General features: G+C 32.0%; 1 protein-coding gene and 3 pseudogenes across 1 annotated transcript; 2 read left to right on the top strand and 2 right to left on the bottom strand.

The window, feature by feature from the left end:
* The first annotated feature begins 4,945 nt into the window (after window positions 1-4,945).
* LOC132950369 (zinc finger protein 271-like) lies at window positions 4,946-6,684 on the top strand (annotated as a pseudogene).
* Window positions 6,685-25,337: 18,653 nt separating this feature from the next.
* On the bottom strand, window positions 25,338-71,197 carry LOC132950360 (zinc finger protein 271-like; annotated as a pseudogene).
* LOC132934744 (uncharacterized) lies at window positions 60,952-63,251 on the top strand (annotated as a pseudogene).
* On the bottom strand, window positions 63,397-65,886 carry LOC132934745 (uncharacterized). Its single transcript, XM_061001088.1, has 4 exons — window positions 65,837-65,886; window positions 63,717-63,834; window positions 63,526-63,651; window positions 63,397-63,429 (listed from the first exon to the last, which is right to left on the bottom strand). The coding sequence occupies exons 1-4, from the start codon at window positions 65,884-65,886 to the stop codon at window positions 63,397-63,399; spliced, it is 327 nt and encodes a 108-aa protein (XP_060857071.1).
* Window positions 71,198-72,089: the final 892 nt, after the last annotated feature.

The raw sequence follows: 72,089 nt of genomic DNA, 5'->3' as shown, positions 1-72,089 counted from the left end.
CCCGGATGACCTGAAATCGTATATAGGGTAGTCAAATCAAATTAAAAATGTTTGAACGTATTTAAGTGTATGACATAATGCGATTTTCCAATTTGTTCCAACTAATTGTGATCGATTACTCTATTTCCGTGCAGTAGCCGAATCCTATTATTTCTGATTACACACAATGTATGTTGTGATTTTCAACAGAGCTAGTATTAGAGATTTAAGAGGAACGATAATATCGAGTTGTGGTCCACACGGAATAATGTCATGTCCGCAGTCCGCCAATTGCTGGGGATCGATAAATTTGTTCGAGTTTGAATATTTTAGTGGAAACATTTATTAAGGGAATGGGTGATCGGTGGTTGCTGTACGACTCATTTTTGAGTGATTGTTGTTGTTTTTTTAATTTTATTTTTAAACAGTGGGTTAGGTTGTAATAAAAGTGATTTCTCTGATATATATTTATATATTATAATATATTATATTGGGTTCTTTGGGTATTCCGAAATGTGTGATTTATTTCATATATTATGTATTTTATAATATAAAAAAAACCACATTGAAACCACGTAAGACAAAAATAAACAATACATACCTTCAACTTTTTAATATAGTTACATAAATTATTCAAATTAAAATTACTCAACTTTTGTTTCAATGCACTGTAGTATGTATCACTGATTCACAAGGATAAAATGTGTTATGTTTTAACACCTGAGAAATCTGTTTTGGACGGTAAACCAAGGGAAAAAAAGCTTTATCTCGTTAAAATTATTAATTTTATCATACATTTTATCATCTTAATAATTTGAGTGTCATAATTAGTAAAATAAAAAAAAATTAATGCAAACCGAGACTATACTGTAGTAATGCTGTAGTATGTCTATATGAAGTACAGAATAGTATTATATTTTCAATTCGACACAGTTATTTTCGTATAGTATTTGTTGAAGTTAAATACGAATCAATTATTTATTATAGGTGGGATAAGTCCAAAAAGTAAAACTTTAGGTATCAGCACTTAGCAGCACTATTCATACATTAACCAAGTACCTATTTGAACTCGGTACTAAATCAACTGTCATACTAACAAAATTTGACTTCTTTCAATAGGATACGATTTGTCACAGCGATAAACAAAACAGTTATTTTCTTAAAAAATTGTTAGGTATTACTATTGATTATAAACACTATATTATAATACTAAAAAAAATACTAGTATTTGTAATCAATGGCATTACCTATCAATTTATATTAATAAATGATTCATAATAGGTCTCGAGGTATTATCATTCTATGAACGTAGTACATTAACTGGAAATCATTGTAAATAATATCGTTTATCATAACGTCATAATGTTGTCATATAATAAATTATGATAATGTCGTAGTCAATTTGAAACGCCAGTAAGGCGTTTTGTATAGGCAGCTTAAACTCAGTTGTTGATGGCGGGTTGTCAGTTGTCACTTGTCGATGGTTCGTGTACGTAATCACCAAATGAGTTAGTGAATTTTGATTTTTTTCTCAAGTCCCATGAAAATTCTAACCTAGCCCTTGCCCGCAGTACGTTTAGGTATTTATAGATTCTATATAAATATATCATTTTTATGTGTTGGTATGAATTTGATATTTTGTTCCTTTACAGTTTACGTCATTCGTTCGCGTTTTAACGTCTTTTTTATGTTCATAAGAGCATTTTATGACAATTTTTAGGGTGTTTTTTTCTTTAAATTTTAGATTTTGTAGATTTTCACGTTTTTATTTTTATCGGCTTTAGTATGCTGGCCATTTATATTATTCGTTTTATTATCTTATATACGCCTTATATTGCAGTATTTCTAGACAATAGCTTTTACATTAACTTGTATAATTCCGGAGTAATAAAAATGTTTTTGGCTAAACGAGATTTTTGTGATCATAAAATTTTTAATTTTTATTACCATGCCCCGAAAATTGAATCAATAAGGTACAGCAAAATAATACGATTTATTTTTAGCCTTTTAGCCTAATACAACCCAACACTGTATTAATCCAAGCTATTGCAGAATGCAATAGCCGGGTGCTGCAACAACGGCTGAACAGAATTTTTCACTAATGGATTATACCTTGTAATATGCCTTATAATACGATTCCTGACGACATTCGTACAATATTATTAAATATTAATGTACCACGACCGATATTATCAATATTGTTGCGCACTAATATTATCAAACAATATACGTGCACTTTCTGCGTACAACGTTTTTGGACGATTTCATAGACATTTCTATACTACTTTATATTATTATTTACAGCATAATAAGGGCTTGATAATCTGAGAAAAAAATATCAATTTTTCAAATTGTATACATCCAATAATTAATATCGTATTATGCTCATATTATTTTATTGGATACTAATAATCAGAATAATTTGTACTCGATAGCCCGGCTCCCCCTTCATCCCCCTTCATCAAAATCGTTTTCTGTCAGTTTAGTTGTAAATCACGTATTCGGTGTAAACTTCATGATTTTGAAGAATCGTTAACTTTAAAATAAAGGAATAACAAAACTTGAATTCAACGAAATCGTGGTCATACAGTTTTAATTCATTTTTTGGTAGTTTTCCCTTACTAAAGGTTGGGCTTCTAAAAATGTCCAAAATGTCTTCAATGATGTTTCAAAAGTACCAATATAAAACAGAATGTTTCTATAGAAGTACCAATAAAATAAAGTATTTTGATTAAAAAAAAAAAAATACTATACAATTAATACAACTAATAAAAAATTAATATTCCACCGAGGGTTATTTAAATTAAATACATATATTTAAGGAAATATATTTATTGTTTAATACAACAAGATAAGATAATGGAATAGTTATATTTTTATCTATAGAATAATATTATTCACATATTTTGTACACAGCTATTGATACCCTGAAAAAAACAAACGTGAATATAATATATATTTTATATATTTTATCGTGTTTAACGTGGTAACATGTCGAATGAGCCCGACTACTGACGTTTGAAATATTTCGTGAATAATGTACAAGCGTTCGCCAAACTATAAATTCCCAATGCAAATCATATACCTATGCGACTTCTGATATAATATAAATATGAGGTGAAGTCGGCGCATATTTATATATAATATATTATTATGTACATACAACAATAAATATAGTACATGCATAGGTATATTATACTGCACACTAATAATTCAAATAACGCCCTCCCCAGAACAATACGCGACTAAATATCCTGGCTCGCGGATACGACGTAATATGTTAATTTTAAATGTTTCGATATAATATATTATTATATTGTATAATGATTTAAAATATTACAATATATTATTATATCATAATACTATTACAAATTACTATTCAGTATATCGGTAGTACGACATCCGTTACGCACAGTCTACTACATTACTCTGCAGTGCCATAGGCAAACTATACATAAATACATCTAAATCTAATCTTACACCATATGTGGAGATCGGGGAGGTGCCTGGGGGGGTCTTAGCCACCCAAAAAAAATAATATTAAAAACACCCCTAAAAACTATTGAACATTGTTCAAAGCCTAGGGGGCTTCAATTTAACCAAATCTCCGCTTATGACATACCTATACAATACACTATGAATTACTATGGATTTTTAATTTTTTTCATCTGCCTTTGAAACAATATACTAGGAGTCTTCTATTAAATTTTCAAGCTTTTTTAACCAACAAATAAAATTTTATTGATATTTATAGAAAAAAAAAACTAAACAAAATAGAAACTGAAAATGTCCGTAAACAGCTCAAAATAAGTCAAAATATTTGGAAATTTTTATGGCGTATAGTAAATGTTAATATAAACATTCTGTCAAAATTGTATGTACCTACATTAATTTGTTTAAAAGTTGCACCAAAAACCAAAATTTATTTTCTCAAAAACAGATTTTGTATAATATTCCCGTTTTTCCTTAATTTTTCTTTTGTTTTTCACGGTGCTTTTGAAAACTACTGGAAACCTTTTAACCCCCCCCCCCCCCTAAAGTACCAACTAGATTCATTTTCTTTTCAGAAAAGATACCGTTGAAGGAAATCTAAGTATTTACTGTAAAAACAATAATAAAAAATAAAAAAAAAACACATCATTGTAAAATCAATACCTACATTCATCGTTTCACTCGAAATCTAAAAAGGTAAGCAATTGAGTCCAGTTTGATGTACTACATAGTTTCAGGGTACACTGATCAAGCAAGAACATGTATAAAGCAAATGTAACTTATAATGTTGATAACTATTAATAGGTACTTAATAACTAATACATAAAAGAATAAAAATATTTTTTGGGGAATAAAATAAAATAACGAAGAAAAAAAATTAACAATTTGATAAATGTTATTTGTATAAAATTAAAAACAATTCAATACATTCGAACAAATGTTTGGATCTATTTAGTTCACATAGAACAGTATTTTGAATATTCAGAGAACTGAATTCTTCCAAATTATTGTATCATAATCTATTAAAAATACTGGCTCTAAAACTTGGCAACAACAATAAATTTTAAATTACCAAAAACAAAATTGTCTAGTAAGTGGTACCCATGTAATTTAAAATAAACATTAATTCGTTTTAGTACTCTAAGTTCTAGACATAAATCAAATATATTAGACCTGATAAATATTTAATCAGTTAAACTCAATGACAGTGACATTTTCGATAAGTAAAAAAGCTAGATGACGACATATGTGCAAGAGAAACCCATGTGATGTGTGTAACAAGTTATTCAACAGTACCGACAAAATTATGGTACACTAACGGACGCACACTGGAGGGAAAACTTACCTGTTCGATGTTTGTGACAAATCATTTAATCAAAGAGGCAATTTGACGAAGCACCAGCGAACAAAATCTGGAGAAAACTCGTACCGGTGTGACTTGTGCAATATGTAATTTACTCAAAATAATTGTCTAACCAAGCACTGGAGGACACATACTGGTGAAAAACCATACCAGTGTGAGTGTGTGACGTATGTGAAATATCCTTTTCAGTGAACAGCAGTCTAACGAAGCACCGGAGGACACATACTGGAAAAAAACCGTACCAGTGTGACGTGTGTGATAAGTCATTCACTCAAAATAACCATTTAACGAAGCACCTCAGGACACATACTGGAGAAAAACCTTACCATTGTGACGTATGCGATATGTCATTTTCAGTTAGTAATAGTCTAACAATGCACCGGAGGATGCATACTGGAGAAAACCCGTATCAGTGTGACGTGTGCGATAAGTCATTTTCAGTTAACAGCAGTCTGACGAAGCACCGGAGGACACATACTGGATAAAAACCGTACCAGTGTAACGTGTGTGATAAGTCATTCACTCAAAATAACCAATTAACGAAGCACTTCATGACACATACTGGAGAAAAACCTTACCATTGTGACGTATGCGATATGTCATTTTCAGTTAGTAATAGTCTAACAATGTACCGGAGGATGCATACTGGAGAGAAACCGTACATGTGTGAAGTATTCGATAAGCCATTTTCAGTTAGCAGTAGTCTAACGAAGCACCGGAGGACACATACTGGAGAGAAACCGTACCCTTGTAACGTGTGTGATATGTCATTTTCAGTTAACAGCAGTCTGACGAAGCACCGGAGGACACATACTGGAGAAAAACCGTACCAGTGTAACGTGTGTGATAAGTCATTCACTCAAAATAACCAATTAACGAAGCACTTTATGACACATACTGGAGAAAAACCTTACCATTGTGACGTATGCGATATGTCATTTTCAGTTAGTAATAGTCTAACAATGTACCGGAGGATGCATACTGGAGAGAAACCGTACATGTGTGAAGTATTCGATAAGCCATTTTCAGTTAGCAGTAGTCTAACGAAGCACCGGAGGACACATACTGGAGAGAAACCGTACCCTTGTAACGTGTGTGATATGTCATTTTCAGTTAACAGCAGTCTGACGAAGCACCGGAGGACACATACTGGAGAAAAACCGTACCAGTGTAACGTGTGTGATAAGTCATTCACTCAAAATAACCAATTAACGAAGCACTTTATGACACATACTGGAGAAAAACCTTACCATTGTGACGTATGCGATATGTCATTTTCAGTTAGTAATAGTCTAACAATGCACCGGAGGATGCATACTGGAGAAAAACCGTATCAGTGTGACGTGTGCGATAAGTCATTTTCAGTTAGCAGCAATCTAACAATGCACCAGAGGCTACATACTGGAGAAAAACCGTATCAATGTGACGTGTGCGATAAGTCATTTTCAGTTAGCAGCAATCTAACAATGCACCGGAGGATACATACTGGAGAAAAACCGTACCAGTGTGACGTGTGCGACATGTCATTTGCAGGTAACAGCAGTCTAACGAGGCACCGGAGTCTACATATTGGAGAAAACCCGTATTATTGTGACGTGTGCTACATGTCATTTTCAATTAGCAGTAGTCTAACAATGCACCGGAGGACACATACTGGAGAAATCCCGTACCATTGTGGCATATGTGATATGTCATCCTCTCAAAATAACCACCTAGCAATGCACCGAAGGACACATACTGGAGAAAAACCGTACCAGTGTGACGTGTGTGATAAGTCGTTTTCAGTTAACAGCAATCTAACGAGTCACCGTAGAACACATCTTGAGACAGTTCGTACCCTGTCACATTAGATAAGTCATATTCGCTCATCATTTCCAACCGATAGACTTTACTGGATAATATAAATGCACGTTTAATGAACAAAAATGGCTGTGATTAGTTGTGACATCTGATGATGGAGCCAATCACCAGGAGTTACTGTTCTTCACAGACATTAATAATACAAGTTGGTTAGGAATTATCTAACGTGTTTTCTGATGGTTGAATATATTATGTTAATTCGGAAGAATAATTTTATTAAATAATTTCTTTTGTTATAATACTAGATTCTGAGCAGACTGATGAATGTTTTGTTTTTTCAATAATATGTGTGTTATAATTTAATAATTGTTTTGTATATGTGAACAAATTGTGGATCTGAGTCACCTAGCAAGGGTGTGCTAGTGTGTGGTGGGTGTGTAGGCGTTTATATGTGTTTGAGTGTAATTTCTTGTACTTCTAACTATGGAAATAAAATAGTAACAAAGCGCTTAGAATGTAATGTATTGGCGTGTAATTCAAATTAAACAAATAATTAAAATATATTATATAACGCAGCTATTTGATCTGTGAACTCGTATAAAAATATTGATACATACAAATAATATGCGGCCCCATTAATTATTTTAATTATAATTTATTGCATAATATTAAAACAATGGATTTATAAAAATTCTACTTTTTACAAAAGATTAGACTAGCCGGCCATTAGAATCTTAAATTATCAATATTTTTGTAACCTAACCTTAAAAAGCACTCTACAATAGTCTTTAACTCTCGTTGATATTGAACTTTCTCTTTTCCCCAAAAAAGACCGCAACCTCTTACGAAGCCAGTTTAGATGTATCCTATCCAGTCTTTTACTGTATAATAAAATTAAAAAAATTAAATTGTAAATTGTAACTAAATGGCAATTGTCACCAATGTTAATTAAGAACAATAAAAAAAAATAAAATAAAATATTGTTTAAATATTGATATTTTTATTATGTCTTATGCAGTCATAGAATTATATGTAATTGTAATTTATAAAAGTAGATATAGTAGGTACCGACATAATATTATACCTATCCATGAATTTTGAGGTATGCCAACTAAAACTTATTCTGGATCAACGGTAGGTATATTACGGTAAGTATATTACGCTGAAATACGCTATCATTTTTATAATACCTAATAATTATTAAATAATAAATATTAAATGGAACTTGCGTCACATAATATAACTTACTATGTACATAGAAAGGCATCATTTAATCGGCGCAATCATGTACCTACAACAATAATTGTAATTTTCGCTTTTTTTCACCTCATAAAAATTGTAAAATATAAAAAAATGTTCGATAATGTAGGTACACCGTACTTGGTGTATAAATGGCAATTTTTTGTAAGAAGGTGTATCATAATATTCATTGTTTAATTGGTTATGTTATTTATGGTTCATTTAATTAATTATTCACGTTTTATGTGCTATAGTTGATATGAGATGGGTAAATTTATTTATTTATATAGATTACCAAAATTTATATTATTTTATATGTAATACAAATTTAATGTTTTTTTTATATATATATTTTGGCGTAAATGCACCTGCAGTTGGTGACGTAAATTATGAGTAAGTACATAATTTGGTATAAAAGACAATCTCTCTTTAGATTTTATGACTCTCTAGTCTCTACCACCCCCAATCAACCGGGCTGAAGAATTTCACCCCGTTCGGGGTTTTTTTGTAAAATAAATAGACATTAAACGAATGCGTGTGGCGTGGATAATATACTATAATAATATTACAGTTTATTATGATAATACAGACAGTCCGTCAAATATATTATTATTATGACGTTCTGAACCCGATGACTGATGGAAAACACGTTCTGCTAGAATTAAATTGTTTACGGTACTCAAACATATGAAGTTCTATGGACTTCGTTTGCCGTGCACTAAACTCCCGTAATATTGTGTCCAAAAGTTATTAATAGTGGACGGATTTATGTGTAAATTTTATTAGATAAACACAGAAAATATTTTTTCAGATACATATTTTGTTATAAGTACAATATTATTCTGACACTTCAGAAAACTTTTATCTTACATTTTAGAAAATGATAACTATTATGATATATTTTCGTGGTGCGTCTAAGAATACAAATTATTTAATTTATTTAATGTTGGGGTGGCAAATTGTATCATATTATTTTAATATTAAATCAAAATAACTCGTGTTAAAATAATTTGATTTTATGTAATGGTTTTTTACATGATCAATTATATTGGTACTTCTATTATATTTTATTATTTTAATAACATAGTACCTACAAATAAATAATATTTTTAATTAATGTCTCAATATACAGTCTATACTGTATACTGTATAGATCTGTATGATATTAAGGTACTGTTTTCACGATAATTTGAAACAGTGATTTTTATCGTAATTTATATTCCATCATAGAGTCATAAGCATAATTGTTTTAATAATAAATGATTTACTACTAACTCAAGTTGTACATGAATAACATATATAAAGGTATAGTTGCAATACAATAATATCTGATCACTCTGCACTGGGATATAATAAAAATACGCCAAAATAGTGTTTGACAAACGGAAAATAAAATTGAATACAAAATGCTTAAAAACAATTAACTCATATTTAAGCTCACACATTTTGACGTCAAGAACGAGAAGATAAAGTTCATTAAAGGGTCGCTTGTTGAAATAGCGCGAGCATCAAAATGGTTTATTAAATCCGACCAGGTAAAGTTCAATTAGTCGTTAAATATTCATGGAAGTTGACAGACAACGGAACATTCATTAGACCGAAGACCCAGTGGGCGAGGAGTGTTGCGGGACAAGATAGGCTGAAGGATGAAGAGTAGGAGGTGGAGAATGAGATAGGATGATAGGGGTAAGGGAGAAATGGGAGAGAGAGAGAGAGAGAGAGAGAGAAAGATAGAGCGATGGAGAGTGCGAGAGAGTGATAGAGTGAGTGAGACAGGGACCGGCTGAGTGAGAGAGACGGGTGACTGACTTGAGAACTTTGGTCCTTTGCCCTACTGTATTTCGTACAAAATTACTCAAGTTATAAACGAGTCCTTATTATCATATCAAAAGGTTTCTGTGTGCGCGTTGTCAATCGACTTGACGCCAATGTCGTCGAACGCGAACGGTTGTTTACATTCGGTCAAAGATTGGTGGATTATCATCCGTTCGTTTACTTTTTTTGTTTTTATTTTTTTTTTTGTCAACGAAATCTTTAATGAAAATGGTTGATTTACATATTGCAGTTGGTACCTATTCATATTCATATAAACACCGTTGTTTCGGATTGTAGGCCTACGCGCGTTTACAACACTGCAAAGAACCAAATCGAATTCGATTTCCAGTAAAAATCAGAGTAATAATAATTAGACGTTGGCCGAAATCAGTCGTGGGGGAACTTGATAGGGTGATAAGATCATATTATAGATTACTAGATCTATTAAGCCAGCCTAAAAAAATAGAAAAATAATTTTGACATTTTTCTTTGAATATTGATAATAGAAAAACTCAGAGAAAGTAATTAAAATATTTTCAAAAGGGTGAAACTTCTGTCGTATCATACAAAAAGTTTATTTCATGATAAAACTGTGACAACCTAGGTAGTGAGCTTTTAATTTTGAAAATGGATTTTGATTAATCAACACGTTTAGGTACTAGGAATGTTTTAATTGGAGTGATGTTTAATTTTTGAAAAAAAGCTGTTTATTTTAATACGAAATTTAAAACATAAAAATAGATACTAAAATACTTAAAGAACAAAAAAATGTTAACGATGTGATGGATATAATACATAATAATAATGTTTAAAATTAAATTCTTAAGTAAGTTACCTAACCCACGTGGATCGAATAAATAAATATTTAAAAAATGCTAATTATATTATATTGCTAATGTATGTACAGTAACCTTTAACTCGTGCATGTTTAAGAATTTTCATTATATAATGATATCTAGCATGAAATATCTCAGACCTGATAACGATAATTGTGGATAAAATACCGAACATTAAAAGACCTAAATTAGACTTAGGTAACCCAAGAATTTATTCCCTATGCACTTAGTTTGTTTTTCAGTTTATTTTACCAGTTTGATACCTAATGGAGAACTGATTGTATAGATACCTTACCGGCAGAACTCTGAGTTCTTTATAATTAGTTGAAGACAAACCACATAGATCCTTTTTATTTAGACTACATGTTCTTATAACATGGTTCTGTTGAGTCACACCTCCTACAAGTGTCTTTATTGTATTGTCAGTACAACCACCCCATAGGTACTAATAGTTCATATTGGAAAATTGACTTGTACAGTGCAATTGTGCATTGTATATAAATATATAATAGGTAGAAGGTACATCAAATTCAGTACATATGTGTTTGTTTGGTTTGTTCAATTTGAATATTATAGATCTTAAACGCATAACCAAATGTTCAATGAGAAATTTTCCATCGAAAATTCCAATCAATAATTAGACTTAGATGTTTAACCCTCGTAACCCTATGTATTTTTAGGCAGTGTTACATAATTTTGTAATATAATATAGTTTATAGTAATAATATTGTACAATAGTATGATAATAAATGTATAGTGTAGGTATAATAATATTATTATTTATTAATATAAAATAATAAATATAAATAAATTGTTTTCTAATATTTTTCTTATATTTGTTCGAAATGCATATTTATTAATTCAAAATATTAACCAATTTTTCCAAAATGTTATCCTATTTTTTTTTTTTTTGGTCAATGTTGAACCCTTTAATAGTTTAATGAAATTAAATAATAATATTATGTTCGAAATTCACTCACTTTTCAGTATTTTTCGTACACAGACCATTAACAAACTCAAATGATAAAATGATTGAGTACAATTATGTTATTGTTAAGCAAAATCTAATTTTCAATATTTTTCATTATAATATCCACTAAACAGTATTATACATGGTATGCGTAATTGTATATTAAATAGTCATAAAATTGCAATCGAAAAGGATACCTAATAAAAATCTCAGATGAACAATTAAATATAATAATATAATAGGTATCTACCTACACTTGATTCAAGATGCTTCAACATTTTTAAATCGTCCATGATTTATTTTTACTATTAAATATCTACCTGTCATTGCGGTAAGCAACTGCAGGTACCACAGGTTTTTGTTTACGATAGAATTAGGGTTTATCGGGATTGCGGGATGCAACTCGTATAAAAATTATCGGACTTTTTGACCTCGGAAGGCAAGTGTAGGTATTTTCCCAAATTAAATTATACGCGACAACCCAGCTGCGGCTGCAGATACGCGATAATATCATTATATTATTATGACTCGACCGGACTACCATATACACGATCATTGATGTTGATGATAATAATATGCCATAACAATAATGTATAATATTATCATAATGTACAGGAAACAATAAAACTCGCCACGGGGGGTCCGCGGCGATGACAATAATAATATATAATATGATATTATCTGTAAGCAGCTCGGGGCGCGAACGGGCTGCACCAGTGCTGCGTTGTTTCCGTTTTTTCTCTTACTTTTATATTATTATCATACATACATATTATGTACCCCCGGATCTCACCGATTTTCGTCCGTCCAATCGCCGAGGGATACGACCGCGCATTTTGTATTTAATTAAATTTAGTGTTTCGATATCGCTTACACGCCGCCACGGCAGAGCACCAGCATAATATATATATATATATATAAACGACCATGAATATGTATTAAACACAGTAGATATATATCTGTGTGTGTGTGTGTGTGTGTGTGTGTGTGTGTGTGTGTATAACGTCAAAATGTTTACTGCAAGCAGTGTGCAGTGGCCTATAGGTCGGAAGTGGCAGCATTGGTGCAGTGGCGGAGGCGCGGGGTATATACGGGCGACGAGATAAATATTGGGGTGAAACGTCGCATCATCATCGTTCAACCGACTAGGGCCGCCGCCGACGGGGTTAATTTGAAACGCGAACCGGATAAATTTCGTTTAGGCTATTATTTGCGGTGGAATAATTTTCGAATTTGTCATCGCACCGCGGAGGAGACGCTCTCGGTCGGCGCGTTTACGTGTATAATGTATAATAATATAATGTATACGACGCGGCTCAAACTCCAACAGTTACGACGACGACGTAGACGCCCAGAAGAGGGTGAGAAAGAGGCAGAGAGGGCGGTATAGAGAAATATATGGATAGATAGAGAGAGAGTGTCGCAGGGACGGAGAAAAAACGGTCCCCGCTCATTAGGTGCCCGAAAATAATTCGCGACATGTTATATATTATTATACACGCACGCAGGTCCCCTACAACAGTAGCCTTGTACGGTGATATCATATTATATCGTACAATATTATTATATATTCATACATAATATTATAAACAGTGCAACGCGCGCGTGCTGGTGCTGCACCGCGGCGGTGTCTCTTGCCCGACTGCTGTACTGTTATTATGCCGACCGATCGGAGGAGGATTCGAATTTTTTCGCGCGTGTGACGGGATTACGGCATTACAATATGATATTGTACGGACGATACGATCGCGACGTATACATAGAACATTTATTATTATATATTATGCGATATTGTAATTCGGCACGCGCTCGCTAAACCGTTTATATTATTATTATTATTATTATCATCCAAGTCGTCGTCGTCGTCGTAGTCATCATTATCGTGTTATTATCGTTACATTATCTGGCGTACGTGTATATTTACATTATAATATTATATTGTAATGTGGCACCACGCGCGCGTAGCGAAATATAATGCGATGTAATGACGGACGACACGCGCACCCATAACAGGCGGCGGCTATTAATTATGTTATTATCTTCTGCAGCGTAGTCGCGTCGTGTGTGCATAATAATTTTGTACGGTGTCGACGGTATTATTATAATATTATAATAGTATATCATATTATAATACTATATATACGCGTATTTTATGATCTCGGCAGTCGTTCGGTTTCCGACCATGGAGGACGACGAGAGCTGATGGTCGCTGCTGCGAGTGCTGACCTTAAGCAGGCTCGCCGAGTGAATGTAATAATATTACCTATGGCCCTTTTTAGGGTTGAAGGGGTTGGGCGAAACGTTTATTAATAATTATGACACTCATATAAGGTATGATGCTAAAATAATGTTAGGTATATGTAGTGTTTGAAAATTTCATGAAATTTAAAAAAAATGAAATATTTCAATTATCATTATTTTTATAGTTTTGTCTTGTAAAATATTAAATAATTAATCTAAATAAATTAAATACCTCATTAGTCATTAACACATATTTTTTTCTTAGTTTTAATGTATAATAATATAATATTATATTTTTTTGCTGTACCTATTATTTGATGTAAAAATGTAAAATAAATAAGGAATAGATAGGTATATTGTATATGTGTCATGTACGTGGTAACTTATATAGTTATATGTTAAAAATCAGATCAGAGTTTTCTTGATCGAGAATCCTTATATATATTTGTATAATTGTACATAAAAAAAACATAATAAAAATAAAAATATAAAAATTGAATATAAATTTAAAAAAAAACGCTTAGGTATAACGTTTATCATATATGTTATGTTATGAAGATCATTATTTCTTCTTAATGTTTACATGTATTATAATTATATAAAACAAAAAACATAATAAATATTAAAAAGAAACAGTAAAAGGAAATCAGTACTTAGGTATATATTATAAAGATCATAGTTTTCTTGCTAACGATTCACATGAAATAATATAAATTATAATTATAATTTATATATAATAAAAATATAAAACAAAATAATTTTTAAAAAATAAAAATGAAATAATTAATAAAAATCCAATATTTCACAAAACATTGAAATATTTCACAACTTGGTGAAATATTTCTCATACTTCAAACACTAGGTATATGTTAATATTTGACACATGACATTTATTTATGGAAGCAGTTTTAGCATGGTTAGAAAAAAAATTGGAGATGATTATGTAAATAATTTTTTGCATAGTAGGTATATCACACTATATAGTTGAAGCGACAACTCAGCTTTTTTATTTTGGTATCGAACAATAGTAAATACTATAATATACCTACTGTACTATACTAGCTAATCCCAAGCGGGGGGGGGGGGGGGGAGGAGAGGCAACTTATTTATTTTTTTTTCTAAACACTTTAAAATCTCGTCGTTTGAAATTAATTTGAAAAAATGAACGTACTTTTTAAAAAAAATTACACTCAATTTTTAAGGTTAGGTACATTATAATTATCTATTCATAAATGACAATGAAATAATTTTTTTATATAACTCTCCGAATGAGTAGTTTAACATTATTTTGGAGTCAAAACAACAACAAAATGAGTTTTTAAAGAATAGATCATGTGTTTTAAGACAACTTTCTCTATTTTGTCAATTCAACTATCAGTATTATATTATATTGAATATCTACAACTTCCTAAATTTACCTAATTTTGGGTGTTATTATGAATAGTGTCCTTGATATAAATTACTATGTAGCTTATTTAACTAATAGAATATATTATTGAACACCGTAGTTTGAAGTTAAATCAACTAATTCATTTGTATATGTGCACCACAAATGCCAGATTGATGTGGCTATCAACATTGGTGTGGCTCCACTCGTGAATCAAAAAAGTTATACAACAAATTTGTGGAAAATATTATAATACACTTTTAATTATATAACAAAACCTACAACCTATATATTTCAATTATAGATAATATCTACGGTCACTCTCCACAAACTCAATACATGTTTGCATCTATAAATACATTTATACAAGATAAAAAAAATTAGCATGTAACAAATTAACATTCTTTAACTTAATATTTATAACCATAACATTTTAATACACAAATATGTATACATTTTTTAATAAAATTCATAATAAAAAGTGCAATAATATTATATTTTTATGTCCAAATATATTATAGCCACGAGTTCATGACACGGCTATAAGGTTAAAATCCGGATGTCTTTATTTACAATGAATTGAAATTGTATTGATTGCCATTCGCCATTAGTAAATATATGCACTAAGAACGTTTGATATTTCATTAAAAAAGTCACGAAATTATTTTATAGCAATAAATATAATATGCTAAGTAAAACCTCGCAAATGCAACAAAGTTTGAGCCCTAATAATACATCGATCGCGTGTATTACGTTCGGCGATGTGGTTTTAAGGGTGGCTGGAGGTGGTCAATAAAATAGTAGTATTGTGCATATTATAGGCAGCTATTCGAGCGTGTTATTTCTAGTCTTGTTTGTGTAATGATATTTCTCGAGCATTATGCTCACAGTAAATTAACGGTGACAAAAATTCTGATAAAATATCGCATACATAATTGGAATGCTTCGATTTTAATTTTGAAAACATAAAAGCCGTAAAAGTTAAAACAGAACCGTATTGATAAGGTTTTCATTTCTAGTTTAGGTTTAAGGTTTATTGATTTTAATTATGGTTTCGGTTCTTAACATTATACAGAAAACAATAAAAAAAAGTAGAAAATCTATGACACCAGAGCACCATATATCGGTACAGATGTTATGTCGGTACCTATCTTGAGAAGATTAAATTAAGATTCCGGTCAGATTATGAAACTGATATTTTTCAGCACAGTTCTCAGTCCTGAATAGAGTGATATAATATGATTCTATAATATTAATTGTTATAACTATAGAATATTAAACATATTATAAATATTATGTTAGGAATTTAATAAAACATTATGAATGGTAAAACGTGGCTTGAGATAGTAGACGACTTAATTAGCTTTTATTATTTATGCGTAAGATTGATACAATACACGGTTTTCTCCTAGTAAAGCTTCTACTATCTATACTATAATAAAGTAATTTTGGTAGTTCTTATATTAATCTTATTTGTTTTTTTTTTTTGCTTATAGTTTTATTTTTACCCTCCCCACACGAATAGATATTTGAAATTACTCCTGTTCCACCAAAATCTGTAGGTGATGCGATTCTATTATAATATATATATAAGTGTATGTAGTATACGTATACCTATAGAGAACTTTATAGTCCTGGAGAATCATAATATATGCATTTTCACGCATATAAGGATAGCACAGATTAAAATATATGAGCGTAACAGAGGGATGGCGAGAAAAGGGAAGGTGTTAGGGGTGTTCGTAATATCGGCATTTCACTTAAAACCGATTTCGTGGGTGAATTGTTGTTTTGCATATTAATCATGTATAATGCATTAATGCGTGTTTGGTGGGTTAAAGCGTTATTGTTCTTTAATGCACATATATAGTATTATGTGCTATGTAGAATTTGTGTTTTTAGTCTATAGACTTGGTATTGGTGTTGGGGTTTTTTTTAGATAAAAAATATGAAATCAAATTATACATTTATCACATTTTTAGAAAAGATTGAAGAAAAATTCAATACCTATATACAATTGATTAGCATAAACGCGTTATTTAGTAATATTACTTTCAGCATTTTTAATTATTACTGTATTGATACCTATTGTACTATGACAGTATACCAAATAAATTACACGACTGTGAGTTAATGTGAATAATTCAAATGTGAACAAAATCAAATCATTCCTAAACACTTACCCGTGGACAATTAATTAATGCCCCTTTCTGTGTTTATATATGTATCACATTATACACGCCTGTACACGGATTTGAAATTAAAAGCTACACTGCACGAAGCCAAATGCTTCTATAAAAGATTTCATAATAATCGTCTATCACCCCCTTCGAATTCTCTAATTCAAAACTTTGTCTTATTTTACAATACTCGGTAGTCCTCCAAAGCGCCTGGGGCGTATAAATGGTGTTGTATACTGTCGTGATCTTCCACAAGACTGAATAAATACTTATGCGCATAATATATAATTAAAATAGAAAGAGTCTTCAATGCATTCAATGGATAGCCATTCTCCCTGTTTTTCAACATTATATTGTGCTTATATTTTATTGTACATGACTTTTATTTACTTGTCACATATTTTGCTTAAGTATAGGTATGTCGTTTAGATTTTAGAGTAGGAAACATTATAAATAATAAATTGTATATAATATCAAGATCTAAAATTAATATATTTTTTTTTTAATATGTAATGCTTTTTTATAGTTTATACTTAATACTTTGTTAGTACCTAAATAAATTAATAAGGTGCCCCATAGATTTAAAAAAAAATTCTGTAGCCAGAGAATTTAAACCTGGTGGGGCCCACTTTGTGGAATTAAACTTTTTAATTACAACACTTTCGTACAGCACAAAAATAGCGGTTTTGATGTTGGGTGAGATCCCCAATGACCATTTTTTTAAAGATATATTTTTTAAATAATTTATAAAAATCTAAAAACTGCAACATTGTAGTTCATAATTTATTCATAAACAAATTGTATTATTATGTTAAATTATATAGTATTTTACATAATATAATTATTATAAAACAGATACCTACATAGCGGTAATATACGAATTTCTTATTGTACAACAATTATAAGTATATTGTATACATTAAATAGTGTGGTATAATCTATATTACACAAGAAATAGACAATGCATTAATTAATTAATTAAAGCTGCCGATTCCACAATCGCTATTACTAAGTCGGGTCCAATATGGTAAAATGCAATAGTTGCAATCGTGACGGGAAAATATTATAATTTCATCACTTCTAAATAAGCGTAATACTGGGCCTTTAAATTTGAGTAGGTATTACCTAAAATTAATACACTAATGAGTAATGACTAATAAGTAATGACCATACGGAGGGGAGGGGAAGGTGAATTACAATTACTTTTAAACGCCTTTTTTTGTTGTAAATGTAGTTTAGTATTTTTCCGCTTATTCACTCCCACCACCATAGAGTCGTTATGTATGCGCCACTTGACATCGTTTCTTGGTATACTATAATAATCATGTTAATAATTAATATACTTATTATAATTCTGGCATTGTAAGTGAGTTATAATATACATCTAACATGCTGTAACATCGGTGGTAGGATGATTTAAGACTTTTTTTTTCAAGAAATCACGCGCACAGAATTGTTTGCCAACATTTTTTTGGACACACACGCAACTTTGACCTAAAATAAACAAAAACTCACGTTTTTACAACCCAAACTTATACACATTATTGTTATCAAGTTATTTTTTTTATCAACATACAGAGATCTTACACATACCTACCTAATATATGATTTATGACATATATGCCTCCCGACGGTGTTCATATAACAATACATACCATACAATATTGTAATTATAATGTATTTATATAATATCGATGTCGACAAAATTTGATTTGATGGTCTTAAAAATAACCCACAAAGCGTAGGTAAGCATATCTACAAAGCATTAATTAAGGTGATAATTTTATCTTTGTCTCTACAATTATTTATGTCTATTAAATGATATAAAATAACCGTGTAAAAAAGAAATGTATTTATTTTTTTTTTTTTATTATTCATTTAAGTAATTTACAATCTATACAACATTATGTACAATGAGCAAATAGGATATTTAATATAGTATAAGTAGCAGAATTTAACATTTTTGGGCAGGCACTCAGCAGCACCACCCGACATGTATTTATTTAAATAAAAACACATACATTACCGAGACATTTGGCTGTTTAATGATTAAAGAATAATCATCATGCAACAGAAATAGCATATCAATAAAAACAGCTGTATAATAATCGTACACAATGGTAGGTACCTATCTATGTATGTAACTTTATTATGCGTACGAGAAAAATAAAAACGATAAGTTCATATCGACCGAAAATATATTTTTCAAAACGTATCATACAATATTCTACACGTATATATTATGATATACATATATTATTAAAGATGTATCGCTCTTGATTATTTCCGTTGCCATATACACCCTGCCAGTATATAACACATATATATTTATTATATTGTTCGTAATTCACACAACGTGCAATAAACATTTCCTAGAGAATTGATAACTACAGAATACAGATTAAACCCTGATTTATATATATATAACATATTATATATGTGTGCGTGATGTGCTCTGTGTGTATATATATATATATTATATAAATATGTGCGTGTGTGTGTGTCCATATATATATATATATATATATAATGTATATTGTATATAGCCTCCGCGTTTTATTCCGGCTCATAAAGGTTCCTGCTTTAGCGTACGTGCCCTCCCTGTCCGCCGGGTTCTATAAAAGCATGACCGTATAACTTTTAATAACCAAGGCACGTTTTTACGGGGGTTAAGGGGGTCGGGGGAGCAGGCCGGGCGGGTGGTAAACGAAGAAAAATACCCGACAAAGCTACGCAGTAATGGCGAAAGGGACCGGACACGGTGGCGGGGGTGGAGGGGAGGGGTAGAAACGGACATAAATTGCTTTTGTTTCAACTCTCCTTTCCTTTTTATACCCAGAAATACATGTGCAGGACCAACCAACGGGTACCCCTCATACCTATATATATATTATATAATATACAGTTCTTTTTCTTCTTCTTCGTCTTCTCTTCCCCTATATATATCTGTTCGCCATATCATTTCTTTTCCTTGACCCAACGCCCACTGTATATATGTATACACCCGCAAACCCACACCCACCCACCAACCCACCTACCAACACACAAGCTATAAGGACGGTTTTCAACCAAATTACTCACGGACGCACACTCACTGCCATATCATATACGTGAATACCATATATATAGCTGCAGTGTTGATATACCTATGCGTTTTCCGTTGTTATAAAATATATTTATTTATCTCCCGTGTACATAGTTCGGATTAATACTACAGAAGCGACCGCATTGTTATTAAAACATACGAGAGCAAAATACAGCTAAGCAAGCCACTGCCCAGCTATCGAGACCCAATCCTGTGAAATTTGAATCGATATACGCAAATATATATTATTGACTATTGTTAATATTATGATGATTGGGGGCAGATTTTATCATGTGCTGATAAAACGTTAAAATATAATCTCTATAAATATTAGGCATTTTATTATAAATCTTTAGGCCCTAAACAATTAATAGTAACCAAATTATAATAAAAATAATGGTATTATTTTTTTTTTTTTGTATTACGACAATAAATTTAACTTGGGAAATGAAAAATATCATGATTTTTTTAGCATAGTCTATAAATAATCAAATGTTTACAATTCTATAATAATATAGAATATATATATATATATATATATTTTTTTTATATGATTTTTATATTCAATAAATCTTCGTCATTTTTTAACCCAATCAGTGCATTCATATGCAGCTCAAGTCAATAAATGATGTAGGTATATTATGTGAGGCTCGCTTTCTAATTATTTCTAAAATTATTTTTGGTAAATTTGTAACTTAGGGTTTTTTATCCGAAATAACATTATAATGTTACCGTCTCGGATCCGAGTAAAGTTAAATTAATGCATAATACATATTATATCCAGAAAGTTTTACATGAAAATATGTATAATCGTAATAATAATTATTTGTTAATATAACGAACACGAGTTGTTTACGTGTATATGATATCATCTGTCAGTCATAGCGTACAACGGAATAGGCGATGATATTATAATATTACAATTTACAATATGCTCATGGTTTATTTTCCAGTCACATTTATCATCCGTTTATTTTTACCGTCTAGGCTTAAATCGTTGGCAATTGATTTGGTTTCCTTGCCCGCCACAGTATTTAAAACACGGCGAAAGTATATAATAATACGCGTCACTGTCTCGCCAGTAAACGAAAGACAATATTATATATAGACATGTCCTATTTTTAAAATATTGAAACGTTTTGTTGAACAATTTTTTTTTTATTTTTATTATTAGTTATGTACTCACTAACAGTTAACTTTTTAGTTTTTGCCTTTTTATAAAATATAATATTGTGAAAATAAATTCATATTTAATATAAAAACTTATAAGTTACGTCTTATATTACAATATTTGGTATAAAAAAGGTCTGCTGGTTAATTTAAGTTAAATTTTCACTATTTCCTATTCATTAAAATATTTTTTATATTTTTGATTTCTAGACAATCCAAAATTAAAATTGTACATAAATGCCAAAATAATGTTTAGTTTAGGTGTGTATCTTACCTTTAGTGCAATATTATACAATTTTAATAAATTGATTTAAATACATTATTGAATAATTTTTCTGTTTATTGCTATGGCTTTGATGGCAAACTAAATATTTCCTAGAAATATCACTTTGGGCATGATCAAAAAATCAAATAGTACGAAGTTACGTAGGTGGTATGTATAGACAGGTGCTATCATAACGAACTATTTCCTAGGTATCATAATATCTTGTCGGACATGTTATATTATTGAATGTTTACACTTGTCCTGTAATTTAAGTATTATATAATAGATATATATATATATATTAAAAATATAACTTCTATTCTGTTACGTGTAATGAATTACAATAACACGTTTTCCAGCTGATATTATTATATAATTTTAAACAACTCTTAAAATGAGGAAAGCTTAAATGGTATGGAAATAGTGAGTTTGGCTTTTGTAAATCAGATGAATTTTATAACAGTTTTGATATTAACACGGGAAATAATATGTTTTTGAACAGAATATTATTTTAATTTATCTATACTTTATCACAGGAAATAGTTTGTTTTGATGTTTTGTATAAATATTACGTTTTGATGAAGAATCGCAAAGGAAATAGAATGTTTTGGAAAAACTGATAATTTTTTAATATTATTTTTGAGTATCCTATTGATGAAAGGCACGTTTTCGAAAAAAAAAACATATATTGATTTTGGTGCCATTTCTATTCACCGATATTTTTTCAAAATAATTTGATCTACTTATTCAAATGAATATTGAACATTTTCGAAATAGCGCATGTTGGATCGTGAGCTCCAATTATTATAAAAAATACTATGGTTATTATGATAATAAATAGCTCGATTTAACGAAAATATCGATTATAAATATAAAGGGATAAGTTATAGGTGTTAATAATACGGACGGGGCTGTAATTTCTAGGTGTTAGCAAGGGGGTCAAAAGGTATATGACCCATCTGCATTCATCGTGTGGGTGTATTACATTTATTAACAATTATTACCCAAGTAGTAACTATATGATGAATAAACTTATAATATTTGGATTACTTGCAGAGCAGATATTGGTTGATGTTTTAATAATAGTACAATGTATTATGCATAATAAATCATATAAATCATACTGCGATTTATTGCTGTGCATGCAACAAACCTATATGTTAGTACCCACTTAAAATTTTTTTTGGCCCATCCCCCAGTCAGATTTTTCATAATACATCTCAAATCTTACAAAATATGTTACTATACCACGATTTTGTACGTATTTGAATTAGATAATTCTCTGTCTCACTGTCATTTATTATTATTATATTTATTATGACAACAATAAAATTGACAAACCAGTATAATATCGTTTACTCGGTATTGTACACGTCACATGCCCTATATCGATTTATAGGTTTGGCGCACGTCGCGGACAGAGAGAAACAAATCAGAGCACAACTCTGTGTGTGTGTGGGTACAATATACAAATACACAAGTGTATATAACGTCCTCTTAATAACAAATTAGCACAATCAAATTATATATTTATGTGTACAGTTGTACCTATTCGATGCTGATATGTCTGATCCGCCGTAATGTTCCTGCGACTTGCGTGCAACGACGAGTTTCCCTGAATTCTTAATTATTTGCATCCCTCATTTCAACCCAAAACGCTAATTTATAATGTTTGAAAATGTTTTCGACGAACGGCAACACCGCAGTGTATGCAGACCGCAGACTTACATAATTAATAAGTTGTTAAATTAAATAAACCTATACACGTAGTTACTGAATTTTAACGATGGAAATGTTCGTGTTCATATCGCAATCTACGATAATATTTTAATATTTTTCCGTGACCCGTAATCGTAGTTTGTTTGTTTATTATTATTTACCTTCTTTGTAATATTGTTTGTAAGTATTTACTATATTTAGTAGGCAATACAATCGTATAACCCCATAACTAATTAAATAAATAGGTTATTTAAATAATATATTTAAGATTATTTTATTTATCGGCTACTAGCTACGGTAATTATATCCAATATTGTCAAGGTAGCATAGCTACCTCTCTCTCTCTAGATACCTACCTAATATTTCACTGATCCACCCCCTGTCCACGTTACAGTTTACTTACGTTGATTTGGTTTGTAATTCACGAAAGATCAAAATGAGTTATCCTAGCTCTTAATTTATGCATTCAAATTCCGAAATTATTCAGTATTATGTTTTATATATTGTAAAATGTTGTTCGACCAAAAAAAAAAAATTTGTATACGCTCAAAAACACGTGCAAACTCGATTTCCCCATGTCCGTAAAGCCATGACGATAAACAAGCACTCCCAAAAACCAAAAGTTTATACATTCAAATCAAAAGTTAAATCCCGTACAGTAAAATAATGGATTTTATTTTGTACAGTATTTTAACAATTCATTTAATAAAGAGAAATTGTTTATTTTCAATATTTTTTAATTGTAGTAAGAACAATTTATATTGTTATCAATGTAATAATAATAATAATTCATAATCAAAACATTAATTAATGTTGGAAAAAAATAATTCAACAAACTGTATTACTATGTTATGATTTAAAATAACAATTAACCTCTATGATTTTAACAACTAATGATAATAAATAAAAAAAGACATAATTCTTACGTATGTATGTACTGAAATAACAGGAAGAACAATTCACACTGGAGGGCCTTTTCCTATAATTCGTTAACAATCGCGCACTCAGCCAGGTCAAGAAAAATGCATCTTGTGTTTTTCTAGCATGCCTATAAGTATTAAGTAGTGCGTCGATTTGACGATTAAGCTGATCTATACGTCTTCATAATGACGACACACTACTTACTTGTACTATTTTTAATGATAGAATTTACGGTTGTTTATTAATTATTATAATATTCTAAAAATGATTGCTACATCGATTTTACAACAATTAATAGAAATTGAAATAGAAATGGAATATACTTCGAAATTTAGTCTTACACATATAGCTGCATCAGAAAAGTTTTTCGTAGGTATTCGATGATTTATCAATGAAATCATCAAATTTCACATATCTATTACAATAAGCTACTCAATGACAAATTACCTTACTCCTACTAACTATACAATTGAGAGAACTCCCCTATATTTTTACTTTTGAACTCTAAGTAGCATGTAAAAACCATTTGCTACCAAAAACCTTCCTTAGATCGAAGCATTTTTACTGATCCAAAATGTTATGACAAATACAAGAAAATTATTAAATTAAAAAGACATATATTATTGAAAAAACATAACATTCATCAATCCACTCAGAAACTAAAATTATAACACAATAAACTATTTATTATATTAATTTTTCCGAATTAGCATATATTATTAAATCATCGGAATACGTTGTAGTACTCACAAAATATTATTCCTAACCAACTTCTATTATAAATAACTGTGGAAAACAGTAAACCCTGGTGTTATGCTCTATCATCGGATGTTATGACAAATCAAATACTTTTTTGTTTGTTGGAGCATGCATGGTTATTCTCCAGTATGTGTCCTCCGGTGCTTCGTTAAATTGCTGTTATTTGAAAATGACATATCGCACACATCACACAGGTAGGGTTTTTCTCCAGTATGAGTCCTCTGGTGCTTCGTTAGACTGCTGCTATCTGAAAATGACTTATCGCACACAAAATGTCGTCAAAATAAGCACAATTTGTTACCGTAATACTGAAATCACCGAAGAGTGGGCGGAGTCAGGAACCACATACCTGACCTACGGGCAGGTAACATCTTAGTAACGTTAGGCGGAAGCGAGGAAACGGGAGCTAAGGCCCATCGCTGCCGTAAGAACCGCTAAAGAAACTGCGGTGACGACGGCGACGGCGGGCTCGGATCCCCCGTTGCTGAGCGGAAACCGACCGCTACAAACAACACGAGGCCACCAGAACTCTGAAGGCGGCAGAGCGAGGGCAGGTCTGGGGGACTGCTGGCTACACCGGGCCGGTGTTCCCGCGCCCCTACGGGTGAAGCGCCCGCCGGTCGGGGAGGGACTGGCGGGCCCCCGGAGCGGTCTGACCTAGGTTGCTGAAAGGGCATCGAGGGTAACCCCGTGAAGACTTACTGGCGCTCACCCGCCTGGCAAGGACGGCCCAACCAGGTCACGACGAGCCAGGCGGGTAGACTGACCAGTACAAGTACACACCTGCTACCGACCGCGCCAAGACGAGTCACGTTGAGAAACTGGCTGACTAATCTGGTCCGGGAAAAGGGCAGGCGGGGTACGGTCTTAACGAAGCTAGCCCTAGAGCTTCGAGTTAACTGAACTGTAATCACAAGGGCTCGGGGCAGGCCATGCTTGGTGCTAACGAAATGACCAAGGACCTCCAAGTTCCCTGGGCCACCTGTACCTTCCAGGGTGGCAACCCGGTGGTTTAGAACACGCTAAGCCACAAAAGGTTTGAAATGGGTAGGAAGGCAGGGGGGCGCTCGAACAAGGCTACACCCTCGAGCGCCCTCACGAAAAGCTCACTCATGATTGTGCAGAATCGTGCGGAGCAAAAAAGAGCCGCGGGATTGAGACCGCGGCTGACGATGTCCTGCCTGGGTACAGGACTGGGCGGATGACAAACGGCCGGAAGGCGTCTTCGCACCCCCGGGCCACTTGAGGACCCCGTTCCGACCTCAACGCCAGTGGAGGGCGCATCTCCAAACCGAGCTTCCCGGGGTAATAGGAAGCACCTGGAGGTGGTCTCAGAGACTTACCGGTGGCAACAGGGAAGGGTCATCAATGAAGGAAAAGAGGACTGGCTAGGCAGTTTTCAACAGACCAGCCATTCCAACAGTATACCCCAGAGATGGGCAGCTTGCCATATGCAGGTCCTCAAGGATCGCAGAGCATCTGCTTACACAGACGACTGCCCGACCGTCAGCTACGAAAAAGTTCCGTGCTCAAGGTGCAAGCGATCGGAGCGGACCGAAACGCAGAGCGCGGACTCACGAGAAAAACCAATAACCGTGTTCCAGGCGTATCAACGCACTGAGGAAGGGAAGACCTGATAGGCACGTCAAAAGCCCCCGACGTGGGTCCCCATATAAGGACGACCGAGGTGATGGAGGGCACCTTCCTTTTCCGCACGGGAACCATCTACCCAAGTGGGGGAATCATACCACCTGCGACAAACCGGTGGGCTTGGGCGAGAGGCGCCAGAGCATGACGAGGGAAGCAGACGTGGACCTCCGTTAGCGCGCTGGTGCTTCTAGCACGAACCTGACCGAGAGCACACGGGCCCGACCAACTCGTGTGCGAACACGTGCAAGGTGCAAGTCTGGCTGGGGGACACTCACCGACAAGCACTCAAACCCGAGCATTCGGTATGGACACGGCACCCGGCAAAAGAAAACCGTACCACTCAAAAAAGGTCGCATCGCGGCAGCGTAAGAACTGCCCCGGTGTCGATGCTAGTGGGAAAAGAGTCGTTGTGAGTACTCTGGATAACGGATCCTTCAATCTCATCCCATGGGCGACGACTGAAAACCCGACCTAGCTAACGCCCGAACGGTAACAGTGCCCGTCGAGCTGTGTGGCGTGCGTCCGGCCGACGCGCGCGTGTACCTCGCGTGCTCGCACTCGCCGGCCGCGCGTTTGCGACATATGTGGATGGCCTCGCGGGGGCTGTCGGGAGTAGCGCCTTAGTAGAAGGGGAGCTATTTGACGCTCGCCGACGCAGTTATACGAAACCCACCGATCTATCTCGAACGAGAGCAGCCGGCGGGGGACCGCCAGCCTGGCGCCAGGGCGCCCTGACGTAACCCGTCGGAGGGATGTTTCCGCGTTACCCAAAGGCGTGAAGGAGCCGCCCTCGCGACATATGGCTAAAGGTGTAAAAACCCCCGAGGGAATGGTCTTATAACTCCCCGTCACACAGTGGTTAGTAATATCACATACGTCACAAAGGTACGGTTTCTCTCCAGTATGTGTTCTCCGGTGCTCCGTTAAATTGCTGTTATTTGAAAATGACTTATCGCACACGTCACACTGGTACGGTTTTTCTCCAGTATGTGTCCTCTGGTGCTTCGTTAGACTACTGCTAACTGAAAATGGCTTATCGCATACTTCACATATGTACGGTTTCTCTCCAGTATGTGTCCTCCGGTGCTTCGTTAGACTACTACTAACTGAGAATGACATATCACACACGTCACACTGGTACGGTTTTTCTCCAGTATGTGTCCTCCGGTGCTCTGTTAAATTGCTGTTATTTGAAAATGACTTATCGCACACGTCACACATGTACGGTTTCTCTCCAGTATAAGTTCTCCGGTGCTCCGTTAGACTGCTGCTATCTAAAAATGACTTATCGCACACGTCACACAGGTAGGGTTTTTCTCCAGTATTTGTCCTCCAGTGCTTTTTTAAATGGTTATTTTGAGTGAATTCCTTATTATACACAACACACTCGAATGATTTTTCTGCAGTATTTACCCTCTGGTTCGCCCTCAGATGACTAAAGCTTGTTAACGATTTATCACACACTTCGCCCAGGTACGCTTTCTCGCCTTCACAAGTCCTTTTTCTAGCTACTGAGTTCTGAGATCATTAGATATTAATTACCACAAACCTCGTCACATTTGTTTTGTTAAACTTCTATAAATAATACACTAGTCAAAGTATGACATTGCCTAAACTTTTTAGTCTTTATTATACTAAATAGCATATATTATAACAACGATTGCTACCATTTTTTTTTTATTTTTTTGTATAAAGCCAGTATATTTGTTGTTCAACGATTAAAATATGTATACATTCAAAACAAAGTTAATAATTGAGATCATTATTAATAAAATAATAGAGACTTACTATAGGGTGCTTTGACTCTTCCTGAACACCTTATATTTAACTGATCGTTCCCCAGACCACTTTACAACTGCGTGGTATTTTATGTATAATGGTGCCGAGTTGTTACATCATAACGCAAAATCTAGATAAGATGATTCTAAATTATTTTCACATATTATATTTTTTTCCTTATCAAAATTAAATTTAAATCTACCACCAAGTTTTATAAACATAAATATAGATTATAAATGTATTTTGATATTCATTGACATGTATAATATTTAGACAATAATTTTCATTCTGTACTAAAAGTTTATATAAGATATTATGGAATATTGATTTGGCTTCCTTAAATTTTAAGTGCCATTTTCTTCATACTTCCCCGATTACTGTAACGTAATATATTGTAAAGTAGTTATAGTATAAATATAAGTATTAATGATAAAGAAGAAGGCTTATAGACATATTATAATCAGATGGGTACACATTTGCACGTACTATTGTTACCATAATATATAAGTTACACACCATATGTTATGTTTGTTAGTTCTGTGACAACAGCAGTCCACACACTAAAGGAACTCCGAATAACCATACTATTTCCGTAGTCAATCTAACCGGCTCAATTATAAAACAAATTTCTGAGTTTCAAGAACATTTTATATTGAAGGGCTGCTTGAAGTTGGCCCTGCTATCCAAAAATCTCAGATACCTGCTATAATTTTTAATTGCAAATTTCAAAAATAGCCCTGAAAATTCTTGCAAATTATAATTACTAACTCAGTGTATTATTTCAAAATCTTTGAATTAAGTTGAAGAGCAATGTGAATATTTTTCTTTCAAAAATTACTTTTTTGTTATATTTGAAGTGAGAACAATTAATACAATAACATAGATCAGTCATGGTGATTTTTGTTGGCTAGGGCGCCAACATTTGGTAATCTTCAAGTATTTTAAACGAATTCACGTGCCATCGAATCTACATCACACTTTATTAAAAAATAAATCTATATAGGTAACTTTATATATACACTTTAAATAATTAGTTTTTTTTGAAATATATTTTATAAATTACAATTTACGTACAATAATTAATTCACAATAATAAAACTCATTTTTGTTAATTTTCTTTCGTCCAAACTTCAAAGTATAAAAATTTAAATACATTATAATAATTAATGCCACTACCTATCACAATATTTGCTTGATAAACACAAATTATGTCACATAAATTATATAATTTAAAATTTAAAAAGTTATAGGATACGATCATATACGTTACAATAACGTTAAAAACCTACTTATACTGCTATGATTTTTAATAAAAAGATATTCATTTTTTTATTTGATTTATATTTTTGGAATCGTATACACACATAGTGGGAAATAAAAAATACTAAAAATATCTCTGTAATTGTTCACCGTGATGCACCACGTCAGCACTATATATTATTATATGAGTAATTAGGTATATAATAATATTATATATTAAGTAGACGAATTCTTAAAATATTCCTCAAACTTTCTTCCATATTTATTTTATAAAAACTATTTTAAATTGTTTCTGTGATTGAAATAAAAATGTTACACATATTTGTTTTTTCACTCAGACCAACACGCAACATAGCAAACTTTTGTTCAGGTTCAGAAGATCCAATTTTGTGTTGTATACTAGTGAATAATTCAATAATCAATTATTAATCTATCAAATTTCAAGTAAAGAATATTATCTAGAGCACACTATTTTATTGATTTTTAATCGTATAACATGTTATGGGCATTTTAAAATTGTATAATATTTTAAATAAGTAATAACTCACTTCAAATTAAAATATCAACAAACGCATTTGAGATTCCTTAGCTGATATTATTAACTTTAAATGCAGGGCTTGCATTTGAAAAAAAAATTCTGTTTTATGTTATTCACAATTAAAACATTACACAATTCTTGCGTTTGTCGTTATTTAGAATTAAAACGTTATTCAACTTTTGCGTTAATCGTTATTCAGAATTAAAACGTTATCCAAGTTTTGCGTTTATCGTTATACAGAATTAAAACATTATAAAAGTTTTGCGTTTATCGTTATTTAGAACCAAAACGTTACACAAGTTTTGCGTCTATCGTTATTTAAAATAGTGTTAATACCTATTAAATTTAAAAACAATAACTAAGGCGGGTAGGTAATGGCCCGTATACAGAATATAATATAATCAATCTTAGATTGTTTGCATGAAATAAATGTTTTTACAAAACCAATAAACATTTTAAATAAATAGATTTAAAAATATTTCGTTTTGCGTTATATTTTGCTTAATGGTATATAATATATTTAGTTAAATGTCATGTTTTGTTTTGCGGTATTTAATTATTTTTGATTATCGCTTTCTGTTATAATAAATTACCTTTACAAATTTCAATCGTTTTTTGTCAACTAAACGTTATAATCATAACGGTATTATAACGTTTGCATGCTCTAACTTTATACATTGACAATTTACTCAATCATTAAAATTAACAACACACAATTGGATCTGCCAAACGTAAATTGGCTATGTTGCGCTTCGGCCAGAGAGAGAGAAAACAAAAATGATGCGCTGACTTACGCTCTTAATGTTCATCGTACATAATTGCGTACAAAATTTACCAATCAATTTTATTTCATTAAACTTTAACTATACGGCTACTTAAGTCTAGAACATACAATAAAGTATAAACTAAGGTAGTACATTAGTGCCTATATAACTATACTATAATGTAACATAACTATGAATAACTATATTATGAAGTAACATCATACAAATTGTTTAAGAGTCGTCATTTATTTTATTAAAAGTTAAACAGAATAATGTTGTCTCCTGAAAGATAATAAATCTGAAATATAGGTACCTACAATCTACATTGAACTATTGATACTTATTTTATGAAGTTTCAATTGTGAAACTGTGGAAGAGACCGCATTTACAACACAGTAAAACATAATTTCAGTGAATAATAATAGACATTTATTTAATATTTATCAAGGATGTATCATTAAAACATTTTAAACATTTTTTTTATGACATCTTTAAAAACGTATTTTTGGAATTCAAAAACCATTCTAAAAACCAACTATTTCCACAAAAAAGAATAATCATATGATCTAATAATTGAACAAGGTATAATATATATTAATATATAATGGGTTTTTAAGTGAACCGAGGATGCTTTTGCTCTTACACGGAGATGTTGATTTCGGTGAATCGCATTTTGACATTTTTACCTGTTTCACGTATCCCAAATCAACAGAACTCACTCCATCGCCCCTAAATCAACACAACATTTGGACTTTGGGCACTAAAAGATAAAAAGTATTATAAATACTAAGTATATACATTATACATATAATGATAATATATAGCGACATATAACAGGTGTTTATTTTTAAGAAGTAAATAAATAAGACGTATCTTTCCAGTGTAGAATGGTCAAACCATTCTATATGAATATAATAATATCAATACGACTGTTTTATTATTATGAAGGTATAGTACCTTTGAAAACACTATCAGACATACTTCACTAGCTGTTACATTCATTCGTGAATATATAATACAAATTAAGTCTTTTTCAGAAACTTGTACTAAATTGATCATGACACAAGTACACAACATGGTATCAGTTGTGGGGTACATATATTTTCTTTGGGTGAATTTCGTTATTGAACTAATGCTACCTATATAAGGATCAGATATATTGTACTACGATTTGTTACATTTTTAATTGATTATATTAATCTTTCAAAAATCTCATTACTTTGGGAGTGGTTTAAGAAAAACCATTCGAAAAAATGTATTTAAACTGTATGCTAACAGGTACATCTCGTACTATTGTATACCCCATGTTCAAATGTGCCATTTTAATATGCTTGGAAAAATAATCTACTAAATTCTCATAAATATATTTTATCATAATTATGAAATAAATCAGCCCCTGGTTTTTACAAACGCAAGCTAGGTAGTTCATGTGTCATTAAAGTTTCATTTACTAACTAAACAACAACATAACAGTTTTGGTATTAAATCTAAGCATTCAGATAATATAAAATAAGCGGGGCTTGAAACCGTTTTCAAAACCGATTTCAGAAACCGGTATAAACCGTTAAAAAACGAAACCGAAAAAAATTGGATACCTGCAGTATTATAATCAAAACCCGAAACCGAAAAATATTGAAAACCGGTATTAAATCCAAAAACAAAGCCGAAAAAATTGTGAACCGGTAAACAAAAACGAAACCAAAACTGACATTTTTTTAATAGGTTTCAAGCCCTGAAAATAAGGCATTGGCGCTAATTTGGGAGGGGGCATGGAGAAGACAAGCCCAAGCTTGGTGGTCAGAGATTTTTTTTCTTTTGGCTGCCCCCAGCGTATTTATGAAAATGTAAATTGGCCCGCCAACTATAAAAGGTTAGTCTTGTTATTGGTATCAAAAATTACACCAAATAGTTTGTTTTTCTCAAATGAGTTAAAGTTTGATTTTGACAAAGACATAACTTCTTTTGACCGCTGCGCAACGAAGAAGATCACAAAACGTACCATGCCTAACTACTGCACCCAACAGATCTCAAAATATATTATTACTAGTTTTGTTACAATATAATATTTGGGCGTGCCCGATGATACCTAAACGGCGAATTCGCAGACGAAAACGATAGGATGAAACACGAAAAAAAAAGTCGAATGCCATTTCGGAAAGTAACCGAAGGGCGTTTATCGCATAGCCGCCACCGCTGCCGGCCGAACGTTTCACGTTTGTGTATGATATTTGAGTGGGTGTGCACAACTCGCTTTTATTTTTATATATATATATATATTTTTTTATATATTTTTTTTCACCCGTATCGGAGAAATAACGTCAGGTTTTTTATGCCATTTAAACTGCTACAGTCCTTAAAGTCCATAAATAAAATTAATGACCGTCCTCCACTCTGCAGCTGCTGCAGCGTAGTTCGCCTCCAATAGCCGTACAAAGAAAATGGCCAATATTCCGTGAAAGCTTCGTGCGCGCGCGGCCATTGCCTTTTATATTCTGTTTTAACCTGCTGGTATAAATTTCAAGGATTTAACCCCGGATGTGGTAGTAGTGTTGTTGCCGGAGAGGCGCAGCGGGGTTTTCAGATACGGGTGCGTGTGAAATATAACGTTCGGAGCTTTTGTTGCTATTCTAACACAATGGCCCTTCTTCTCACCTACACACATACATCCACCCTTTTATTTATATATATATATAAATGCATACGTATAAGATCGAAACGCACATTTGGAAAATAGAAAACGGTTTTTTACTTTTTTTTATACTTCTGCACTCTTTTCTCGACATATATTATCCTTTATAGGATATCACTTATCATCAATAAAATGTATTCTTTTTAATCCGCTGCCGACAACGTATAAAAAAAAATAAAACGTTTAATTTCCAGACACGATCATGTTGAACGAACCGGATAATAAATACATTTTCAACGATAACGCTTTACTATATACGATATTATAGTATTTTAGGTACACCTGCCTATTTATTAATATTATCTTATCGACTCTAAATCGATATATTCTAATGGATAATTCAAAGGGGAAAAAAATTGACTTCTGTTTTTTTTAATAATAAAAAGGAAAAGAAACACGCTGCAGCACAGAGAGATCTTTTTCGTTCTCGTTTTACCGTTACAGCGTTATTATGCAAACTTAACGTCATTTGTTACGAACAATATATAAATAACGTAAATAATATAAATATAAGTGCTTACATCATTTTTTATAATATTCAATTTATTATCTCTTTTTTGTACATTTCGTTGCTGCTAAAAATTGTGACATAATTGTTGTCATGGTATACATTTGTAATTGCAGGGTAGGTATAATTCAATCGATGTATACAAAAACATGGTACAGAATTATACTCGACGCACATCGTAGATTCGTTTGATATCTAAAACTATACATGATATATTCAAGGCCGGATTTAGGAATGTGGGGGCCCTGGGCCCACCTTAGAAGTATATATTATAACTTTATAAGTGAATTTAATTTAATAATAGGTATATTAACATTTACCGAAAAACAATATTTAATTAGAAATAAAATTATGGTTTAAAAATATTTATATTATAATGCCAAAATAATAATAACAAAAAAAAATGTAATACAATAAAAGTTGGTAGTAAATTATGTTCATTTAATATTTATATACCTACATATTACATAGTCTATAATAATAATATTAATATAATACTAAATAGTATATGATAAATAATAATTTTTATTATATTGCAACTTTGCGAGATTTCGTCACTGCAAATTTTTCAACTACTTAAGAAAAATCCAATGCTCTAAGTACGTCACTTTCTATACTTAACAGTGCAAGGGTTGATAGTCGACTTTGTGTCATCGAAGTTCGTAGTAGGTTTTTTATCAACTTCATTTTTGAAAACAATAGTTCCCCACTGCAGTTGGACACCATCAAAAAACATTTTAAAAATAACAATTAAAAAATAAAAATCAACTAATATCGTCGGAATAATAAATTTAATAGTGAGAAATTACATTAAACTAACCTGGATACTCGGGTACTCATGTGGACGTATGGTTGAAGACGAATAAAGAGGGTACTCACTACTCACCGTACTCGTCTATATCACATCAATGTTAAATATAATCTTTATCTACGTTATTGCATGTTTTTATATAACATGTGTGCTCGGGTTAGGTTAGGTCAAGGTCCAGGGCCCCCTGGGCCCCCCCTTAATCCGGCCCTGGATATATTGAATAGGTTTTTCATGCAGTTAAAATAAAAACCGACAATAAAATGGAATGTAACTAATTTGTAGTTTTGTGTCACTAAAATCACTTCTCACAAAATTCGCTGAATATATTATCAGTGCCTATATATAATCATATTACACTATACACTGCAGGTTGTAACAGAAATAATATTTACAACTATTTATAAATGCCTAACTATATAATAACGAATCACTTTTGTTCAAATCAATATTGTTTTAATTTAGTTAGTTATAATTAAAACAAAAAATATGCTTACCTGCTAATACTTGGTTATAACTTATTATAGTCAAAGGTAGGCATTGACAATTTAAAAGTTCAAGCTTAATTATGATTTCCTAAACAACTACAAGTAGTCGTTGAAAGAAAATATATAAATTTATATTTAACGCATAAAAGAAGACTTTTTATCAAAATATTTAGTAATTATAACATAGTTACACACGATTACTTTATAATATTTTTATTATAATGTATATTTGACTCTGGTGATAGTTCTGAAAATCAATTAACTTATTTTTAACCGAATTGTATAAAATTGTTTTTCATATTAACTTTAAACTTTCAGAGTTATGTATTTATTTTACGTTTACTATAAACTTATAACTTAAAGTTCTTAACGTTGACTTATAAAATTAAATAATTCAAGTTAATTTTTTTTCATTAACTTACACAACTATGTGTGCTTGATAACTAAATTAATTTGCATTAATTATTCCTGTTATACACCCCATATTATATAACTATATGGGTAGGCATTATAGATAATATAAATTTGTGCGTGAAATGCAGAAATTATAATATAATATGTTATTTATACCTAGGTGGTGCGTATATATAATAAATTATCATACGTTTGGCTACCGTTCTCTTTCGTATTTTATTTTCCAATATAATATGAAAACTTTTATCACAATGCAATGTTATATATACTACACATCAAAAAGTAAATTGTCACCAGATTTTAAATTTAAAATCGCATTATTATTTATAATACAGAAAAGTGGATTTTTTTTCATTTATTTATTTTTTTATGAAAATTATTTCCATAATGAAACGTCTGTTATATATAATTGAAAAAAAAAACTTTCTCTGAATTCAATTTTACACGTGACATAACGCCGTCCATCTATATGAATAATAAATACCATGATTTCGAATTATTTGCATGAGGGGAGAATCGCATGTTTGTCGCAACATATATTATACGACACACAACAATGGCAGATTCGATTTTATTTTTTTTTCTACTTTTATGATTGTCACTCATGATCAGAATAATGATGCTTTCGAGTTTATAACTACAATGTCATTTATATTTTACGGCAATATTGTAATTTACGTAGGTATAGAGTGTACACATTATAATATAATGTCTATTGCTGGAAATGAATATATATTATATACCTACCTAACTATAAATATATACAAAGGAACTAGGCGAAGCATTAAGCGGAGAAGGCAAAAAAATAATAATGAGAATAAAAAAAACGACTGAATATAAAAATAAAATGAAAAAGAGGAAAAAAAATGCAATTATTAGGGATGAATGTCATTATTGTTGTTCAAAAAATAACCGGAAAAAAATTAAAATCCGAATAAGAATAAAATAAACTAACTTGATTGCTTTTGTTGTTGCTACAGCGACGGTGCCACGGCGAAGGGAAAATACGACCCGGCGGGAGTAAATTTTCTTTTGTTTTCGTTTTAAAAGGCCCACGGAAGGAATTAGTTATGAGGAGAAATAATGGGATTTTTTTTATTAACGTCTTTGTCATTGTACTTTATCCGTGTTGTTATTTTTGTTGCTGTTCTTGCCAGTGCTGCTTCTGCCATTGCGGTGGGTATTATTTTTAAATAAATGTTAAATTACAAGTGGAAATTTCCGAGATTCTATCGTCTCGGAGGCGTGGCGATGAGGGAGTGATAGGGGGGGGGGAGGCAAGGAGTACCGTGGTAGGAGAATGGGCGAGGGTGGAAAGAAGCTAAAAACACAATAAGGCGAAAGAGAAATAATGAAATCCCTATAGACGCTTAACTTACTTTTTTAAATTTCCTTATTTAATATGGAAATTATAAACGAACAGAAAATGTATACGCCATTCCTCGCCGCGGTGGCGCTCGCTGCAGCTACGCCGCGCGACAGCACCGGGGAGGGTTATCTTTTCTTTCTTTTTATTGTTCTTATTATATATTATTCGGTCCGCATTTTTCTTTCTTTAATTAAAACAAATTCATTAAAAAAAATAAAAATTGTAGTTTATCATTATTCATTATATATTATATATATGTATAGATATAATGCTTATTGTTGTGTTTATTGTATTATAACTGGTACCTGATGCAGAAGTGCAACGTATTATATTTAAGCGTCTGAACAAAACCGATACGATAATGGATCCAGTCTGAAGCCCATCAAGTCACACGTGTATATTAAATGCGTACCTATCTATACAATGTTTCTGATTTAAATTACACTTAAAGAATATATTTTGTAAAAGTTTTTTAAAATATGGTGTTTAAATATACTAAACAATTCCAGAAACCAATTTAGCATATAATTAGCATAACGTAGATAAGTACAATACATATATCATAGTTTTGCAACTGTACTATGTGGCAGTATAATATATTCGTTGGATACCTACTCGTCTCGATGCGAACACAGATACCTGATTAATTTCGAAACAGTTTTTATAATAATTTTTTATATGGACGTTCATTTTAACTGAAAAAAAATTTCTGTATAGATTTTTTTCTCGATATTCGTTTACTGTAATTCTATTAGTAATCTAATCGGATTTCCATCAAACACACACCACACGGTGAACATTTACGGAACCTGGTCTTCATTTACATCCATCAATTTCAGTACAACAGCACTACCACTCATGTCACACAGTTAAACATTTATCATCGGAGTATACTATTCGTTATCTCATCCATTTCAGTCCTGTTTTTGACTTACAATTTTTCAACTGTTGGATCAATACGCGGTCACCCTATCATGTTTTATTTATCTTGGTAATATTTTCTACAAGCCATTTTTGGAATATTTGAATTTTATCTCAGTCACGGTACATATTTTATCATCGTACTGCAGCTTTAGCGACGATATACATTTTATTTTAGTTATAATAGTAACAATACGTACCATGGTATTTGGTGGCAAAAATAAAATAATCAATATTAAATATTAAATATAATATATATTGTTATAAGGACTGGAGAAACCTGTAAGTTTATAGAAACTGTACAGCTATCTGAAATAATATTATAGCGTATATAAATTCTTGCATAATCTATTGTAAATTATATGAAAACTACGTATTTATAAATATATTCGGTAGGTACAATTATAATATAAGTAGGCACATAATATATACATTTTCTCAATATGGGTTATAACTTATGTTGAATGCTAAAATAGTAAAAAATATATTTTTAATATTTATCTTATGCCAGTCTATCATATAATGGAGGTATACACTTAACCTAGTAATTAATTTTACCTGTATAGGTGCAGCCAATATTTAATAAAGATTCTGTTTTTGTAATAACTATTCAAGTAAAGGAATTTGTGTTCTATAGTGATATTATATTATATTGGATATCGATATGTGATAATTTTTAAACTTAAATAAGCAAGGATGTTGTTTTATATATTTTATTGTGAGTTTCCATAAATTCTGAGAACTTTCTTTTATAAAACCCTGTATAGGAATCCGGCAATACAATATTTAAGTACAGTGGATATCGTATCACCACTTGATGGGCGCAATTTAAAATTGTCAGAGAACACAATATCATCGTTTCTCATTTACGGCCAGGCAACGTAACCCGACTATAGTGAGACTAACCCGACGACTATGGTTTACTTATCGGCCAATAGCTACTCTAAATCAAATTGACAACAATAGACGATTCTGTTAACTGAATTATGTGAATAGGTGACTGACAACAACTTAAATGTTAAATGTATACAAAGTTGCAAATGTTGAGGACTATACCAAACCCCCATCAACCACCAACTGTATTTTAAAACTTAAACATCTTTAATGATAAATCTTGTTTTTCCATTTGAATAGAACTTATTTAATTTATTGCCCTCTGTACATAATACATTTCTTCTTGACTCCAATAAAGATTTGCATTATGTTCTCATTGTCTTTACTCTTTTTGTATATATAGTTAATTGTGATACATTATCTTTGGAACCTATTATATTTTAGTTAAATATTGTTTAAATAAACGTGTAAATATCAATAGAGACAATGTATTTTATAGTGAACAGGGAATAATAACACTTTACAAATTTAAATATTCAATACGTACATCTGACATCGTGTAGGTAACCTATCCACAAACAATACTAGTTTATTTAAATGTATTGTTCGAATATTCAATATATTGTATTAAATTTAATATTTAGGAAGGAATTATTATGCAGTTATTTTATATTATATAATGTTTTTAGATTATATAGTAAATATATTATAATAGTCAAAACGACAAAACGGTTACACCCAGTGGTTCTTCAGTGGCCGCACACTGCAGGGTGCGGCAAGTAAAGCACAGGCTCGACTTTATGATAAAATATATAAATATTTTACATTTTAATATTTCTTCAAATTTGAACAATTATTTATATCGTTTAAAATATCCTGTATTATTTTATTGTGTTTTTTTTCATTTGTTGGTATGATTATACTTAATAATACAATTTACACAATACGTCCACATCCTATAAGTTCACACGAATAAAACAAAACATAGTCTGCCATAGTTGATGAGTAGAAATATAAATTTAAGTTACTGCGAGGTAAGTAATAAATATCTATAATATATTGTGATAAAATTAGCCAGAAAAAAATATTGCTTCATGCATACGATGTTATATTAGTGTATGTCAGTATGTCAGTATGTCACACAACATCAGTTGGTATACTATTATATAATATATATGTTATGTCTCAATTCAATAATTTGTGTCACCTCGTTGATTATCATACACTGACATTCACAGTATTATAATAGGTATGGTTATGTTCTGTTTCAATGGCGGCAAAAACTCTAGGAGAGTAACTAGTAAATGCCGGAAGAAGAGGGATAATGTGTTGTGTAAGGTTCACCGCTCTTTAGGTTCACTGGAGTATTACTAGAATTTTAATTTTAATATTTAACAAATTTATGATCGACATTTTCTTGACGCGTTAAATGTTTTCCGACCATACACTGCGTGTATATATAGCTGAGCGTATTCATTACAATTTAACCTACGTTGCGCACAATGCATTACTATAATTATTACAAAATAATATAAATTATTATAACAACGACGGTGATCGCAACAGGTATATTCTAAATATAGTCTAAACGCGATACACGGAAACACAAAAAAGCTGAGGTTATTGTAATAATATTATGTATTATAACGTCGTAAGTAGGTATGGAGAAATAAAATATTATTAACGGGTGGGTTGTGTGCGTGTGCAAAATAATAATATATTTAGGGCGGACCAGTGTGCCACCGGCGACGACGACGACGACGACGACGACGTCGGGTGACTCGGCCGAAAGGGTGGAAAGACGGCGGCAGTGGCGATGGCGGTCGTGTGGGTGCTGGGCCGTCGGGTGGGTATAAGAATCCGATGTTATTAATGCACGGCTAACGAACAATTTGTACGCGTTAAAGGATTGGTTGGCTGGTTCTAACTACTTCGTCGTTTGCAGGGTACGCGCGTACTATATAATCTGCTGAAACAAGGAAAACGGCGGAGGCGGTGGTTGGTCGCGGACGGTCGTCGATGCGCGTGCGCGCGCGTTTACCGAGAGAACGTCCGTCCGTCCATCCGTCCGTCCATCCGTCCGCCGCCAACAGAATTACATTATTAAAACGGCAATCGTTTGCCGGGCGCGGCGGCGGCGACGATCCGGTGATGGTATATATAGGTGTACCGTGTGCCGGGGGGTGATGCTCGTAGGCGGCGGGGGGGGGTGGCGAGGTGATAGCGCGGGTGGACCCGTGAAAGGGTAGCCGAGGTGGCTACGGCGGTGGCGGGGTGTAATCGCGGGGGCAAACGACCGACGAGGTGGCGGGGTGGATGCGGCGGGCTATACATAGCGGTCTCGTTAACCGAACTAAGTCGTATATTCAATCAAGTAACGTCGTGCGCACAATGTTCAAAGACTATAAGCGATGGAGTGGGGTGGCGGCGAGTGGGTAGGTATACGCGAGAACACACACACACACGACTAACGGTAGCAATATAATATATTATATGTGTGTGTGTGTGTATGTGTGTGTGTGTGTGTGTGTGGTAGCGGTGTAGCGAGGAGTAAGTTTGTGGTCAGTTTTAATAGCGTTCATTATGTCTTGTCTACGTGTGTGAGTGAGTGTGTGTGTCTGTGTGCGTGGGTGAGTGTGGGTGTGTGTGTGTGTGCGTTATAAATTTACTGGCGTAACTCCAAACGATCGTGGGGCGGCGGTGCGGGTTACTTTTCCCGCGCGTGCGAAAGGGACCGACGACGGCGGAGGACGCGGCGGTCATCGGGTCGGCCGGTCGGATGCTGATGTTCCGTGGACCATATAATAAACCGAACGCGTATATATTATGCTATAACCGGTGGTCGTCGTGTGAGCGTGACAGGAAACGACGGTACACCGCGCGAGACGAGTTTCTGTCGCAGGCAGCCGCGTCCCACTGCAATATAATATGATAATAATATATTATAATATATTTGGCGTCGTCCGCGTCCTTTATCGCCGCCGTATACTTAACGCGGCGGCGCCCGAACGTCTGCGCACGATGCATGCGTCGGTTCGTTTTTGGAAGTTCCTCTGCGAAAACGTAGTGTGCTCTCATAATATAATATAATATACGCGTAGGTATACCGTATACCGTATACGCGGTTCTCGGGTGGCGGTGATGATGGTCATCCTTTTTAAACCCCCTTGTGCTGTAGTGCACGCACGCACTCGCGTCCGCCCCGTTCGCACACACGCGCAGCATATTCTACTCTGAAAATTAATCATCCCATTAATCCACAACCGTCCCTGTTTCCATTAAGTTTAATGATGCTGTGCGCTACATCAGGCCGGCTTAAATGCGTGTAGTTTATGTGACGTGTATTATATGTGTGTGTAGCGCGCACATTGTGGCGTACATATTATTGTATACTAATACCTATAATAGTATATTATTCTATTGAAATAGAAAAACTATTGTTTTTAATAATTTCATTATATACAACGTACCTCCTAATACGTACCTATAATGCGTTTCGATTTCAACAAGAGCTGCAGTCTAGTTTTTCGAAATCGATATTTTTTTAAACAAATATTATTGCGCGTGTAGTCGTACAGTCAAAAACATTTTGTTTTTACTCGGTACACGACGGTTCTATACGGTAGTATATATAATATTATACGCGTATTTTAATAAACCGTTCAATCGGTACCATTAGCTTAAAAATAAAACGAATAACGAATAGGTACAGTCCGGTCTAAAGCGAATAGTCACTGTATTATATTATGTTGTTTACCGCCGCGGACTAATATAAACGTGAACAGGTAGATACGTCAATATACGTGTAATTGACAGAAATAATATAGCGCATGAGATTACGTTCTTTAAGGTCGGATTGATATTTTCATCGGATAAATGAAATCCCGAAACGTGAATTGGCTCATGTGGGTTTGGCAGTTAAATTTAACCTTTATATAAAAAAAAAAACATTTGTGGACGATTTACCTTTGATGTTCTCCCCTTTTTATTTTTTTTTAGACAGCGGGTAGCTTTAACTCGGCTTCCGTTTCGGACAGGTAACTCGAGCATGTAATACAATCAGTTTAACAGTATTTGCGTTGCAAGTCTTATTACAAAAACACGAAACTAATATAAAACTATATACGTTGGGCTTGCTGTGTAGAATTATGTTTTTAATTAATAAAACCGTGGTAAGTACCTACCTCAAGTACCTATTATAGTATTATAATACCTATACAAAGGTTAGGCTGACAAAAGAAAAACAACTATTAATTAAACGTTGTTATATCAAAATAATAATAGTAATATATAGATATCACACGTAGGTATATACAATATTGTGGAATTAATCGATTATATTTATTTATAATTTATATATTTTTTTACTTTGATGGGCGAAATTCCCATTCAAAATGAAATTTAGGTAGCGTACAGTTTTCTAAATTAAATTCTTACTGGTTATTAGTTACTACACACTTATTAATATAATGTATAAAAAAAATTGTTTGATATTAGGGGATTATCGTGTGTCATGGATTCTATAATATAGTGTTTTCCCTTTTCATCTGGTCCACAATAATTATCAAACTTTTTATCGCAATAAAAACCTTATGTTAAAAATCAATCGATAATACGTATTCAGGACAAAAAAAGTCATTAAAATTATTATATATTTGTTGCCATGCTATAATATCTACAGTTTCGCATTCAACGAGTAATATAATATTATATCGTAATAATTATGTGTTTATTAAAACTTTGTAATAATAAATGCTTTATTGAAGTAAAAAAAAATAATAACTTAATTTGTTCCATATTTTACGTTGTGAAAATCACTCACTATATATACCTAGGTATGTAGGTAATATAAATTCTAACAACGAGTTTGAGTCACTATATAATTTATTAATATATAACTACCCAAGGCGTCCACCGTGTTTGTCATCGTACATACCAGCCAGCCGCAAACAATGTTATTTATACAATACGTACTGTATAACTTCTCTACCCACCTCATCCTTCTATATTATACTACCTATACGTTACCATTTAAATACATACATAATGAAAATCAATAACTAAACATTTTTAAATAGGTATTAACTTAAATTAGGTGTACTTATATAATATTATATTCGCTGTCTCAGATTTTTAGAAACACACTGGTTTAAAGTTGTATTAACTATAGAGTTTAGTAAAACCAGAAAGTTTTTATCATTGTGCAATGTGTCTCTATCATCTATGTGCACAATCGCAGTTTTCTACAGTTATGAAAAAAATAAAAATTACCTATATTGATGTGGACAAGCGACAATCACGCCGAGGTGAGACGCATATCTTAACATAATATAATATTATATACACCACAACTCGATTTACTGATAAACGATGATGATAATAATATACATACACATATTATTATATTATTACTCCGTTGGTCGAAAAACTCGTCGTAAAGTCTTCGCGGTTTACGCTTGCGCGCGTTCGTCGAGTTTGATTTTATCTGCAGAAGGAGTATAGTCGTGTGTGCGTATGTGTATGTATATAATATATATTATATATATATATAGTGCATTGGAAGCAGAAGAAGTATATGGGGAAAAAAAAGAAATAGAAATACGCATTATTGCACGTACAAGGGTAGCTAAAACGGATTATTGTGTTGGGGGCGACAAAGGCCGATGGCCGGGAACTGCCGCCGCCGCCGCCGCCGTTGCTGACCACATCTTTGTCCAGTGGGCTTTATCGATCGGGCAAGAAAAAGCTTCCTGCCCGCGCCGCGATACACATTTACAAGATGAACCTCTTGGTGTGGAGGACGCGGGTCGGCGGCAGCGGCGGGTGGGCGAACGGTGGCGGGTTTGCTAGGAGTGCTGTGGGTGGGGATGAGGGGGGGGGCGGGTAGACCGGCGGGCGAAAAGGTCTCTCGCCGTGTTCCGCGCCGCATTACTATATATATATTCCATCTCGCTTCTATATACCTCGTCCTCCTCTCGCCAATACCGTACATATTATATGTGTGTGTGTGTGTGTGTGTGAGTGTTATACACATCGCCGCCGCCACCGTCCGCCACACAACCCGCGGGCTACCGCGCGTACGTGCGCTGGACCCTGTCCATCAGCTGCAGGCCAAACAAAGGATTATTTCCATCGGTCCGCCGCTGCCACCGCCGTCTCACTTTATATTGTTGTACAATATATATATGTTGTGTCTTATTCTTTTTCTTTCTTTCTTTTTCCATTTCTATTACTATTTTTTTTTCTCTTCCCCTGCAGTCTCTTATTCTTTTCTCTCTACAACAACATCTCGACCCGGAGGCCGAAAAGTGTTAAAGACTATCCGTGTCTCACTCTCTCTCTTTCTCACTCTCTCCATTGCCCGGCGTACTCGGCTGCAGTACCTACCTATATATATATATATATATATGTATATGTAGGTATGTACGAATGTACGTATGTGCTCGAGTGTGCAAGACTAGTAAATGAAAAAAAAAATAATAATGGGAAAACTAAGGGTGAAACGATAGAACACTCTTTCGCCAGTATAGTTTTCCCCGTGCTTTTATACATATTATACTTACCAGCGATAGATATATTATATTAAGCCAGTATGGGTCGTGGCCCGTAAGACTCGCGATGATGACATTTTAATGGTAATAATAATAATATTTTAGTCATCGCATCGATCGCATCTCTCACCTAAAACTTATTATATTTTTCCTATGTACCGATATTTTATCGCGGCGAGCACTTGGTGATGTGGGTATGCGACTTAGGCGTAGACGTGTTGTGCGAGAAACTGTTCTGGATGGACTAAGTGTTTAAATTTGTGAAAATAAAAAAACTTTTCCTCGGATTTGCCGAGAAGTTTCTTTTGTTTTGCGGAAAGTTTAATTTAAAGAGTATTGTAAGACGATTATGTTTCCATAAAATATAATAATATATATATACGACTCAATGGAAATAAAAAGTGCGAAAAGCGTTTTATTAGAAGCAATATACATAAATATTATACTTGTATATATCGGGAGATGAATCGCAATAATATTTAATAAGCATTTAATATTGTAAGAATACGCGTGCGTGTGATAACTAAAATATTACTAGAATTTAATATGGGTAAATAGGTATAATACCTACTATATAATTATTTCATCATGTGGGTCCAAAAATGGACCAAATATAAAAAAAATATAGTTTTTATTCTCGTAGATCAGTATAAAAACATGCAAATGCAACAACTTCCGGTGCACTATAATAATAATGATATCGCGAGTATACATGCGATATGCGCCCTCACGCAATATATATTCCATGTATAAATGTATAATATATATATATTATATTATTATTGTATAAAACATCTCTTGTATAATGTGTGTGTGTGTGTGTGTGTGTGTGTGTGTGTGTGCACGCGTACGTGTATAATAAAAAGAAGGAAAAAAAAGGATGGGCGTCCGCGCACAGCTTTACACAATTTATCGTATATTGTAAAAGTTTCGTATTTCCGGGCTTCCCCCCTATCCGCTCGCAACGCCACCACTGTAGCAGAGGCGGAAGTCATACCCACACACCCGCTCGCGCGTATATATTTATATATATAACACACACACACACAATACATATATTATATACATAATATATATATATATATACCGAGGTCGTTTCACTCTCGGTTTTTGTTTGTATATATTTAAACGTTATCTCCGCTGTGTTGAATATGCGTCTTTACCGCGCAGCTTCATCTTTCGCGCAACACGCGCGCGCGCTGTACACCCTCCGCTCGGCCGTCGCCGTTTTTCTTCTTTAACGCCTTATTGCACCCCTCCGTATACATAATAGGTGCGCGTGTGTGTGGGTGTGTGGGTGTATACGTATACGACTTGCGATATACGTAAATATATTATATACATGAAGATATATATATATATACACGTTATATATAGCGTTTTCGCCACTGCCGGCGGAGGAAAAGAAGCTATTAAAGAATATACGATTTTCTCCCCGACCGTCTGTTTACCGTTTTCTTTTCTTTTATACAATAACAATATAATATATTATTCAACCGTGCGACGGTTTCGTAAGTCGCCCGCGAGTTCGTCGTATAATATATTATTATTACAACGTGTGCGCATACCTTATATCTGCGTGTGTGCATGTTTATATATATTTGTATATAAATTCGCATATAGGTACAGGCATTGTATCACATAGAGCCGTTACACTGAGCGATGGGTGTGCTCCGAGCTGACTGGTTTAGACCAACGTACCTAGATCTTATACCGCGGTACATGCGCTACAGCAGGTACCCACACATAATTAGTATAGGGCCCGACGAAATCATGCTCACCTCGAGAACGTCGTCGGTGGAATTGTATGATATTAAGACGCGTGAAAAATCCTGCTTAATTCAATTATTATTGAGTCAGGCCCGGTGTACAAGTTACGTCATGACAGTTATAATATATTAAAACAGGTAGGTAGATACCTACAAATTTTTAACTTTTTGGAAAAGCTGGTTTTCAATATAACAGTGTTGTACATTTTTTCGCTGTATAACATAATGTAATAATTATTATAATATTACTATTCAACTATTATTTTTACGGACATGTTATACAACATATATTTATTATCGACAATCTGACCGATGTTTTGCCTTCGAATAATTCAGGAATGAATAATCATTAATTACCTAATAATGTATAATTTAATATGACTTTATTGAGAAAAAAAATGTATGGACGTACGTTCCTATACATTGGTAATACGTCGTCGCACATTATAATAAATATTGGAATATTACAATATAGCTAAACGCATGTTAGTTAATATGTAACGGAATTTCATGCTACGACAATTTATGAGTACCTATACCTAACTATACCAATAATTACAAATAAAACCAGATATATATTTATATTATCTGTGTATTGTGCGTATGAACTGCAAAGTCACAAAGATTATAAAATGCACACCCAACCTACATATATGCGTTTAGTTGTTTATTTATTGGTACCTATATTATATTATATATACAGTCGTCGATCAGTAGATAGGGCGTTAAATAACATGATAAAACGTTCACGCGGTGTCGGTTCACGCGGTGTATTTTAATTTCACGCCATTAATAATATATACAAGACTTTGTAAAAATACCGGCAACAGGAATTATACTCGACATTACGGACAAAAGGAAATCGGAGAGATCAATGCAAACAGACAATGATTCCAAAGGACGCGCTTTACCATAGAAAAAAAAATGGAAATGCTTTTCATTTTCGTTACGCTCGAGTGTCGTTTTTAACTTTGTTGAATATTTTATAAGTGACTTTTGTCGTGGATACTCCCCCGTTTTTACGGTTTTTTTGAAAATCAAACCCTTCTACTGGACGGAAATGCAGAAATACGTTAATATTATTCTCACGCAAAAGCTCGACCGTTCTATTGAAATAAAAATAAACGACTTTCTTTTTCTCTTCTTATTCTTTCTTTTTGTATAAACACGTCTTTCACTTGAGCCTTTGCTTCTTGTGAGAATTGTCCCTAAAGGTTTAACATGTTTACACGACGTTGACCGCTTTCTTTAAAGTAAGTTCCTATCATTTTTGTTTTAAAACATTAATGAAAAACTTCACAAAATAAGTGTGTTTATACAAAAGGAGACACAGAAAAAAAATACACTGAGTGTATGAAATTCATTAAATAATACTGACATTTCTTTTCTTGTTCCTATCTATCTTATCTGTAAACAAAATAGTATTGATGTTTCATGTTTGTTTTTGTTCAAATTTAGATTTTTCAGTTTATTTTTTATGGCTCTCTAGGTATATTTAACCTATACTAAATTATCCTTTTGTTACGTTTTATAATACATATTAGTATTATATATTATTTAATATTATAGGTAATCCATGCGTTTGAATGAATGGCCAATATATGATTATTAAATGATAATAATAAAAAAAACATATTCCGGCATAAATAAAAGTAGATAAACCTAAAATATTATTTTACCAAAATAAGTAATAAAGAAGTTATATTTACCTATCATTAATATTATAAGCTAAATGAACGTTCTTGTACAATTGAAATAGCGATACATAACACAATATCTAGTTGTTTATAGGTACCTACATAGAATGTAAATAATTTATACCTATATGTAATATGCATGGGATACCTATACATACTATGTGAAAATAAGAATTTAATTTTTTGCAAATATAAATAATTAATTGTAATATATATTTGTGATGTAGAACTTGAAATTATATACTCGTATGAGTTGTATATATGTTCATGGTGCATACAGTATTCATATATAATATGTTAATGTTTTATAAAGTTATAAAGTTTATGGTGAATGATTGACGACAACGAAAATTGGTTTAGTTTTAATTAAGTGAAAATTATAATATAGGTCATATGATTCGCTGGCCTTCGGCAAAACTTTTAAAACGACTAGTCTATACCGTGTATTATGTATACCTTGGTATATGTATATACACGTGTAGTAGTGCAATTGCAGTGGAAATGCATGCGACCGCGAGCGGAGCAAACTTAAAACAAATCAAAACTTACTCGTCCACTTAAAACTACATATATTATATATATAATGTGTGTGTGTATAATATACAATATACCTGCAATTAAACTAAAACTATTATACACGCGGTTGGACGATAAACAAGTACCTATATGTATACTGTATATAATACATAATATATATATTGTAGTGGAGTTGTCGCGCTTGAATTTAATTACGTATACGTCGCGGTCAAAGTGATCGAACCAACACAATGGTAATAATAAACAGTATTTGCAGTCTGTCTGTCGTTTCCGGTTTACTTATATACAAATATACGTTACGATAGCGCGACACACCATAATATATAATATACACAAATGCGTCTTGCTGCGAGAATTGAAGAATAACACGACGAAACAATTTCACAGGACACTTTCAAAATAGGTAGGTACGTACTACGTATAGAGCTTAATATATGTTATATGTTTATTATACTTATAACAGAACATAAAAAAACAAATTTCAAACGATCGGTTAATTTGATTTATTTAATATATATTTATTATGCATTAGGTGCAGGCGGAGTGGAATTTCTCAGAAGTAAGCTTACCCCTCAAAATGTTGGTCCACTACTCCGCCAATCTAAACTTTAATTAGGTACCTACATTTGAGTTTTATTCATGGTTATATATTTTTTTATGTATGCTGCCAATAAAAAGTAAGCAATTTAGAAAATGATAATAATAGAAAATAGTACCAAAAAGACAATTTTTTTCCAAAAATGTTGTTCTGTCATATGGCTTAAAATTATGAATAAAAAGTATTTCCAACAGAGTTTTCGAGAAAATTAGTATTAACCTTTAACCACCTATTGTATATAAGTATATAATTCATTTGGTTTGTTTATTTGATATGTATACTATTATTCTAAGTATTTAAATATATTATAAACATAGTATTTAAAGTTACTCAGTATTGTGAGCAAATTTACGGTATTATTATATCTATATCTCCCTGAAAATATACGCATGTATCCACGAATAAGTAAATTTTACATAAAGTACGCATATATATAGCTATAGATATAATGATTTAGAATTTAAACATAAATGTGCGCGTATATTAAAATTCCCACGTCACAGCTAGGTTGAATGTTATTTGCATACATATATATAATATACACTAATATATACATACTGTAAACAATGTAATTCATTATTGTAAAATATAAATACTATACGTTCCAAACGAATTGATCACCTATACAACTTATCAACATTTTAGCTACAGTGCGAAGTGATGCATATAATATATTCCCAACACTTTTTTTCATTGTCCTATTTCATCCCTCCATATACACTTGAGTGTCATTGACAATGTCACCCCAACAACTGCTCCCACAATCAATTCAATATCTCTTCTAATCATGCTTATAGATTTGTTTGCTTTAAATAAAAACATATATACTTATTAGTTTATGGGTGTATATTTATTTTTTATATTTTCATAAAATTATATTATACATATATAGCATGTAGAATACTGCCATTATGGTTTGATTGCAGTTTTCGATATTTTTATATTAATGTCTTCCAATCTTCCAATCGAGAAATGCATATAATAACTACATTTTTTAAAATTGTCATGGTGACTTAATAGTATAGGTATAAAAGCTAAAAAAGTTATAACTTATAAGTTATATTATATAAGCGGTATCATATAGGTATTTTCTTCAATAAATGAGAGTATTATACTATATATATTATAGGGTACCTATTCAGCATTTCGTAGACTCATATATTATTATGTTTTTGTATTATCTATATGTTTGGTGTTGCAGGTTTTTCTTAATAATGGCATTATTCTTAATGTAGTTGTAAACAGTCGCTACAGTTATATACGCAAGCAAGCGATCGAATTAAAAATGCATTATATAGGCATTGAATAATATTAAAATGTTTTCAAATATTGATATATACAGGTCTATCTATATACGGTTTGGGACTTATATATATTACATATTATTGATTGGCCAACATGGAGCTATAATGATTTTATGGAATGATATAATATTGTGCAGGAAAAAATATACAAAAATCAAAATAATATATAATAATAATATAGTCTGGTGCAATGGTAGAAACGACATATTATGATATATAAACTTATACAAGCTCGTATAGGTATGAAATATAAAATGTATATAAAAGCCAATAGGTATTAACAAAAAAAATATATATATATTTATATATATCAAAAAATATCGTCAATAAATCATTCATCTCAAACCATCAAACAACATTTTTTGAAACAAAGAATTTTTAAATAATTTTTTTTTAAAACGTTTATGAGCTGGATTTATAGGATTACTGATGTATATTATTTTTCAATTGCAATTAAAAATTCCTATTATTATAGTTTCTATAAGATATTTACTATATTATAGCCGGTTTACAATATAAATATAATGAAGTAGGTATATGTAAGTACACTTACTATATAATATTATTATCTGGTATAGTATATAGTTTTAAGTACAGCTCGAATTCGTGTGTCGTTTCGCATCTATATATTATGGCCACAGTGGTGGTCAAATGATTTTATCTAGGGGGATATGGCTGATTTCTTAATATGCATTGTTTGATTGTAAAAAATATAATATTTTATAGTTTTCAGATCTTAAACATTGAAAAAAAGATCCCCCCTCATCACCCCCTCCCCCTGTTTGACCATCACATTATGGATACGCCAGTATCTCCATATTATAATAATATATTATCGTATATTATCTGATACACGGTAATATTATACATAGGACATAATACAGGAACCTCCTACCTACACGCGCGAGCGCCCCGCTGCGCCGCCGCCGCCGAACCGCCGCGCCGCCACCGATGACTATAAGCGGCGGCGAAAATATTTATGACGAATATTGCAGTTATTATATTTTCGGGTCGGCCCCCTTCTCGTCGCCGTGGATTGGATCCAGTTTTTATATATTATGTAATAACGACACGCCCCCTCGGCAGTGCGACGTATCTCCACCACGCACGCCGCCGGCCGCACCGTAATAATAATAATAATAATAATAATAATAATAGTAATAATAATAATATAATAACTTCACGTCATAAGTGCGCGCGCGCGGGTTATGTAATATCTGTCGCGGGGGCGGCAAAAGGACCGGCGCGGCGGCATCGGCTTCGGCGGCGGCGGCGGTTATATAATAACATATAACGCGCGCAATAACGGGAAGGGACGCCATTGGCCGAGAGCCGCGTTCGGCCGGTCGCGCGAGCGGAGGATGACGCCACCGCCACCACCGCCGCCGCACCATGCACGCACAGTGCTTATATATATATATATATACATTATATTATACACATACATACATATACGCTGCCGCCCGCACCACCGCCGTCGCGCGCTTTCATACACGCACGTCGCCACCGCCACCACCGCCGCCACCGGTCACCCCTTTTCTTCCGCCGTGTCGTCAAAATCGATAATTTTTCCCATTTACCCTACCGCCCGCCGACCCACGCGGATCCGCCACCCCTGACCCACTCCACCACAAACCACCCCCTTCCCTTGGCCGCCGCCACTCGTCCCGGTTATTCCTCGCAGCCCCACCGCCGCCGCCGCCACCACCAAGGACGAGTCTCTCCTGCTTATCCATTCTCTCTTCCGTGTACCTATATATATATATATATATGAATGGTCTCTCTCTTCATCTTTCCCTCTCATCTCTCCGCTCATATCTCTCTGTCCCATCCCTCTCTCACTCTTTTTCTCTCTCTGGGCGTTATTATATGTGTGGTATATATGTGTGCGAGCAGTGCGCGAGGAGGAAAAAAGGGCAACCCTATACCTCGGCTGAAGCAAAAGGGATTTTCTGACCAGCGGCGTCCGGCATCCGTGCGTGTAATAAGTCATCGATCCCTTCGCTGGGTGCGGGTACGAAATAACGACCGACACGACTGCACAGCGCGCCCCACGCACATATATGGGTATACCCATGCACGCACGCACATACCCCCAATACACCTATATAATATTATATATATTTATAACAATATAACTGTATTATATATTATATTATATTATACCACGGTATATGGATCACATCGTGGTTTCCAGTTGCTTAGCATTACGCACAGTGAACCTGCACCATGACCAGCTGCTCAGGATATATATATAATAAATACAGCCGGCCACAATATTATAATTATAATGATACTAATGGTTAAATTTACGTAGTTACCTATGATAAGTGTTTGGCCGATTGCGATCCACCGTATATATACCATGGTATATACATAATGGTGCACAGTGCATACTAATATATAGGTAGGTACACTTAACCAGCATCGCTTTGACATTAATTGTACTCCATGCCACCTACTATATATTGTACTTAATATAATATTTATATACCCAATACTAAATACTATATACTAAATACTTACGATCTACCTCTCGTACCTGCCGGGTGTATTATTGTCTTGTCAGTTGTAGGTTTTATTCTTAATTACGGATTTGATTTTAACCTCCTTTCGGTAAGATTATATACGACTTGAGTTAAAAGGAAGTTATGAATATTATGATTATTACCGCATAAACACAATATATAAATGGTAATATTACAATATTATTAAAATATTAAACATAACAAAAAGTTTACGTGACAATATTATTCTTATTATTTAATAGAAAATATTATATATAGGTTTGGCATATACGATTGACTTGATGGTCTATTCGGCGCTGCAGAAGATAGAAACAGTCGTGACCGTCAAATTATTTCAATAACACTACAGCAATAATTTTTATACCTTTACAATCGTCATCACTTTTATATTGGTAAAGACAGAAGATGCTATGTCTTGAAACGATTGAAAAAGGTTTCTTATAAAAATAATATAATATTATAGTGCATGCAATATATATTAGATTTAGATTAAATTAGATTATTGTTGGTACCTTAATGATAGCTAGTGAATTATTAATGACTCGTATAGGTAATATAGTTTACTCGATGTGTAAAATAAATTTTGATTAATTTATTACATTTCATTTGATTCTTTTTATAGCCATAATATATTACTGTATTATTTAGTTTCTCCGTCAATATTCTTGATGCTACAAATATTGTATATAATATTATTTCATACATACCTACATTATCTATAGGTACACCTTATAATAATTACTAAAATAATTATTTTTATAATATTTATCCTTTATTAAAATTATATATATTATATTGTTAAACAATATTTTTGAAATATACCTATAGGTATAGGTACCTAAAAAAATATATACTTCACAAATTATTATGGTTTAGGGAAGGGGGGTTGTAGAAAATGTAGACATTATGGTTACACATCGATTATTATAGTGTGTTTTTTTAGTTGCAGATATGGCAAATATAATATTATTAAGAGGTTTTGTCCAGTCTCATAATTTCAGGCTTTTAGGTGAAGTATTTGAAAGAGTTTGTACAACTTCAACCTCTCAACTTTTCGTATTGGAAAAAATTCTCTGATACAGCGGTTCCCAAACTGTGCACTTAGAGCACTTTCTGGGGGCGCCGCGGTCTACGTTTCATAAGTTTAAAATGTATATAAAAACCATATGCCCAATTACTGGGTTTGATATTTATCAGTATAATATTATTACTAGATATGATTTTATGGGTAATAAATTATTACAAATAATTGTTGATTGTTGACTGATTGTACCTTTATTATATTCTAATCATGTCAGACGATGTATTCAATTAACTATTACTTATTAGTCTGTTATTTCAAACTGACAACGAAAATGCACTGAGAGCTTCCTACATGGTGAACTACCGAATTGCTCAAAAAGGTGAAGCTCATACTATTGCTGAAACGCTTATAAAACCATGTCTTATTGATATAGCAACTTGTATGCTTGACGAAAAATTTGGCAAGGCTCTTACGCCGTTAATGGAATTACGAACTGAAGTTCTTTCATTTTTAATGGACCACAACGTTACATTGGGTAAAATCATGAATGATGTAACACGGCTCTGTCAATTTTCATACTTGGCTGATATTTTTAGCAAAATGAACGAGCTCAGCCTTTCCTTACAAGGAAGGACTATGACAATTTTTGATGCCAGCCACAAAGTAAGTGCATTCAAAAGGAAAATTGATTATTGGGCACAGTGTACTACTAAAGGCAAATTTGAATGTTTTCCAATAATCCAAGCCTTTTTGGAAGAAAATGATGAGCAGGCTTCTACTAATATTGTCAACGAGATTATTGAGCACCTCAAACAGCTAAAAAATTCTTTTGAGCAATATTTTCCTGCAGATCGGGAAGTATTGTTGAAAGACCATGAATGGGTACTGAATCCATTCTCAGTTTGTATGAAACCTTCAAGCTTATCTTCAAGTGATTACGAAAGGTTGATCGATTTAACTTCTGACTTAATATTAAAATCTTCCTTCAACAGCAATGCGTATGCCGAATTTTGGTTAAGTTTGAAAGACAAAAGTTATGAAGGTTTGAGCGAGAAAGCGAAAACACTATTTTTACCCTTTGCCACTACTTACTTATGCGAGTCAGGATTTTCGTCATACGCTGCAACTAAAACCAAATACCGCAATCGCCTCAATGTTGAACCTGACCTCCGACTCCAATTATCAAAAATAAAACCTGACATTGCAAAACTGTGCCAAAATAAGCAGCCACATACATCACATTAATTAAAATTAAATTGTAAATATTTTTCATTTGTTATATTTTTATGTAATAATTATAATCATAATAACAATAATTTTTATTTATTTATCTTTTTAAAAATGCATTAATTTATAATTAAATTAGTTGTGTAGCTTAGAATGCTTAGATTGTATTAGGTTTAATAAAATTAATAAAATTGGTTCTCAATGAGTACTTTTTTTGTTCTATCTTTCATGTTATATACAGCAGGGCACCGTGGCTAACTTGGTGCCTCTAAAAAGGCACCGCGGAAAAAACAGTTTGGGAACCGCTGGAGAGCATAAACTTCGATGGAGGTTTTTGATAGAAAATTTGATCTACCTATTTGGTACCGTTGGGAGATCGAAATTGAAAATTCTTATATAGTAGGTACGTACTTTTTAAAATCATCGAAAAAAAAAATGAAAATTTGTTAACATTTTAATATTATTATTAGAAAAAAATTATTTGGTAACCATGGTAAGACCACCTTCGTTAGATTGTGTTTAATTAATTAATTTTAGTTTTTTTCCTAAAAACGTCGATAAAAAAATAAGCTCGTTAGCCCCTTTCCCCCTGTGAACACCATTGATTTTGCTACTGTGCACACACCAATTTTAATTTATTTTAGTTAGGAACTTCATAAAAAAATGATTATACAATTAAGTGAATAACTTATAGGTACATAGGTGTGTATTGTGTACGAATATTAAAATAAGTATTTCTTGTATTCAAGCCAATGAAACACATTTACTTACTATTATAAACTATGTGCGACAGAACAACAATTTTCCGTGCCAAATATTGATAACATGATAAGTATAAAGATAGGATATGACATATTTTCATATAAGTAGGTATACCTATTACCTAACCAAGCTACAATTATGTTTCGTTGTACCTACAACCACTGTTTTATGTAAATTATTTTATTTTTTTTAAGAAATATGAAAATGAAAATAAAATGAAAAATTATTAAAGTTGCCTTTGCATACAATTATATAAGTACCATCATATAAGTAATAAAATGCATTGTTCATTTTAAAATTGTATACTTATATAATATTATATAATTTTCTAAAGTTAATAATGTAATTTTTCAAAGTAAGTAATTTGTCAAAGTTTTTATGGAACTTTTGTCTATTTTTTTAAGTCATTAATATTCTTTCTCTAGTGATGAGATATAACAGCTTAGTATAGTATATTATGATCTAATACATAGATTTTAACGCATTGATGTGAACATGGTTGTTGCGCTGTGGGCGCAACACGTGTGGTTTTAATTAATTTTTCTAGAAAATAACTTGTGAAAGTCATTTTTAATCAATTAGGTTACTTTAACACGTTTTTATAGATCCAAAATACGGTCATATTGTTTTAATTTAAAACAAATATAAACTTTTTCAGTTACATTATTATTTTGTTTGAGGTCTCCTAAAATAATTTAATCTGCACTCTTAACGTGTTGTTGGAGGGCTGGGCATATACGATCGTCTGATAATAATTGATAAATCATTGGGTACAGTCACGTAAAGACTGTATTATGTCTACATATTGTATTAAAATAGATATACCTTCTATAATTCTACAGTAATAATATAATGTAGATTTAAACTATTGAAGTTTTCAATTTTAAATAATTGTTATTGAAAAAGTGGACAGGCCGTGCCGCTGATCCGGGTGAAACCCGCGTTGACATATTCGCTGGGGCGGATACCCAGTTCGTTAGAGGAGACACCGTGACATGTTATATTTAAAAGTAATGAGACGTATATTGCTTTCAAAAAACGATTCTTCAATGGGATTTTTACATTAAATGCCATCTGAACATAATAATGTGAGTTATCTATATATATGGTCTTAACTATATATAAAGCCTTGCATCGAATAAAAACATTAGATTGAATTATTTGTATTCCTAATCCACTTTCCGAACCGTCTAAAATGTCAGCCTTATACTTAACTGCATTATATTGTATTTCCCAAAACGTTTCCCGGACTTTGTAGGATTACAGATTTTACAAATGTTATAGTACTGTAGGTTATTATAAGCTTATGTCTAATCTGTAGTATATCGGGTTTGACCAAATAATAGCATTTTTTCGTAATAATATATCAAGTTGTATATTTGGACGTCAAGTCTTAGCTTGATACCACGAAGTTAATAAACTTCACTAACCGCCTTAGGTATAATATAGTCAATAGCATTTTTACCTATGCCTAATACTATATAATGTATAATTTATCATTTCATCTGCATACATAGCAAATGGGTCTAGAATGAAAAGGTTTTAAATCGTTTTTATGAGATTGTCCAGGAAAGTAATTTTAAGGTTTCAGTTCAAATATTCTACACCTTGAACATTTTTTTATACTTTGAGTTCCAAAGTACAAAGCAACTTGTAACTACAATTATAACCTTTTAAACCAGAAATAAAAAAAAAAATTATTTAGAACTTTTTATTCTTATTTTTTATTTTTTTATTTAGTAGTTTAGTGATAATAAACGATCACAACGCGTGATTTTATCTCCGTAAACAAATAAAACTATAATATTATCAATTGTTGTGTACCTACCATAATAGTGTATTATTGGTTGTGATTAATCAATAATTTGGTTCCATTAACTAGGCATTATACATTTTATAAAATTCTGTTTATTATTATTAATTTTTGGGGATTAAAGCTGGCGCCACACACAGCGGTTAAAGCACGCGGTCGAAACCGTGCATGTTGCGTTGGTCCGCGTTTTAAACACGTGGTTTTGGCGCTAATCGTCTATTTTTGACACCGCGCGCGACTTCGTGTCCAAGGTTGCATGTGTATTTCCTATCAAACTCGGTACTTTTTTTTTTATAGAAGCCTAATTGATTTTTTGGTCTATAGCCGCTAGTGCCTAGTATAGCTCCATTACAGTGGTCGGGAGTAGAGAGCTAATTGTAGCGACGCTACTTTATTTGTAGCGATTGACCTAGCGTCGCTACATTAGGCCTTAGATACCGAAATACTATAGCGCGCTAAACATTTCTGGTCAGCGCATCGAAAATTATCATTATTTCGTCGATACCTACAATCTAATTGGTGATTATTTAAATTATTTAAATTATGATTATATTTATTTATTTATATTATGATGATAATGATGAGTGTATTAGTGAAGTTTTTGTCCTGAGTCCTGTCCAGTGACCAAATGTCAAATCAGTACAAACTACAAACAGTATTTTTCAATGAGAATATTTTTAAAAATGTAGCGAAAAAGTAGCGCGTTACATTTAAAAACAATTAGCGATAGCGATAGCGAGCTACTTTTTTGGGGGAGTAGCTGTAACGTTATACCTGTATACTATTATCATATCAAAAAATATTGTATTAACAATTAGCACAACTTTTAGAGGATAAAAAATCTGTCGACTCGGTAAGTAAATATACGAAATATTCTATCATGTAAATACTAAATTGTAGTATTATGAAAGAGGCAGGTCGGTATAACCTAAACGTGCATTTAATTATGTAATCAAGCAGGGCCGTAACTACGGGGGGGGGGGGGGGGTTTAAGGGGTTCAAACCCCCCCTTTAGAAAAATAGAAAATTTAAAAATTTCTAGTTTATTCTAAAATTTAAAAAAAAAAAATTTAAACCATTTTTTTTTGAACTGAATAAATAATAAATACTTTATATATCTATATTATGATCGATTTATGTATGTATATATTTATAGTATAGTGCTCAAGGTGGCAAGGTGTATGATAGCGTAACCGTATCTTCTCGTCGAATTACAGGATCGTCTCAATGGTTTAGTGCTTCTAAGTTATTACAGGAATGTTGTTATCACGCCAGATGAAATATTAAACGAAATGGCAAAGAAGCCGAGAAAAATTGATATAGTGTTATAATGAAAATATAATGTTTTATTCTCACTATTTTGATGTTTTACTCAATGTAATTTCCTATAGTAATATCCTCTATAAAATTTCTATCTATGGAACTGAACCCTCCCCATAGAAAATTCTTAGCTACGGCCCTGTAATCAAGATCATTTAATTTGTTTCCGCACAAAATATAAACTATATTGGCCTATTACACTGTATGCTATCAATTGTTTCTGTTGCTACGGGTGAAAAAATCAATAATAATGGACCACATATTAGCATATTGTTTTTAAACAGTAATATTTATATATTGAACTTTATACTATATATTAATTTACTGTACAATTAATATTTTATTACCTATCTTATTAAGTCTTATACATATTACATAGGTAACTGTAATTGAATTTTATTTGGACATTTTTTTTTATCATATCTAGTGAATAAAGATCAGAATGACTCCGTTTTAAATTCTATTAATGGTCCATATCCCGAGTATGTGTATATTATTACATGCTAATGTAACTAACTAATATGTAAATTGTTTTTATTTATTCACTGCTTAATAGAGACATTTTTGGGCAATACATAATGGAATCACCTGTATTTGGTAACAAAAAAATAAACAGTACTCTGAGCCAGCAGCGTAAGAAGAAGAAAGTTTTAAAACCAAAACGTTTACATACATTGTCGGCCCCCAAAAGAAGACAATGTAAGTTAATTATTTAACTATAGTTGTAATACTTGTATGAAATTAATTTTGTTCAGCAATATTTTGACAGGCGCATCAAATACATCATATCAAACCACTTATAATAGTCATACTGGAACCCAATTAAACAGATCAAATGTCAATAGCTTACTAATTAACGATAATATAATGCGTATAAAAAAACTGGAAAATAAACTGACTGAAGCACATATGAAAGCGCGTGTGAGTTTATTTAAAATATAAAACCATACTTAAAACAATAATCAATATACATGTTAATATTTTAGGAACTGATCGTAGAAAACCGTTTATTGAAAACATTAGAGAAACGGCACGAAAATGCATTATCTATGTATGAAGGTAAACAAGCCAAGCTACCACAAATAATTAAATCATATGAAGATGAAATACGCACATTAAAAAGCCAAATACGTCATATTAAAATTTCATTTAAAGAAATGGAAAATGGATATAAGTCACAGAACATCGAATTAATATCCTTAGAAAAACAGTACAAACACCTTTTAGGTTTATCTCAGAATAAACAGCTTAGTAAAAAAGAAAAACTATCAGATCAATTAGAAGAAGCACAAAGTACAATAAAAAAACAAGATGATAAAATTTTGGTAAATCTTTATTTTGTACAATAATTAATAAGTAGTTATAAATATGTTTTTTTAATTTATATTTCAGAATATTATGAAAAACTTAGAACTTCAAAATAAATCGCATAGGTATCATATAAACGTAGAACATATTAAAATCAAAGAACTACAACATGAAGTCAAACGTTTAGAAGATGAAAACAAAAATCTAAAATCATGTTTGGATAAACTTAAGAATAAAAGTCATGGTTCAAGACAAAGTTTTACAAAGGGAATAACTGAAGACTCAATAAGCATAGTATCTCAGTAAGTAAATCTAGTATTTTTTGCAAACCTTAATATATTTATAAATTAAATAGTGTATTAAAGCCTATACCAACACCACGTGATGGACAAGGTGATGAAATAGATGAATCTTTTTACAAAACGAATGGGTCAATATCCCTTAAACCAGAATCAATTCATTAAGATCGTGAAGAAAACGGTAGTTATTCAACAAAAAAACTATCAAATTAACACAATTAAGTAGATAAAAAATAATGAAATAAAACCATCTAGTACTTTGATAAATAAAGAATCATACTCATTGTAACAATTATAAATATAAATAATGTTACATGACACCTATGTATTTAATACAAACTCTACCTTGTGTACGATTAACTGCTGACCGATACATTAATATTAAAACACACACGTAATTGTAAGGCCTATAACCAACACACGCCATGGATTAGTAAAGCAGTTCACTGTGCACCTCAGACTTCAATACACACTAGTACACTACGACTGACTACGTATGACTACGATACAGTCACATAGTATAATATTGAACATAGCTTATATATATGTGAATATTATTATTTGTAGGTGTTTAGTAGACAATAAACTATAATTATAACTGAAATGGAATCCTAGCAATTTAAATATATTTAAGATTCTGATATCTACATATCTGCCCCTGGCTACGGTATTTATATCTATAGAATACTACAATAATATTCTCCCTGGATATCTTATATTCAACTGGTCGTTCCTCCGACCACGTTACATCATCAATAACACCGATCAATATGTCTTGGGTAGACAATGATCTGGCTAAGTTGACAAAAGTAAATACTTAAAAGATAACTTATAAGTTCTCATAGGCATATTTACAAGATCTTGCACTCTTGCCACTCTAGCGTCAGATCGGAAAATAATTTTAGCCATGCCTATATAAATTATACGTTATCTCCTATAATCGTGTTACAGTAAAGTACAGTAAATAAATATTAATTTAATTTTAGACAAGTGAATCAGAACTATTAAAAACTGTAAAAAATGATTTTGAAAAAAAACCTAGACATAAAGCTGCTGCTTTCAACCTATTACCAGGAACCTCCCACGTCTAAAGCACAAAAAGACATACGTTTAGAAAAATTAAATCAAGTCAGTGAGGGTTAAGACAATCATGAAAATTATTTTAAATCAAAACTATTGAAGCAGCCAATTAATAAAAGATACTCATCATCAATTATGATTCTAATAACATAAGTGGTGAATCTTCTAACAGTGATAGTTTACAGGAATAATCAAATATTAATTAAAATATGTGTTATATCTATATGCAATGTTAACAATAAATATTATTTTTATGTTTCATAATTATTTTATTCAACTTTCTTCATATTTAGATATATTCACAGAATCTGCCAATAACTTAGTGAATTTATCTTCTTATTTCCTTATCTCTTCAGTACAAGACTGAAACTGAAAATTCACACATACATGTAAATATCTAATTATATATTCCATACCTTTGAGATGACCAAAATATAAAATAAATTGTATAGTATAGGTACCTACCTCTCTTTCAGCGGAGTAAAGTTTTTTAGACACACTATTGGATACAGTGTCTGCTGCTACTGTATAAAACATAAGTGCGTTTGACCTTCCAAGTTGTAGCGCACAATCCATAGTGCTAATAAAATCCTTAAAATTAAAATAAACGGTGAATAAAATTATTAAAATGTATGGACATTTCAAAATGTACTAACTAAATAAAATGATTTTTCATTTACAATATCATATCGAGACTCTAAAACATCATTTTCTAATTCGTCATTGAACAAATCATTGGGTTCCAATAAATCCATACACCAAATTAGTGTATCTCTTTCGAACAAAAAAAAGGTGGGCAAGTGGATGTCGCTCTGCTGTACTGTAGGTTACAAGTGGGTCACTGTATAATGGATGGTATTAAATTTGAATTCAATGATATATCATTGTATAAGAAAAACGATTCTGAGTGGAGACGATATGTCAGTCTAGGTATAAGACATATTATACACTTATCTATGGTATTAAAAAAAAAATTGACCTATAATAAATTCCAAATTAATCATATCACAATATCCATTAGGTACATATAACGCGTTATACATCAACAACAAACCGTGATACTATCATCATAATATATCGATGAAAATATTACAAATTAGAAGTTTCAAGTGCCCACGAATAATATTATACAATCACAACAAAATAACTAAAATAGTTATTCTAGGTTTTTATGTAATTTCGACCAAATTTGAACTTAAAATGACTATACAAATAAACTGTGCTTGTGTATTTTTTAGATTTTTTGGTAACCGAATTATCTATTTACATGGAATCTTGTTTTAAATTTTCAATCCTTAGCTATAAAAACTGAACATTTTATAATTTATTAATTACAATGGTTGATAATTTTCGAGATTTTGATAAATTCTGTCCAAATTTGATCTTTAAATGCTTATAAAAAAAAACTGTGCCTATGTATTTTCAATATTTTTCAACTGCTATTGTAAAAATATATCAGGAGTCTTGTATTAAATTTTTACACTTTTTGGCCCAACAGATAAAACTTTATTGATATTTATAGAAAAAAAAACTAAAAAAATTGAAAACTGAAAATGCCCGTAAACAGCTCAAAAAGTGTCAAAATATTTTCAAAATTGTATGGTGTATAGGAAATGCTAATATAAACATTCAGTGAAATTTTCATGTATCTACAGTTATTCGTTTTTGAATTACAAGAAAATAAGGAAATCGGTACATGAGAAATCGAGTGAATATCTAATGTTGTAAAAATATGAATTTAAAACGCTCATAAAAATTTAATTTGACTTTCTTGTAGAAATTTTTTTTTTGATAAAGTTAGACAAACTTATGAGGAATCTTGTATTAGATTTTAAAATCTTAGATTTAAAAAGAAAATTTTTTATGAATTTCTAACTCAAAATAATTTGCAAATTTTCGTGATTTTTCCGTATTTTTTCAAGATTTGAACTTTAAACGTGTATAAAAAAAAACTGTGACTAAGGATTTTTAATTTTTTTCATCTGCCTTTGAAACAATAACCTAGGAGCCTTCTATTAAATTTTCAAGCTTTTTTACCCAACAAATAAAATTTTATTGATATTTATAGAAAAAAAATTTAAAAAAACTGAAAACTGACAATGTCCGTAAACAGTTCAAAAAAAGTCAAATTATTTTCAAAATTGTATTGTGTATAGAAAATGCAAATATAAACAACCAGTGAAAATTTCATGCATCTACGGTCATTTGTTTTAGAGTTACACCAATAACCAAAATCGATTTTGTTAAAAATCGATTTTGCGTAAAAATTCCCGTTTTTCCTTAATTTTTCTTTTGTTTTTCACATCGCTTTTGAAAACTACTGGGAAATTAAAATTTTGACCTCCCCAATGCACCAACGATATTCACTTTCCCATCGAACAAGATACTGAAGTCGAAAATCGAAGCATTATTTCGACTACTTATCGTGTACACAGACACAAAAATAAAAAAAAAATAAAAAAAAAAAATAAAAAAAAAAAAAAAAAAAAACACACATCATTGTAAAATCAATACATTCATCGTTTCACTCAGAATCTAAAAACAAAAATATATTTAATAGTGATATTATAAATATAATATTTATAATTCTACCAAGGATGTGCAACTAATGGCACTGTATTTTCAAATTTAGAATTAAGTACGAGAAAATAAGCAAATAAAAATACATTCTAGGATAATCCAGCTCGTTGGACTTTTAAGTTTTGAAATCTGCCACTTTGGTGAGTTGAGTTGTCAAACAACGCTGCTATAGACCGTAGTAAGAGGTACCTAATACTTGTACTTCTGAGATGCACCATTGAGTGCAACTAGTGCTATTGTAATCATTTGACAAGAACAGTAGGTAACTGATATAGTACACATTTGTTGTAACAAATGCTTATGTGTCAGTTATTAAGCTATTTGATTCAATTCTATGACTATTGGTTGTAGCACCTTATCAGGGTTAGTGGTTTTTGTTTGAAAATAAACTACTCATATATCCAAACGATACTAGCTAAGCAATCTGAAACACTTGTTCTAATCAAAAAAATTGAATTATTGAAAAAAAAAATTACCATAGTAATGGTCTGGAAAAATAATTCAAAACCTAACAATTTCTTTTAACTGGTAACTATATTGTCTTAAATATTCCACGATGTCTTATGATGCCGGCTTAGTAAATGACACTATCCAAAATTCTAATAAAATGTTCAGCTCAACCTATATGTTTAAGCAATAGACTATTTATTTGTGGATTTAACATAAAAAGGTACAACTTACAATACATGAGATTAAGATGAGGTCTTGTATAATACAGCTACATTGTCGCACGGCCTACCGGACCGGCCTCCGCCGCTGTAATCTTTCTGTTTCGCCGTAGGTACCGCCGGGCACGATGTGTGTATCCGCGGACGAACTGCCGATTTAAATTATTTATATTTCGTTTTATGCTTATGCGACGATATTACTAATCTGTATTTAATAAACAACCATCTTACATTTCCACTAAGTGTTTATTTAATCATTCAAAATCCTGCAAACCTTAAGTTTAAGTATTTTAGCGCTTTCGACATGTTCATGGGGTTGGATATTTAGTTATATTCAAAGGCTTGATAATTATTAATATTAATCAAACCAACAAAATTCGAAAAAGAGATTTGTGATAATTTGACCTTTGGCGATTATCATATTTTATCTAACATCTGCACCGTATGCGTCCGATAGTGTACCGTCAGTCAGTTTTTACGAATCTCTCGTCAAACACATCACACGGACACGGATTGGTTTCTCTTCAGTGTGTGTCCTCTGATGTACCGTCAACTGGTAACTTTGGCTGAACGACTTGTCACACACGTCACATGGGTACGGTTTCTCTCCAGTATGTATCCTCCAGTGCTTCGTTAGACTACTGCTAACTGAAAATGACATATCGCACACGTCACAATAGTACGGTTTCTCTGCAGTGTGTGTCCGCCGGTGCTCTATTGGACATCTGTTAGCTGAAAATGACTTATCACATATGTCACACTGGTACGGTTTTTCTCCAGTATGTGCTTAGTTAGGCTGCTGTTAACTGAAAACGACATATCACATACGTCACACTGGTATGGTTTTTCTCCAGTATGTATCCTCCGATGCTCTGTTAGACTGCTGTTAGCTGAAAATGACTTATCACATACTTCGCACTGGTACGGTTTCTCTCCAGTGTGTGTCCACCGGTGCTACCTAAGGTACTTGAGATATGAGTTGTATAACATACAATAATTTGAACTCATATTATGTATTATGACATTTTTGAGCCATTTTTAATTGTGCCAATAGTAAAAATTTTAAATTTTAAATTTTCTGGAAAAGAAAATAAACGCACATTATTGTAAAACCAATAGCTTCCACCCTGTTTCGTTCGCAATCTAAAATATTTAGAATGTGTGCTCACTGCACGTATGTAGCCGAGAACAATGTTTTTCCGAACTTACAACCTGTTGGTGAAGTACAGATAGGCCAGATTTTAAATTAAAGTAAAACAGTTTCTTGTTTTAAAAACAACGTCAAAAAAGTACGAGTGGTTTACATTATATAAACTGTAAGTACAATATAAGTTTATTTGAAAAACATAATAAAATAATTCTAATGTTGTATTTTAGCAATAGTTCAAGCACATGTGCACATCACTGTGATATCATAATATAAAATGGATGATAATATAGGTAACTAAAATATAATCTTTATAGGTAGGTAAGCAAGACTGGGCATTAACGAGTTAAAAGTTAAAATTCAGTTAAAACGTTAAGTTAATTTTTATTAAGTTAATTAACTCGTTACTTTTTTTAAAATTAACTTTTAACTTAATAAGTTACTTTTTTTCAAGATTAACGTGTTAACTCCAATTAATTATATTTCAAAAATATCTAAATTATCCGAAAGAATAATTCAAATTTTTTAATGTATTTTTACTTTGATGTAAAATTTTAAATTTCCCCAGTAATTTTCTTGGACGTAAAGAAAAACTATCTAATAAACCATATTATAAGTTTGAAATTTTTTATTTTTGCGAATTAGCAAATTTTAACTTTACACTAAGTTAAGTTATTTTTTTTCAAAGTTAACTTTTAACTTAACGAGTTAACAAAAAAAAATACGAGTAACTTTTAACTTAACTTAACTTATTTACTTGAAAATAGCTTAACTTAACGAGTTAAAAAAATCGTTAACTTGCAGCCCAGCCTTGTAGGTAGGAGCATACAATTAATTTATGTTGGTCTGTCTGTAATTAATAGATTAAAAAACTACTGGTCTGTTTTCGATAAAATATCAATAGATTCCTTGGAACTTGGAGGGTATTATTATAGCTTATTTTTTTACCCCTATATAGGCTATTAGTAACTAAAGGGTAACTCCACGTGCATTTTTTTCAGATCACGAATAAACAATTGTTTTTAAATTTAAATAGTTGACATTGGTTGTTATTACTATTATAATTATTAATCAGTAAAAATATGGCATAAACATTTTTTAGATTCTGTGCGGAGCGAGGAAGTTAGTGGTTTTACAATGATGTTTACTTTTTTTTTTATCCTGTATACAAAATTTCAACCAGAAGGAGTGCTTCAATTTCAACATATAGTATCTTATATTTTAGCAAATTAGATCAAGATGGCTCTTTAGACAGGTAATTTTTCGATTTTCTCAATAGTTATTTAATGCCAGGGGAAAAACTACCGACAAATTAGAAAAACCGCTAAAAACTTTTAACGCTTTGTTTATCACCATAACAACGATTAAAAAATAATAATATTATAATATTAATTCAACTTACAGGCTATAATAAATAATAAAAATATAAAAAATCCAAACTAACAAACCGTCTCCGCTCAGAATCGTTTTTCTTATACGATGATATTAAATCATTGAATTTAAGTTTAATACAATCCATTATACATTGACCCACTATTGTAACATACTATACAGCAGAACGACATCCACTAACCGCTTTTTTACAAATATATTTATAATAAAACAAATCTTTGGCATGGGCAACGGCGGGTAGGACACTTAGTATAATTATATAATATTCAAAGTAAAGTGGTGACGTATACATTTTTAATATACCTATACACTTTCTAATTTGGCAAATATTTTATTGCCGTATTATAAATTCAGAACTATTCAACTATACATTAAATACAAATGAGTCATTTTAAACTTAGTTAACGTAAACTGATGGGTTACGCGTAAATTCGTGTAATTCCGGAAAAATAACTTATTTTTAATCTGTCAGTGAGTGTGCGTTCGTCCCTGTACCATTCAGTATAATGTATTCATGTCCATCCGATAGACCGTAGGTTAGGTTGACACTTTAACAGAAACAAAATTAAACTGAATTTTAGTTAGCAACTTTTATAAGGTACCTATATTATAAATACTATATTTATTTAGTTATAGTAGTAATAGTACCTACATAGTACATATACATCGCTTTAAATATGGTAACAAAATTTACATTACAATAATTAAAGTAGGAAAGTAGGTACTCTTAGTAGGTGCTTGCGTTAATATTATATTATTTAGATTTGAATCTTATAGATTATGAATATTATTAATTAGTATTTACAGACTTACAGTTTTAACATCTCAAAATGTTTAAATCGCATAAGTACAAATTTGATTCAAATAAATTTACTCATACATAAATTATTTTTCTATATCTTTAGAAAGTACCTAGCTAGTAGCTACTCACAATATTTTAATAAATTGCAGAACTCCATTATTTAATATTATTCATACCTACTGCAGTTGTAATATCATGTCGAGTTCTCCTTCTACATTTGAATATTTCGATATTTGTTCACATATTAATAATAATGATATGTTATTAAAATAAAAGTAATAACTAATAATTATAAAAAATAATAGTAATAACATGCAATTCAAACTTTTCCAACAAAATCAAACATTATTTAAAAAAATTATATAATATAATATATTATGCAGTGATTGTACATTAGTTACTCGTGTACGTCATTTACTATATTTGTATAATATTATGGTCTATACTTCATATCAATGATATAAGTTACTAAAAAAAGGCCAACGTAAGCTTAATTGGTATTTTTTCTAACGAAATAATATGTCAGTACTCAGTGCCCAAATGTCTAAAGATTATGTAAAATACTATTGTAGTCATATGGCAGTCTACCAACATATTTTGATACCATTAAAAGAAATAATGCTATAATAGCTGTAATTCAAGAATATTAAAATGTCATATTACTGCTATTGCCTATTAGCATCGATATGTATGAATATTAAGATTCAATTAAAATTAAGATTATTATATTAATATTTAAAATATTAATTTCTCTCAAATAGTGTTATTACATTTCCTATATCAAAGTATCAAACCGTGAAAATGTTGATATAGAAACTCGTAGATCGGGAGCAGTGATCATTAAGAAATTCGTTAATCCAAACCCCGGTGTAAAAAAAAAAACGCATCGGTAAAATGAACCATCATAATATAATATTATAAAATCGGATCATCTGATTTTAATTTTTGGGGCATGTTGTAGATTTGGTTTACATTCAAAACAACCGGAAAAATTGGTCCGTATCGCTAATTTTCCAGTTTTTAAAAATTCAAAAGACCTTTATAGATTTTTGGAGTGTGCAATTGGTATAACTGTAATTAGTAGACAATAATTTATTTACCATAGCCATCCAAGCAAATTTACTAAATACGTAGGTTACACTATAGTATAATAGGTACGATGTGGTTATTGGTTATTGTTACTTTTTTTTAGCAATAAATATCTTGCAATATTTCCCTATTTACAATAATTACTATTGATAATAACAGATATAAAAATATAATGTGTGGTTAGGTTAGGTTAGGTTAGTCAACAAAGATAAAAAGTAATAATAAATAAATAGAGTTAATGTATAGAGTTATAACTTATAATAAGTAATAACTAACAGTAATAGCAAAAATAATTTATTAATATTTAATAATTTATGGTAAAATAAGTTAACGTCGATATTGGTCAATGGTGAGCCCTTGGACCCCCGCCCACCGTAAATACGTTACTGGTGCAAACATTCGGCCGTGCTCTTTTTTCTCTGATGAAGCTTTAGCATATCCATAGCATATCCATAGCATAATAGCATATCCATCGGACGCACTATAGGTACCAGGGTCGCAGGATGGTGCTAGTCGCTACTCCTTGTTCGGTTTCGGCGGCGATGCGGTCCGGACCCTTGACCCCCTACCAACCGTAAATACGATAATGATGCCTTTTTTCCGCGTCGATATCCATCGTAAGGTTGAGCATATCCATAAGGACGCACTAGGTACCAAGGTCGCAGGACGGTGCTAGTTTGTTTTCCTTGTTCGGTTTCGGCGGCGGTGTCTATGGCTCGCTCGAGTGTAGCTGCTCGTTCGATGGTCATCGTTCAGTCATCACGATCGCAGCATACGCTCCTAATACATAATATAATATTCTGATAGTTGGCGTTCAATATTTTTGCAATGTTTCAATGTTACAAAACATTACGAGCATATATTTAGAACATTGTATTATTTATTTATTATTTATCATTAACTATTTTTATTAACCACCCGTTTTAGGTACTAATAGAGAACCTAAATTACCAATTTAAATATGGCTACAATATTAGGCATTTCATCTCAAAATTCGAAATTTTTTTAGCACTATTATAGTCTATAATAAATGTATATGTAGGATTTATATTATGTACGTTAAGTATATTATCTTTTTTATTCAATTTAGATCTTACGTAGGCATAACTATACAAAATTATAACTTATAAACTAGAAATCATATATTAAGTATAATGTAATGTAAAACTACAAAGCCGTAAAAATAAGTCATTAGTGCGTCATTCCAAAAATAAAATTAAGGAAATTAAATTTGATTTTATATTTTAGATTCTCAGAAGCGAAGAATGAATTGATTTTACACTAATGTGTGGTTTGTTTTATGTGTCTATGTTAACTACACGATAAGACGTGTCAAAATGCTTCGATCTTC

Source organism: Metopolophium dirhodum, chromosome 1, assembly GCF_019925205.1.
Source record: "Metopolophium dirhodum isolate CAU chromosome 1, ASM1992520v1, whole genome shotgun sequence".
Lineage (NCBI taxonomy): Eukaryota > Metazoa > Arthropoda > Insecta > Hemiptera > Aphididae > Metopolophium > Metopolophium dirhodum.
Note: the sequence above shows the minus strand (reverse complement) of the source record. Positions and strands in the feature narration are given on the sequence as shown.

What these genes read in the sequence shown, in the direction of transcription:
- LOC132934745 (XM_061001088.1), bottom strand. Translation starts at nt 65,886, where the DNA reads ATGATTACAATAGCACTAGTTGCACTCAATGGTGCATCTCAGAAGTAC. An exon ending in GGTGCATCTCAGAAGTACAA is followed by an intron (nt 63,835 to 65,836) that starts GTATTAGGTACC and finishes TTTGTTCGAAAG; the next exon opens with AGATACACTAATTTGGTGTA. An exon ending in TTTACTCCGCTGAAAGAGAG is followed by an intron (nt 63,430 to 63,525) that starts GTAGGTACCTAT and finishes GTGAATTTTCAG; the next exon opens with TTTCAGTCTTGTACTGAAGA.